Source organism: Centruroides sculpturatus, unplaced genomic scaffold (genome assembly GCF_000671375.1).
Source record: "Centruroides sculpturatus isolate CEXI.00-Female unplaced genomic scaffold, Cexi_2.0 scaffold1605, whole genome shotgun sequence".
NCBI classification, from domain to species: Eukaryota; Metazoa; Arthropoda; class Arachnida; order Scorpiones; family Buthidae; genus Centruroides; species Centruroides sculpturatus.
In genome coordinates this window covers 93694-163385 of record NW_019385722.1, presented here as the reverse complement: position 1 = coordinate 163385, position 69692 = coordinate 93694, and the positions used below count along the sequence as shown (strand labels likewise).

At 32.4% G+C, this 69692-nt stretch overlaps 3 protein-coding genes and 1 pseudogene across 3 annotated transcripts; 2 read left to right on the top strand and 2 right to left on the bottom strand.

Annotated features, from left to right (window-relative positions):
- Positions 1 to 3476: 3476 nt before the first annotated feature.
- LOC111641537 (leucine-rich repeat-containing protein 15-like) lies at positions 3477 to 6542 on the bottom strand. Its single transcript, XM_023387709.1, has one exon. It carries the CDS (start codon positions 6441 to 6443, stop codon positions 4302 to 4304), a length of 2142 nt encoding a protein of 713 aa, XP_023243477.1. The 5' UTR covers positions 6444 to 6542; the 3' UTR covers positions 3477 to 4301.
- A 2858-nt stretch (positions 6543 to 9400) lies between these two features.
- Positions 9401 to 12289, bottom strand: LOC111641534 (leucine-rich repeat-containing protein 15-like). Its single transcript, XM_023387707.1, has one exon. The coding sequence runs from the start codon at positions 11991 to 11993 to the stop codon at positions 9810 to 9812; it is 2184 nt and encodes a 727-aa protein (XP_023243475.1). The 5' UTR covers positions 11994 to 12289; the 3' UTR covers positions 9401 to 9809.
- A 2847-nt stretch (positions 12290 to 15136) lies between these two features.
- On the top strand, positions 15137 to 34863 carry LOC111641532 (slit homolog 3 protein-like; the record flags this gene model as incomplete). The annotated part of the gene is made up of 4 exons (XM_023387705.1): positions 15137 to 16499; positions 16599 to 16830; positions 32787 to 33621; positions 33696 to 34863. Coding segments are annotated over 4 exons (3456 nt in total), but the record flags the coding sequence as incomplete, so codon positions are not given.
- A 3411-nt stretch (positions 34864 to 38274) lies between these two features.
- Positions 38275 to 39348, top strand: LOC111641531 (annotated as a pseudogene).
- Positions 39349 to 69692: the final 30344 nt, after the last annotated feature.

The following is a 69692-nucleotide window of genomic DNA, read 5'->3' as shown; positions in this document are numbered from 1 at the left end:
ACATCTAGCAGTTTATACAGTATGCATATACTACACACTCGTCATTAGAGCTTTCTTACGTCCATTTTATATCACTTATACAGCGACGAACGCTTGTGCATCAAGTTGACTGTTCTTAAATTCTGAAGATTTCAGAATTCATAGATTGTCGATTGTATATTTTAATATGCAACATAAATGTGGGATTTGAGGGGGGTATAACTACATTATACCTTCTTGGATCGTCTTTCAAGTCGGAGGGACTTGCCCACTAGTCAGAGATGGCTTAAGTTCATTAAATTTTTCGGGTCGGGCATAGGAGCGAGGGGTGAGGTCGGTAATGCGACAGGCGATATACGAGTAAAGGAGGACACCAATTAATCAGAATACAACGATTCATTAGTTACCTACATAGACGGTACAATAAACTATCATCGAAAAATTTCGAGTGAAAAATTTCAGTCCTTAAAGCAGGGGTGTCCAACCTTTTTGTTTCTGTGGGCCGCATTGGAAGATGTCAAGGAGTTTAGGGCCACCAGCAGTAGCGTAGCGTAGGGGGGCGGCACTTTTTAGGGTGCGGCAAAATTTCACAATAAATAATAATAATATCTTGTAAGAATTTGAACCATTTTATTTCATATTTTCGTCCACCTACGACTCGGACTGATTGAAATGAGCACAGCAATAGAATTACCATCCATCCGGATAATCCGCGAATCGACTCGCCGTCCGGGGATATCGTGCGCAACCTGTTGACCTTTTTTTATTTTTGTTTTTTTTTCTTTGATTGTGAGATTCATTTGTAATCATATACACCTCCAATATCCAATAGAGCTAGGTCACTTGCGTTACTCCTATCCAAGTTTCCCTAGTCGCTAACTGTAACTGATTTAGAACCAGCATGCACTGCAAATTAATCTTAGCATTGCAAAATGATATACTCATACGTCAGGAACTTCTGTTCGAACAAACCTCACCTGCCGTCCAGGTCTGCGATTTTAAAAAGGTGGCAACACTAGCACGGAATTTTTCATTACTTATTCTGTGACGAAGCTGAATTTTAGTCTTTTAAATTGAGATACCTAAATAAGGAGGAGATGAAATTTTCTTCCACCCCGGGCGGCTGACACCCACGCTACGCCACTGGCCACAAGTACTGTACATATAATATATATTTGTGGTTCAATATACAAGTATATTTAAGGATTAACATGTCTAGATTATAATAAAAAGTACTAAAACTTTATCAAGAAAAAGGATATTTTAAAAATTACTTCTACAGACACTTTGAATTTCTACTTAGAAATAGATAAATTCATTTATTATAAAGGAGACAAAAATTTATTTGAAAAACACAAATATTTGTTTTATTTGTCTCTAATTAATAAAAAGCAACGAAATACCATTTTAAAGTGCATTTTTATTCAACTAATATAAATAATATGTAGCCCAAAAGTAGCCAAATCGCCAAATGATATTTTTTACCTCAAACAAAAAAAAGTAGCCACATCTGGCGCAATGTAGCCAAATCTTGCAACGTTGGAGAAAATACTAAATAAAGCTGGAGTTGTGAATCAAAGGATTATAGACCCAAGTGCAGGAAAAAGAGACAAAGGACAAAAGATAAAGAAGTGAAAAAGGTTGAAAAATTACGGGTCCGTATTTACTTGACAGAAGATCTATTTAACCTTTCTCACTACTACATCTTTTGTTTTTCTGATCTTTCCCTCTTTTTCCCAAATTTGGATCTATAATCCTTTGAGTTTTGACTCCAGCTTTATTTAGTAATCCTTCCTCATTCACACATTTTCAAGTATTTGAAAATATTTCCTTTCCACTCAAGAATAAAATACGAATAAAGGTTTACGGCTTTGTGAAACTTCTTATTTGAGTTTATGCCCTTGAAATAGATAATAAAATAATTAAAACATTTTGTCGGTTTTGTTTACACGTTTATTGGGCCGCATTAGAACTTGCCTTGGGCCGCATGCAGCCCGCGAGCCGCGGGTTGGACACCCCTGCCTTAAAGCGTTACGGGACGAGAGAAAGTTTACAAAAGTGGGTTTCATACGTTTTTATAAATTTGGCTATCCGAGAGAGCAAAGTAATCCACTGAGACGTAGATGATTGGATCTGGGCACAAAGTTAAAGCTTAATTCTCGGTTATACGGCACGTTTACTGTCGATAAGCGACTTTCTCCCGAGGGGGAGAAAAGTGGCTTTTATTGTTTTTGAGGTGGGAAAACTGTCACGTGACTAACTAGTTGAGAAGGAGGTCAGAGTTATCCCCGGAACCCAAATAAAATGACGAAATCGTATGGTAACTATAAACTTTAAGTTTTGTAGTGTGGGAATAGTTGTCGAGATGGGCGAATGTAGAAAAAAAGGAGAGATTAAAATTTCTCCTTTTTTTCAAGTTGCTTTTCAACACTAGCGCTGTTGTTTCTTTGGAAATTTAATTCTTCTTTAGGTAATAACGGGACATTGACGGGAAAAAAATCAGTAGAAATTCCGGTTTTACATAAAGTTGGAAGCATCATATGAAAGACGACTTATTTATTAAATGTTTTTAGAATTTCCTCGTTTAAAATAGTTATGACTTTCTTTTTCTAATCTCTTTTTGCTAACTTTTCATATTATTTCGATATTATCTTTCTGTTTGTGCCTTTAATTTTTTTTCCTTTTTCATGATACTTTGTGTTTTAATTATAGTTAGCATTTATAAAATCTGAAGACATTTTACAAGTCTATTTTGAACAAATATAGAAGTAACGCGTGTTGTTTTCTGAAAAATTTTTGGTCTTATCTACGTGCTAATTTAAACACTTGCCCTTCGTTTCGATGACATACGGAGAAAAAGTTTAACATTTTGACAGTTAATTAAATGACATACATAATATTTAACTAATAGATATAACATGAAGAGGCGATACCCCTGAAGTATAATCAATCACCATGGTATACACATTCAATTATTAATAACTGTCGAGTTAATAAGAATAAAAAGATACTTAAAAACGTAAATTTAAAGAGCACGTAGAAATTTAAAAATATTGTAAATATAATTGTAATTATATCACCTGGCAGGACCATCGATACTAGATTGTATGAAATAATACAGGGTTATTCATTACATTCAGTTTAATAAATACGAATATAATTTGTTCGACTGTTTAACTAATTGTATTACGTTGTATTTTTACTGGTTGCATTATACGTACGCTTTAATCTCAGTTTTATAAACTTTTATTTATAAACTTGTACTTTCTGAACGGTTGTAAAAATAGTAATGTTGAATATAATATAAAAATTAATTATATTTGTATAATTAATTAATTTGTAGTAATGTGACACTTATAGTGCGCTTCAACCTCGCAAGTTCGATTACATCTGTTAATATTTTGGTGCTCCTGTATGGAGGAAGAAAACAAGTTAATACTTATTCTCATTGTAAAATATGAATAAAGTATTTTACCATTTTCTTATTTAAAGATAAACCAATAAAATATTATCATACTTAGATTAATAGAGATGTAGAGGTACTATATATTTATAAGTACTGTGTAATAAGTACGATGTTGTGTTAATTTTTCGCTTTACTTATACTCCGCGTATTTGAAGTTGTATACCGGAGGATTGAATATTTTTTGTGTTTTCTCATTTGTAAGTAATCGTGCAATTTACACTATGTTATACATTATGACTTGTTTTAATATTACGTCATGATTTATTGTAATGTTGTTTTTTAAATAGCACCGATGAAGGGCTAATCAAAAACTTTTCCTTTTGTTAATAGCCAAAACACCTGTGTAATAGTCTTATTCAACTGATAAGTCTACGTTGACAATTTTAAAATAAAATTGTGAGAAACGAACAGACCCTCAATTTCAGTATTGACTTTGTAATTAAATAACAGTTTTTAATATAAAACTTAATCAAAATTTACCACATAAGCATATAAAAGTAACATTTATTACAGCATATTTAAAATGAGCCAAATTCCTTTCTATAAAAACAAATGCAAAATAGTAAAAATTTTTTGGCAAGTCCTAATTAAATTGATAAAACTGGATATATTTGAATTGTCGTATTTGCAAATTCGTCAAGTGTAAACATTGTAATAAATCACTTCTTTTTCTGTAGTGTTTGGCACTTTCTTGACATTTCTTTTTCTGCGACAATAAACAATAGAAACAACAATAACCACACTCAATAACATTAGCGAAGTAAGAATAGCCACTACGATTTTCTATTTTAAAACAGAACTTACTTCGTCGGAAGACACGCATTTTGTACTCGAAAAATTTACTGACGATGCCAAATTAATTATCTTCTGGAATATCTTTGCTTCGATCATTAGAAACTATTTCGGTGAAAGACAGAGAAGACGAATTTCTGGTGCAGTAAACATCGGAAAAATCTGCAATCTTCTGACTGTTTCTAAGCAACCAGTCGTTAGTAAATTGGGAATGACAATCGCAAGTCCAATTGTTTCTCGATAAGTAAATCTTAAATTCCGGAGAAACGTCGATCAGGTTCATTAAACCGGAAGGTAATTCGGTTAACCGGTTTCCTTCCAACCTTAGGTATTTCAGGTTTGGCAAAAGAACATAATTCGAAATGTTACTTATTGAATTATTACTCAGATGTAGATGCGTAACGTTTTTCCAAGTCACACAATCGACATTTGACAACTCTTTTATGTAGTTATTACTCAAGTCCACAATCGTTGCATTCGAAACGAGAACTTCGGGAATTGTCTCGATTTTTTTTATAGAACAATTTACCATCACGTGATCTTGTTGGCCAAAACAATCGCAATTCATCGGACAATAATTTCCTATGACTACGAGCGATGTATTATCCAGCAAATTTTTTTCTTCTCCGTAACATTTCGTCTTCTCTATATTTGGAAACATTTTCTTCGCCACTTCTATATTTGACTTAATGGCATAAACAAATTGCTGCAGTTTGTGATCACAAGTAATTTCATTATTACTTAAATCGTAAGTCGGCATTTGAAATCCATATTTCCTGTCATCGATGTAAATTGTTCTGATTTTACATTTTGACAGTTTAATTAATATGCGATTTGGTGTGTAAATTGGCAATTTGACAGTTTCAAATTGATTATTTGAGAAATCGACGTAAGCCAAGTCGTATTCTGTCCAATCTAACATCGGCCATTGTGTCAAACCTGCATTGTTTAAACGAAGATAATTTAGATGTTTGCTGCTGCCAAAAGGACTCTTACCAGTGAGTTTAGTTAAATTGTTGTTAGATAGATCGAGAAACATTAAATTAGTCAACGGGAGGAAGATGTTTTCGTGTAAAAAAGTTAGGCGATTTTGTGATAACTCGAGTCTTTGCAATAACGACAAATTCTGAAAAACATCTTCGGGGAGATTTTCAAACCGATTTCCCCGCAAGTCTAACTCTCGCAGTTCATAAAGTCCGTGAAAAATTTTTGTTGGAAGTCTCGATAATTTATTATACGAACAGGAAAATCGTGTCAGGAGTTTATTATTTCTGAAAAGATTTGGAGGGAGATGTTCAATTTGGCTGAAAACTAAATCGACGTCTTTCAAATTAATTAAATCAGAAAATACATCTTCTTCCAGTGAAGAAATTGAACAAGAGGCTGCATTTATTTCCGTCAAGTTGTGCAGTTTCTTAAAGAATCCGGACGGAATTTGTGACAATCTACGATTCCCAAGAATAGAAAATGTCCTTAAGTTAAAAAGACCTTTCAACATGTCATTGGGTAAATCCTTTATCCGATTCCAATCTAAATCCAAATATTCCAATCGAGTGAGGTTTCTAAAGACAAGTGGATGAATCGATTGAATGTTATTGTTACTTAAGTCCAGTTTTTTCAAATTGTGAAGGTTATAAAATAGATCTTCCGATAAAACTGTTAACCGACCATGTATGATGTACAATTTGGAAAGATTAATTAACTCTTGGAAAGATTTGTTGGGAAATAAAGTGAAGTTATAGCTGTCAATTTTCAATGAAGTCAGCGATGGAACATTGCGAAATGTCAAATTTAGAAGTTCCGACGTCTTTAAGGCTTCTATTTCGACAGATCGCAGAGAAGACATGTTAATAAACGAGGCGCTCTCGAAATTTCTTTTATTTAATAAGTAAAGTATCTTGACGTGTTCGATTTCACATCCAAACGAGAATATTCCAAAGTCAATTCCGGACAAAGAACAATCTCTAAATACTATCTGTTGTACATTTCTAACGTCCAAGCATCGCATCAAACGATTGTCAATTGTGTCCTTGTCGTCGCACGTGATTATTAAGGATTGTTCGAATATTTTAACAGATGAAAAGTTCTTTGATTCGTAGCAGCTGTCTCCCCATGACGTACAAGAAACATTTTCCCAACTTTTCCAAAACTCTTGACAAGAATTTACCACGAAAAATAGCAACTGCAAAACGATAACAAACCTCATTTTGTCCGACGAAAATTCTAATTCATTCGACACGAAGAGCGGCAAAAACAGTCGACGAACAATACAAAATTGTGAAACCGTGTACTTACGAATTCGATACTGTTACTTCTTTCTTCAGACTGACTGAAAACACGATAAATTATGACGTCATAGACATCGAATCGTCATTTCCGACAAAAATATTACGTATACAGTTTTTAATTTCCTCGTTTATTTCCGTTGCATTGGAAGGAACAATATCGGATTAACGTTAAATTAATATTTTCCGAAAATTGGTTTGCGCATTTATTACACAGAAATTTTTCGTTAAAACAAATTGATGTTGTAAATTAAAATATTATTATTTTTTCTCTAAGACGTATTTTAATGGTGTTAATTAATTGTGTTTTGTAATACAAAAGAATGTTTCTGACTGCAGTGAAATTATTATAATAAAAATTTCATAAATGAACATAAAATAAAAATATAAATTGTATTCGTTCGATTGGAAGTTTTTCGATACGTGAAATTTCAATAATATGACGAAAGATAAAATATTTGTTGCGGATTATTTTTATTTTTTTTCAAACATAAAAGAAAATAAAAATGCCCTCTTTTGAAATGTAAATGCGAAACTCCGTCTATTAATTTATGAATATTTGAAAAATAAAAATAAATTAATCTTCGAGTAAGAAACTTAAATAAATTGAGAAAGTTTGCATCTAAAATTTATTAACTTGACAACGGAAAGTATAAAGAAAGGATGTTGAAGTGTGATAAAAGAGAATACGGAGAAACAAAGTTTAAAACCACACGCAAAACGAAAGTAGTTTAAAACACGAAGAAATGATTGTAGTAAATGCGGTCATTTACAGACTTAAATGTTAACTTTAGTTTCTATCGGTAATTATTTATTCCATCGTTGGCATTGAAAGAAATAAATAGATAATTCGTCACCTTACGACTGATCCTTCGGTAAGTAGTGATTGTCTTCATTACGTAGAAGAGTTTTTTGGTATGTGTATTGTACGTCATCACAAAAGAGACCTAAACATTGTTAGACAACGAGAAAATTTCAATCGCTAAGAAAAACATACGTCATCATCGAAACAGATTACATCGATCGCCGTAAGTTACGACTCGACATTCGAACGAGTATAGTGAAAGCGGAAGCAACGTCACTCGGTACGGGTTACATCCGCATTTGTGACGTAACACTGCAGTTAAGAAAGGACAATTTTGTTTTTAATTATTTAAAGTCGAAATGTTTATAAATAAATGTTTAGGAGAACGAATGTAAACCGGTTTATGTTCACTCCTAATATAAAAACTTTAGTAGGTCAATTATCTTGTAAATTGTCGAATTAATACAATCGTGTTCAGCCATTGCTCGCTTAACCACTGCTCGGGCTTATAACACGCTCTCTAGCCCGAAGAATTCCCTTTTCTAGTGTAAGTCTCGTTCCCTTATTCGGTACACGATACGTCGGCAATTTCCAACACTACGGATTTCGTGTATGAATTTGTACTGTACTTTATGATAAAGACGAATAAATATTTCGATTCTATGATAATCCTTCGAACTGATAACGAAGAGACTCGAATTATAGAATCTCTTTTTTTATCTATTTTGTTCTAATTTTTGAGTGACTCTGCGTAATCTATTAATAAAATTGAACCTTTGTTAATTAAGGTGTCCGAAGAATAATGAAATCTATTCAGTGACTAAACATCCCTCTCGAGAGTGATTTATTTTTCCATTTAAAACGAATTAGAAATTTCGAGACAGAAGATGAAGTACACCGCCAATACGATTTTTATCTCAACTTGTCTCCCGCTTCTGACAGACACGTAAAACAACTTACTGCTGTTATTGATAAATTTTGAAAGAAATTAATTCTCAATTACAATGATATAGGCTATAGCCCTGTTATATGAAATATTTTATTTTTGTAATATTTAGAGTAAAAATATAAGAAAAATACGAAAATTGTAGACATAAATCAACATATTATTTTTTTAATCCAAGAATTACCGTTGCGAAATAGATTGTTTATTTGTATAGATAAATTCATTAAAAGTGTATTTCCTCCCAAAACGTATGTTTAGCTATTTCGGTTTAAAACGGTCGAGTAAATGGGACAAAAATAACGACGAAACTGAACCGAACTGAACGGTGGACGGGCGGTCGCACGAGGTAGAACTCGACGGAGGGGAGTCGAAAAGGATCCCGAAAAAATCCGTCAAGAGTAAAAAGCTTGGTGTAAAAGACTTTTCTTTTTCTGTAGAAAATAAACATTTTATCCGCCGAAGTCGATTTTGCCAGGCGGAAATGGCCTTTTACCGACTACGATCTAAGCTGCAGTTTTTATTTCAATGAACTTCTGACCAACGTTTTTTACCGATAGCATTTATCTTTTGTTATTATTTCTGGTCTTATTTTTTCCCAAGGCTCTTTCATTGAGATATTTTATCTAAACGAAAACTTCAATATGAAAGTAACTAAACACTGTTTGCATGGACACACAGAAGTGATGTCGAAATGTAACTAACCCATTTGCCATCAAAAACTAACAGAACATCCAAACATTGTATAATAAACACCGGATAATCAAATATTTCGATGTAATTTTTTATAGAAAATCACTAAAATTACCTATAAAAATATTTTGCACTCTTACAGTAATTATATTTACGCTGTAATGAAAAGTGCAGGCAGTCTTCCTTCCTTTATTTGTTTAAAGTATAAAATACCATAAACAGCTTACAAGTAAGACGAATTATAGAGGAATAACAAATTGAGAGTAGCAAATCTCGAAACGAATAGCCGGAAATTCTCCATAGAAAAATACTAATTGTTATCGAAATATCGACGATTTTTACAGAGAATAAAAATTTTAATAATAATCTTTTTGAATTACAAATCGTTACATTCATTTCTCTACTTTCTGTATATAAGGTATTGTTTTATTGTCGAATTTCAGTATCGATTTTGTGATTGAATAACAGCTTTATTATCTAATTATTACACATTGTATGATATAATACTTAATCAGAAATCAAGCATATAAAAATAACATTTGTTACAGCATATTTGAAATAAGCAAAATTCATTTCTATAAAAACAAATGCAAAATAAAACAATTTATTGGCAAGTACTAAACAATTGATAAAACTGGATATATTTGAATTGTCGTATTTGCAAATTTGTCAAGTGTGAACATTGTAATAAAACACTTCTTCTTTCTTAGTCTTTGGCACTTTCTGGACATTTCTTTTTCTGCGACAATAAACAATAGAAACAACAATAACCACACATAACAACATTAGCGAAGTAAGAACAGCCACTGCGATTTTCCATCCAGAAACGGAACTAACTTCATCCAATCAATATTCGTTCGGAAAAGAATCCTTTACTGAAGATGACAAATTTACTTCCGGAATTTCTGCGCATCTGTCATTAGAAAGAATATCGATAAAGGACACAGAAGACGAATTTCTCGCGCAGAAAACATCGGAAAAATCTGCAATTTTCTGCCTGTTTCTAAGTAACCAGTCCTTAGTAAAAAGCGAATTACAACGGCAATTCCAATTGTTTCTCGATAAGTAAAGCTTAAATTCCGGAGAAATGTCGATCAGGTGCATTAATCCGGAAGGCAATTCGGTTAACCGGTTTCCGTCCAACCAGAGCCATTTAAGGTTTAGCAAAAGAACATAATTCGAAATGTTACTTATGGAGTTATTGCTCAGACGTAAGTGGGTGACGTTTCTCCACGTCACACAATCGACATCTGACAAATCGTTTATATAATTATTACTCAAGTCGACAATCGTGGCATTCGGGACGAGAACTTGGGGAATTCTGTCGATTCCCTTTCCGGAACAATTAACCATCACGTGATTTTGTTCGAATGAACATTCGCAATTTACAGGACAATAATTTCCTATGACTACGAAAGGTGCATTATCCAGCAAATTTCTTTCTTCTCCGTAACATTTCGTCTTCTCTACATCTGAAAACATTTTCTTTGCCACTTCTATGTTCGATTTAATGGCAAAAACGAATTGCTGCAGTTCGTGATTACAAGTAATTTCATTAAAACTAAGATAATAAGTCGGCATTTGAAATCCATATTTCCTGTCATCGATGTAAACTGTTTTGATTTTACAATTATAAAGATAAATTTTCACGCGATTTGGAGTGTAAATTGGCAACTTGACTGTTTCAAAATGATTATTTGATAAAATCACGTCAGTCAAGGCGTATTGTGTCCAATTTATCACCGGCCATTGTGTCAAACCTGTCTTATATAAATTCAGATAATTCAGATGCTTGCTGATGCCAAAAGGACGTTCACCAATAATTTTAGTTAAATTGTTCTTAGATAGATCGAGATGCTTTAATTTAGTCAACGGGAGGAACAGGTTTTCGTGTAAACACGTCAGGCGATTTTCTGATAGAATGAGATTCTCCAATGACGACAAATTCTGAAAAACATCTTCGCGAAGATTTTCTAAACTGTTTCCGCGCAACGTTAACGATCGCAGTTCAGAAAGTCCACGAAAAATTCCTATTGAAAGTGAAGATATTTTATTAAACGAACAGAAAAATCGTGCGAGTCGTTTGTTATTTCTTAGAAGATTTGGCGGGAGATGTTTAATTTTGTTGGAATTTAAGTCGACGATGTTCAAATTAATTAAGTCAGAAAACACGTGTTCTTCGAGTGAATAAATAGAACAACTCCATGCAGAAAATTCAGTCAAGTTGTGCAGTTTATTAAAGAAACCGAATGGTATTTCCGACAAATCTCGGTTCTTAGTAATAGAAAATGTCCTTAAGTTAAAAAGACCTTTCAGCATGTCGTTTGGTAAATACTTTATCCGATTCCATTGTAAATATAAATATTCTAATCGAGTGAGATTTCTAAAGACGAGTGGATGAATCGATTCAATTCTATTGTGACTTAAGTCCAGTTTTGTCAATTTGTGAAGATTATAAAATAGATCTTCTGGTAAAACTGTTAACTGACCATGTACGATGTACAATTCAGAAAGATTAAGTAACTCTCGAAAAGGTTTGTTCGGAAATAAAGTGAAGTTATAGCCTTCAATTGTCAATAAAGTCAGCGATGGAACATTGCGAAACGTTACATTTAGAAGTTCCGATGTCTTCACGCCTCGTATTTCGACAGATCGCAGAGAGGACATGTTATTAAACGAGGCGCTCTCGAAGTTTCTTTCATTCAGGATTGATAGATACCATATATTGACGTGTTCGATTCGATGTCCAAACGTGAATATTCCAAAGTCAATTTTCGACAGAAAACAATCTCTAAATGTTAACTCTTGTACGTTTTTAACCTCCAAACATCTCATCCAACGAGAGTCAATCGTTTCCTCGCCGCACTCGATGGATAAGAAATCATCTAATATTTTAACGGAGGAAAAGTTCTTTGATTCGTAGCAGATATCTGCCGATGACGTACAAGAAACATTTTCCCAACTTTTCCAAAACTCTTGACAAGAATTTACAACTAAAAATAGCAATTGCAAAACGATAGCAAACCTCATCTCGACCGACGAAACTTCTAATTCATTCGACACGAAGATCTGAAAAACAGTCGATGAAAAATGCACAATAGTATAACCGTGTACTTACAAATTACTCCTTTTTTCTGACTGAGAACACGATAAATTATGACCTCAGTGACATCGATTTCCGACGGAAATACTACGTATACAGTTTTTTTATTTTCTTGTGTATTTCCGTTGCATTGGAAGGAACAATATCGGATGAACGTTAAGTTAATATTTTACAAATAAAAAAGATTGTTTTGCACATTTATTTCACGGAAATTGTTCGTTTAAATAATTGATATTGTAAATATAATATTTTTCTTCTTTCTCTAAGACGTATGTGAATGGTGTTAATTAAATGTGTTTTGTGATACAAAAGAATGTTTCTGTTTGACTCCAGTTAAATTATTATAATAAAAATTTAATCACTGTATGAAATAATTATGAACTGTATTCGTTCGAATGGAAATGTTTTCGATGCGTGAAATTTCACATTGCGACGAAATATAAAATATTTCTTGCGAATTATTCCTATTTTTTTCTCAAACTTAAGAGAAAATTAAAATAACCTTTTTTGATAATTGTAAAAAACGACAAAAAATAATTAAGAGACATAGAAATGATTTCCCGTGTGAATAAAACTCCCACCATTTGTAATGTCTTTTTTAGTAATGCTCGGATGCATATTTTTTATATCCAGCCATACTAATTTCGTATTATCATTAATAATAATTTTATCTTTTTTTAATTTTTGTATTTTTTCTGCTATCTTTCCTGTACTCTACATCTTCCAGTAAACCAGAATTTCGGCTGTAGAATTATTAAAATATGAAGAGTGTGGGAAAGACAGCGAAGGAAATAGATAAATTAAAAACCGAAACGACATTAAGTATATTTTTAATAAAGTATAATATTATATATATAAAATTGATATACTACATTTAATCTGCTTGTAATTAGTAACACAAAAAATGTGATTTGTGTCTTACACGAAAAGTAGACATTCAAATTCAATCTGTTCTTCTGATGCATCAATTACCAATCTTGAGATTATTTAATATCATTTTGTGTTTTACAATATATTTATTATGTCTGCGAAATGACCCGCTGTGTGTCCTGTTACTGGTGAGAAGAGGAAAGCTGTTATATCAATGAGAATTTCAGATATGCAAGGCAGTTATGCTGATCATTTGTAACTAGACTATGACAATCAACGATAGTCCAAACTCACTTTACATACTGTATAATTTTGCGTAAAACCTATTTATTTTTATTTTTGACTTATATAATGTCTTTTTTCTGGAATATAACCGCATTGTAAATAAAAGGGAGACTGTATGATTTGTTTTTTATATTTTTAATTGTTATAAAATGGTAAAAAGCTTAATTTTAAATGTCGTAATGGGTTTTATAATAAATTACAAATGCTAATAACAAATAAAACCGTCATTAAATTCGACCCTTCTCAAGACACCGTACGATTCCCTTTAATTCCCCATTCCCTCGATCTTTAACCACCAAACTTTAATAGCATCAATCCCCATAATACACAAACTTCCCTGAGAAATTTCAGAAAATCTGGACAAAAAGTGCAAGATTATTAATTATTTAACCTCGAAACAGGGTAAACAAAATCGCGCTCCTCTCACACACGAACATCCATATATTCCCAGAGATGGTTAAACGAACAATGGCTGAATACGATTGTATTAATTTGGTACTTTAACATCTACTACAATTATTTCCTTATCTTTTAATCTATTTTCGTTTGCCGTTTTGTTTTAAACTTTGTTTCTCAGTATTTTTCTTTTATCAAACTTCAACATCCTTCCTTTCGTTCGTAAAATTCATCGTTTTGATGCAAAGTACCTCAATTTATTAAAGTTTTTTAATCGAAATATAATTTATTTTTTAGTTTTCAAATATTCATAAATTATTTGCAAAAGTTTCGCATTTAATTTGTATTTTTATTAACTTCATTAATACTTTAAATATAACAAATGGTTAAACTTTCATTTACGCAATAAATCATTTCTATGCTTTTAATTATTTTTTGCTGTCTTTTTTACGTATCAAAAGAGAACATTTTGATTTTCTCTTTAGTTTGAGAAAAAAATAATCAATAATCGCAAGAAATACTTTATATTTCGTCGTAATATGATTGAAACGTCGATTCGAACGAATATAAAACAAATACAATGTATATACGATGATAAAATTTTTATTACAATAATTTAACTGAATTTGTTTGTTAAAACCGTGTCTTGTTTTATAATTCTGGCGTAAAAAACACTAGTATTTTGTTCTATTCTAAAGACACATGGCAAGTTTTCCATCAACTAATAAAGGAATTTGATAAAAAACGTGCGATGTGTCTTTAGAATAGAACACAATACTAGTGTTTTCTACGCCAGAATTTAACTGGAGTCGGAAACATTCTTTTGTCTCACATAACACATTTGATTAACACCATTAAAATACGACTTTGAGAAAGAAAAGAGATGATATTTTGCTATTAATTTGTTTAAACGAACAATCCCCGTGTAATAAATGTGCAAAAAATTTTATCATTCGTAAAAAGCTTTTTCGTAATCCGTTATTTTTCTTATTACTACAGCGGAAATGAACGAGGAAATTAAAAAGTGTATACGTAATATTTCTGTCGGAAATGTGGATCCTCGTGTCACTTACATCATAAATTATCGTGTATTCAGTCAGTCAGAAAAAAAGTAGTAAACTAACAGTAAGATATTTGTAAATCGCAGTTTTACTATTGTTTGTTTCGCGTATCTTCGTGTCGAATGAAATAGAATTTTCGTCGGAACAGATGAGGTTTCTTATCGGCAGACATCTGCTACGAATCAAAGAACTTTTCCTCCGTTGAAATATTCAATCAATCCTTATCCATCGAGTGCGGCGAGGAAACGATTGACTCTCGTTTAATGGGATGTTTAGACGTTATAAATGTACAAGAGATATTATTTAGAAATTGTTTTCTGTCGGAAATTGATTTTAGAATATTTACGTTTGGGTATGAAATCGAACACATCAAGATAGAGTACCCACTATTCGTGCATAAAAGAAACTTCGAGAGCGCTTCGTTTAATAATATGTCCTCTCTGTGATCTGTCCAAATACGAGGCTTGAAGACGTCGGAACTTCTAAATGTAACGTTTCGCAATGTTTCGTCGCTGACTTCATTGACCATCAAAAACTACAACTTTACTTTATTTCCCAACAAACCTTTCCGTGAATTAGTTAATCTTTCCGAATTATACATCATTCAAGGCAAGTTAAGAGTTTTACCCGAAGATTTATTTTATAACCTTAACAATTTGACAAAACTGGATTTATATTACAACGACATTGAATCCGTTCATCCACTCGTATTTAGAAATCTCGTCAAACTCGAATATTTGGAGTTAGGTTGGAATCGGTTAAAAGATTTACCCAGTGATACGTTGAATGGTCTTTCTCACTTAAGGACATTTTGTATTACTAACAACCGACAATTATCAGAAATACCGCCTGGATTCTTTAAGAAACTGTTTAACTTGAATGAATTTTATGCACGGTTTTGTTCTATTTCTTCACTCGAAAAAGATGTATTTTATGACTTGATTAATTTGAAAATCGTCTCTTTAAATTCCAACCGAATTGAACATCTCCCACCAAATCTGCTGAAAAATAACAAACTGCTGACACGATTTTCCTGTTCGTTCAATAAAATAGCGAAACTTCCGACAGGAATTTTTCACGGACTTTCTGAACTGCAATGGTTATCGTTGCGAAAAAACAGTTTAGAAAATCTTCCCGAAGATGTTTTTCAGAATTTGTCGTCATTGGAGACTCTCATTCTATCAGAAAATCGCCTGACGTTTTTACACGAAAACCTCTTCCTCCCGTTGACTAAATTAAAGGATCTCGATCTATCTGAAAACAATTTAACTAAAATTATCGGTGAGCATCCATTTGGCAGCAGCAAGCATCTGCGTACTCTCGCTTTATATAATGCGGGTTTGACACAATGGCCGTTGATAAATTGGTCAGAATACAACTTCACTGAAGTGATTCTCTCAAATAATCATTTTGAAACCGTCAAATTGCCAATTTACACTCCAAATCACGTGAAAATTCTTCTCTCTAATTGTAAAATCAGAACAATTTATGTGGATGAGTGGAAATACGGATTTCAAATGCCGATTTATCATTTAAATAATAATAAAATCACTTGTGATCACAAACTGCAGCAATTCAACTTTACCCTTACATCAAATAGGGAAATCGCAAGGAAAATGTTTCCAAATATAGAGAAGACGAAATGTTACGGAGAAGAAAGAAATTTGCTGGATGATACATCTTTCGTAGTCATAGGAAATTACTTTCCGATGAATTGCGATTGTTCTGCACAAGATAATCTCGTGATGTTGAATTGTTCCGGAAAGGGAATCGACCGAATTCCCGAAGTTCTCCTCCCGAATGCCACGATTGTCGATTTGAGTAATAATTACATAAAGCACTTGTCAAATGTGCTTTATGTAATTATTACTCGCTTTTTACTAAGCGAGTATTAATAACAAATTCTCGCTTTTTACTAAGGATGGTTGCTTAGAAACAGTCAGAAGATTGCAGATTTCTCCGATGTTTTCTGCGCGAGAAATTCGTCTTCTGTGACTTTCACCGAAATTGTTTCTAATGATCGATGCACACAAATTTTAGAAGATAATTTGGCTTTTTCAGTAAATGTTTCGTGTGCAAAATGCGTGTTTTCCGACGAAGTTAGTTCTGTTTTAGGATGGAAAATCGCAGTGGCTATTCTTACTTCGCTAATGTTATTAGGTGTGGTTATTGTTTCGATTGTTTATTATCGCAGAAAAAGAAATGTCCGGAAAGTGACAAAGCCTAATGAAGAAAAAGTGGTTTTTTACAATGTTTACACTTGACGAATTCTGTAATTACATCAATTCAAACATATGTACAGTACTTTTATTAATTTAATTACTACTTTTCAATAAATTATTATTATTTTGTATTTGTTTGTATAGAAATGAATTTTGCTTATTTCAAGTATGCTGTAACAAATGTTACTTTTATATGCTTGTGTGGTAAATTGTGATTAAGTATTATATTATACAATGTGTAATAATTAGATAATAAATCTGTAAATGAATCACAAAATCGATTCGTCAATAAAACAATAGTTTATATACAGAAAGTAGAAAAATGTAAGTAATAATTTATAATTCAGAAAAATTATTATCAAAATTTGTATTCTGTGTAACAGATCGTCGATATTTCGATAAGAGTTAATATTTTCTATGGAGAATCTCTTGCAATTCGTTTTGTTATTGATATTATCTATTCCTGTGTAATTCGACTTACTTATAGCTGTTTATGGTATTTTATGCTTTGAACAAATAAAAGAAGGAAGACTGCCTACAATTTTCATTACAGAGTAAATAATATATAGGCCTAATAGTGAAAAATATTTTTATCAGTAATTTTAGTAACTTTTCTGCAGAAAATAACATGAAAAAAATTATTATTTCGTGTTTAATGTACATTGTTTGAAAATTCTATTAGTTTTTTTATTGCAAATGCTTCAGTTATATTTCGACTTCACCTTTGCTTCTTTTATACAATTGGTGTTTAGTTACTTTCGTATTGACTTTTTAGTTTAGATAAAATATTTCAGTCACGCAGACTTGAATACAATATAAGAGTGCAAGGGAAAGAGGAAATATACGCTTCCGGTAAAAAAAAAACAAATAGACGTATTAGATGGATACTTGGCAAAGGGTGACATTTTTAAAGATACAGATAAGAAATTAATAGACATGTGATCGCAGACTCGAGCGATGTGAATTTAGAAGTTCAAGAACGTATCGATGTAGATATTTGTCAACCGGTATTCGATAGAGCTAACAATCTGAATACGACAACACAGAGACTTTCTAGTGTCGATTTATCCGCCTAAAATTATTTCAAATTTCCTTTCAAAAGCAGATAAAAATGTTTGTCAGCAGTTCATTTAAATAATATATTTGAAATAAATTGTTATAGGCCTACGTTAATGAATGTTACACTCGGTCGCAATGTGAAAGTATTCCGTTTCTAATTTAGACAATTTAGAAATGACGTCACGAGGGCTATTCTTTCCTCACCTAACGATTAAAAATAATAATAATTTCATTAACTTAAATAGCGGGATGATAATACGTGACGTCGTATACGAAAAGATGTTACGCCATACGGGATAATTGTTCCCGCGATTCATTTCGAAGGGTATCGGTTGTCGGTGTTAGTTCTATCGTCAATTGTATCTATTGTGCGTTATAAAATCAATAAAATATCTTTATTGTAAATTTAACTGTAAATTTATTTTAAAAAATTATGCTTTGTAGACTAAAAAAGAATCGGAAAAACATTTCCATTCGAAATGCATATAAATGAAACACGTGAAAATTAATTTTCTGAGTAATTCTCGAACTCCGGCGTAAGTTACACGCGAAGGACGTTACAATTAAGTTTTATTAGTCCAAAATCCCCTTTTAGGTGGTTAGAATAGTAATTGATTACATCCGGTTAATATTGCTAATTATTTCGTATTCGTTTATTAAATTTTTATTATAACCGGAATCAATAAGAAATATCCCGATGAGTCGTACAAAACGTCGCCATCGATCTGTGGCGGAACACGACCGATTAATTCCACTTAACACGTATACGTAATACTTAGGTCGGAAATGACCGATCCATACCGACGACGTCATAATAAAAAAGTAATTAAATACACACTTTACAATAAGACCTTTATTTATAAAATAACAATGGCATATTCTTTACTGTATAAATGGAAAACTATTTTAAATAAATCAGTAATTACACAGGTCTGAAAGTAAAAACAACTGCGTAGAATTTTTGTACATTTTCTTACAGGTAAAAACGAGAAAAAAAAACCAAAAAATTCCATCTCGTCAACTTTTTTGTTACACTCAACTTTTTGTTTGTATTTAGCGTAAAATTCCTAGTTAAGTTAAAATTTAGTAGACTATTATTTTCTTTATTTAAAAAAATGGCTTTATAACGAAGACTTCTCGCATTAATTCTATCAATTATAGCTGGATTTAGTAATAAATAAATGAAAATGTTAATGGTTGAAGAGAGTAGTGGTAGGGGGATGAGGGTTAAGTAGTTTTAGCGTTAGAAGGAAGGTCGCACGATCGTATAGAAACGTGTTAAAAGTTGGTAGTGAATATACTATTGGCGATGTTGAGCGTGTTTCGACACGTTATCTGGGATACTAGGAATAAATATAAACAACCCGCTGTTGGATTAGATTGTGTTTCGACAAGCTAAATAAGTTCAGTATCTCGCTGGCCATCTAATGCCACGTTCAGTTTATATCCGGCATTCGAACGCTACTGCGCTTGTATTTTTTTTTTCTGGAATATGGCTCGCGGAGGTTGCGTAATTTCTCCCGACAGCTTCTGTTACGTTTGTGGAGAATACGCGGTGAAAAGTCAACAAAGAAACATAAGTAAGTTTGCGAAGAAAGTTTAATTTGCATATTTCAAATTGAAACTTGCAGATCGAGACAAAGCAGATTTTTGGAAACAATGGGAGAAGAGGAAAAAGAAGCGCGGGACTTTTTCGAGAATGTAGTGCATAAGTTTTTGGGAAACACTAAGAACCCTGACTACAAAACCATTGTACAACGCGTGCTGGCAGAAGCGTATGACGCTCGAGGATGCGAGATGAGCTTAAAAGTCCATTTCTTACACTCCCGTATTGACTATTTTCCTGAAAACTTGGGAGCCTACAATGAAGAACAGGGTGAAAGATTTCATCGGGATGTCCGTGATATCGAGAGACGTTACCGAAGAAAATGGGATGTCAATATGTTACCTGACTACTGTTGGATGCTCGATCGAGAAACCAGAGAAGGAAATCGGAAACGAGTTTAGAGAAGCATCAAAAAGAAGAAGAAAAGATTTCGTAAGAAGAAGAGTAGACCTAAAATTGTGTATAAATATCAGGAACAATTTGTTGACTAGTTGTAAGAAAATATATATTTAGTTCATTGTAATAAATAAGAGTTTTTATCAAAAGTTTGTTTCTATTTTGCAAAAAACCTTTACTTGATGGGATGTAACGGAAGTTATTTTTAGAATCTGCGATCTTTAAAACACATAATTCAGCAAAGATATTCCATGCATCTGGAAAAAATTTTTTTGCAGACCTGTGTTAAGTGTTCAACCCTTAAAATTTTGGTGGCGCCATCTCTTATCATACTTTATTAAAACACCTTTTTATATTTTTATCTATTAAAAAATTGCAAAAAGCTTAACTTTGATCCGGGGATAAATTTTAGAAAAAATTGTAAATGCTAATAACGAGTAAAATCGTCATTAAGTTCGACCCCACTGGAGTTACACATCACATCACATCTCTTTATCTCCCCACTCCATCGACCATAAACCACCGATATTTAATAGTTAACCATAGATAATTCGGAATTCTGTTTTATTGTTGATTCATTTGTAAGGATCGTACTTGTGAGATTCTCCTGTTGATGTAATTACAAGATTCATTGAACGAGATGAGGTGGGTTATCTTTTCGCAATTTTTATTTCTAATGGTAAATTCATGTCAAGAGTTTTGGCAACATTTCGGGAATGTTTCTTGCTCCTCATCGGCAGACAGCTGCTACGAATCAAAGAACTTTTCATCCGTTCAAATGTTCGACCAAATATTATCTATCAAGTGCGGCGCGGAAACGATTGACTCTGGTTTGATGCGATGTTTGGACGTTAAAAATGTACAAGAGATAAAGTTTATCGATTGTTTTTTGTCGGGGATTAACTTCGGAATATTCACTTTCGAATATGAAATGGAACACGTCAAGATATTGTACGAAAGATACCAGGATAACAGAAATTTCGAAAGCGCCTCATTTTATAACACGTCCTCTCTGCTATCTGTCGAAATAATAGACGTGAGGACGTCGGAACTTCTAAATTTAACATTTCATAATGTTAATCAATTAATTACCTTGCTGAAGTCTTTTTAAAAAAATTCAATGCCGAAAAGCCGACACAATTCTATAACAATCGAGTGCAAAACGTATTGTTGAAGAGCGCTAACAATGAAAACATTAATTTTATTTTAAATCTTTTTTTATGGTCTTTATAATATTTTTAAAGAATTTTCGAAACTCACAAATCAAGAAAAATGTATTTTTTCGGGTTTTAGGGAGGACAATAATTTCGAGTCTCGATTTATTTACACAAATAATTTCAAATAATAAAATTGTATTGTAAAATGTTAAATTATAAGTATACTTGTTTTTAATGATGGTGACCAGACCCTAAACACCGGAGTTCGATCGGGGTTCGCGCCCCACTCGGACGAGCTGGCAGCGGGAGTTTTTCCGGGTTTTCCTCCTTGTCAATGACGCCTGAATAGGGGCCAGCTTTTCCTCCAAGTCCTCCCGGAAGGCATTCTGTCCCCCTTTCTCGCGTGGGTCATCTCATATAAGGCCAGCTTTGGTCGCTTCGTGACCTCTCTCCTGTATTCCTCGGATTGATTGTCTTCGATAAGGCCGCTTCTTCGGTCGCTGCGCGATCACCCCTCCTGTTTCTTCAGAGTACAAAGCGTAAGGCTATACACTCCACTATCGAGATGAGAAGAGATGAGTATACAAGTTTTGATATAGATAAAGTGAAGAATTGGAAGTATGTAAAGTGGTAAATAAAGTGATCAATCGACTACACCATATTCGAGTTTAAACAATTCGTTACAAGCTTAACGAGTTTGCGATTTTCTAATAAAAATTAGTGAAGAAAAAAAATTTTACATAGGCTCTTCGATTGTGCATCTTCAGACAAAAATTGATTTATTTTAAATGTAAATTTTGAAAATTAGTTTATATTTGACACTTATTCTAAGCATTTTCGAGTAATTCATTATGAAAACTGACTACAAATGGAAATGTTGAATGCCCTAATTTTTCTTAAACCACAAGAACATCTAATTAAAAAAGAAAAAGTATGTGGTATTTATAAAAATAATAGAAAATTACTTATTCACCGCATGTAATGTAAGCATTTAACCTATAACAAGACTAATTTTTTAATATAATTTCATTGTTTTATATGGATTTTACATCTATTTCGAGTTAAATTAATACACAACAACGAAATTAACATTATCCACGGTGATTTTAAACGATAAACTCGAATTACAATTTAATAAGCATTAAAAATACACGAGTAAATAGAAGAATAACGTGAACCTTTATTTTTTAGTATAATACAATTTACAAAATCAAAAGTCCGTACACCGTAATATTACGAAAAAACTTAGATCGAAACATACAAAATTAACTAATTTACTTAAATTTAATTAATTATACAACTGTCGATACGCTCGCCTTCATTTGTTTCCTCATAGAAGACTCGTACACTTAATCCTGTAAATATTTCGAGTGCCATTATAATTCGAATAATACATTATATCGAGCCTGAATTATACATTATTTGTAACTGTGATTACAAATATAAATGAAAAATATTGTCGATATAAACACTAGGCCATAATAATCAAAACGAAATTGTTAAGAGAAAGTTGATTTCATCGCAAAGAAAAGCTCTATTACTTATAACCAAAGCCTTTAGAACAGCTAGTAACTCAAGTATTCAAGTACTGGCTAAGAAACCACCGATTGATTTGAGTATTTCACAGAAAAAACTTTTAAGACTTAAATGGGGCGAACTAATTTAGACTAGGACACACTTAATAACAACTAATGATGTAGAATGGGATGTTCCTTTTTGTGATACCCCTTCTTTTGATAATTTTATAATTGGATTATCTACTTTTATCCAACAGACTCAACTCCATATATTCATTGACGGTTCGAAAATTAACGATTCGATTGGCTGTAGTTTTGTAGTGTATATCCAGCAATGATCACGAATTATATAATCAAACTTTTCGTTTGGATAACTATTGTACCGTATTTCAAGCCGAATTAATTGCAATTAAAATGTGTATTCATTGGGTCCATGCAAATTATATAAATACAACTACTCATATTTATACAGATTCATTGTCAGCTAACAGCCTGATCAACAGCACAAAGTTGCATCCAATAGCAGAAGACATTCGCAACTTAATAAGGCACTCTAATTCTAACTTCATTATTTATTGGGTTAGAGCCCATCAGGGGCTGATTGGCAACGAAAGGGCTGATCAACCGGCAAAGTTGGCAGCTACTGATAACTCTATTCCTATTATCTATAATAAATTAAGTCAGGGCTCTGTAAAAAGAATTCTTTGAGAGGATTCCCTCAATACTTGGCAAATGATCTGGGACTCCAATAGCGAGCACATCACACACGAATTTATACCAAATTTACAACAATTTTTCAAAATTTGGTGCTTTGAACCTGAGTATTTCATTACCCAGATATTTACAAATCATGGTAAATTTGCATCTTATCTTAATAGATTTACTGATAGGCCCACAAATTACTGCCCCACATGCCTTGTTACTGATGATTCTAGGCACTATTTCTTTGATTGTGTTAACTTCGAACATGAAAGATTGGAACTTCAACTTTTTTTAAATGAAAAGAATATTAATTGGCCCTGTCAATTAAATGATATTTGGTTACATATTGAGGTTTTTAAAGCCTTTAAAAGTCTGGCCAAAAGTATTAATCAATTTACCAATTATTACATTTATAACTAATGATAGGGATAGGTTAATTGATTTTCTTTGTATTTCGTGGAGTTCTATATTTCTTAATATATGCAATTGTATCTTTGGGACGTTCTTTCTTTTAGTTTATTTTAATGCATCTGTGAATTCTCGGTGGTAACATTATTGCTTATATGCTAGTGCTATCTGGAATGATCTGTCTTGCATTCAGGGGCAACATCTCTGAACACTTTTAGTCTGTTTTGTCTGTCTGTTGCATACCCTACATTTAGTATTATATATATTGGCTATCTGTATTAACATAAATATTTTGATTATGAATTACAAATCCAATCCAATAAAGAAGTGTAGTGTGCAGCGTTTTCATACTGGATTTGCCCACGCTGGGTCTACTTGAGTTCATGCTACCACGATGTGCTTTCACCTATTCTACAAGAAAAAATTTTACATCATACACCTGTGCTTAGTGTCATTCCAAGTTTATGTGTTGTGCCTGCCATATAGTGTTATTTCATTTGTGCGTTATAGGCTGTGATTCCATCTGTTTTGTACATGGTTAATGAAGCTCCCCGGAACTTTACAGGGCCCACTTATCTATGATTAATGATACTCCAAGTGTTCGTGCGATGCTTACCTATTACAGCGTTATTTCATTTGTGCATTATAGACTATGATCCCATCTGTTCAGTGAATCGTCGGTAAAGCTCCGTGGAACTTTAATAACTTCCTAAATATGCATTGTGCATTTGCACAGTTTTCGTCACGTTATTACACAACTGGGATCAAATATGATTCTGCCATTCCAGTCGATATTCCACAGCTAAGTGATTCTACCTTCCTGTGGTCCGATCATCAACTAATTTTCTTCGTACTTTCCTGGTACTTTCGTCGGATTCCTAGCTTCCACTTGTATTTTCAACTACCGGGAAGTTTTCTGATTAAATAAGAAATACCGAAAACAAACAGGAACACATACCTCACCAAACATTCAACGCTATTTTTTTTATGTCGACTTAATGTGGACAGAGGACAGTTGTGTCTTTTTATGTATCTTCTATTTTGTAAATGTGTAATTTATGTTTGTAAACTTTGCTGTTTGTTTTAATATTTGTTTTTTGTTATTTTAGTTTTTAGTTTATCTTATTATTATTCTGTCAATCTTAAGTATACTATATATTCACTTATTGTAAAATTTTTCCTGGTAATGCTCTACAGCGGGGCCAGGAAATGTACATAATATTGTGCCTAATAAATTAAAATAAATGAATGAACGAATATTTAAGTCAGGTGGATTGCACTCTGACTGTCGTTACTCAACTCTCCCCTAAATATTACAAATGGTGGCAGTTTCATTCATACAGGAAATCGTTTCTGTGCCTTTTAAAGTACGTTTTTGCTGTCTTCCTTACGTATCAAAAAAACAGCATTTTTATTTTTCCTTTAACAGAATAATCAACAGAAAAGAATTATTTGTAAATGCACTTTTCGCGTTTACTTGGTACGATCGCTGGAGAAAGGTCTTTATTACGTCGGGGGATAGCTTTAATTACTACATAATCTGAAAGTTAAAGATTTGCAGTGCACGAATAATACATTATTGATAGTATGCAACCTGATACTAAATATGCTATTTGAAAACCTTTTGCAATGCTCAATTAGTTTGATTTAATTTATTTAAGCACACAAGATATATTCCATAAAGCGGGCATTTCCACTGTCCACGTTGACAAAAAATATCCAAAAGGTTCGACGTCATTCCTACGGTGTGTCGGCTCTGCAGTGACCAATTTACTTGAAAATTATTTTTCTTACTTGTCTACGAGAAGGAACTTTTTATCGCTTTTTCCAAAGTCTTTGTACCGAAACTTCTCTTCCGCTTCCGCGTTACGCAGGTTCGACTTAGAGAAAATTTACCATACAGAATCGCTCCGTTCCGAAAATATTTTCCGTTAACGCGGTTTCCGCTTTATACGGGTTTCGTTTTACTTCGACTGTTATATCTGTTGCTCTTCTTTTCGTTCTTCACGCTTTCTCCGGGAGAAGCCGCGCTTTTTCTTTCCGCCATCTTGCACTAAGGGGTGCGCAATAAAGTATAAGTTTATACACGAAAACTGTACTGTTAGAGATTGCCGACGTAAATACGAAATAATGGCCGACTAGGGAGACGACATTAAAGTAGAAAGAAAATTCGCGAGATTCGAACCGAGAGAGGGGACGGAAAGTACAAAGTCCCGGGGTGGTTGAGCGAGGAATGGCTGTACACGATCGTATTAATCTGGCACTTTAAAGGTGAATTGGCCTACCGAAACTTTTTTTTACATTCGGAGTAAATATAAACCGGTTTACATTCTAACTAATAAACATTTATTTCTAAACCTTTCGATCTTAAACAATAAAAAACAAAATTGTCGTTTCTTAACTGGCGTGTTACGTCACAGCTACCGAACGAACCCGTTTCCTGTGACGTTCCTTCCGCTTTCTGTAATCTCGTTCGAATCACGTATCGTATCGTACGTAATTCGACACGTTGTGTTTCCGATGTTGACGTAATTTCTGTTACCGATTCAAATTTTCTCGTTGTCTAACAAGATTTATGTGTCGTCTGTGATGAATACACATTTCAAAAAAAGTTCTATGTAATAAAGACAATCACTACTTATTGAAAAATCGAGTGTAAGATGAAGAATTATCTATTTATTTCTTTAAATGCCAACGATAGAAGTAATTACCGATAGAAACTAAAGTTAACATTAAGTCTGTAAATAACTACAATTATTTCCTATTCTTTTAAAGTACTTTCGTTTCTGGTTTTGTTTTAATGTTTATTTATCTGTATTCCTTTATCAAACTTCAACATCCTTCCTTTCGTTGGTAAAGAAAATTAATTTTAGATGCAAATTTCCTCAATTAATTTAAAATTTATAGGCCTATATATTTATTTTATATACAGTGATGAAATTTTTATTATAATAATTTAACTGTAGTCAAACAAAAACATTATATTATGTCAGAAAACACGATCGATTAACGCCATACAGAAACGTCTTGCAGAGAGACAATAAGTAATATTTTATGTACAATATCAATTTCTTTAAACGAAATAATTCTTGAATAATAAATGTGCGGAACAAATTTTGTGTTCGTTAATTATTCATCTAACGTTAATCCGATATTCTTCCTTCCAAAGCAACGGAACTAAACGAGGAAATAAAAAACTGTACGCGTCATACTTCTGTACGAAATGACGATTCATTGTCACAGACGTCATAATTTATCGTGTTTTCAGTCAGTCAGAAGAAAGTAGTAACAGTACTAAATATGTAAAGCGCTGCTTTACAATTGTGTACTTTTCGTCGACAGTTTTTGCAGCCCTTCGTGTCGAATGAATTAGAAGTGTCGTCGGACAAGATGATGTCTGTAGTCTTTCTGCAATTTCTATTTCTGGTGGTAAATTCTTACCAAAAGTTTGGCAACAATTTGAATTATATATCGCTAATGGAAAGTTAAAAGTTTTACCCGAAGATCTATTTTATAACCTTTACAGTTTGACAAAACTGGACTTATATTACAACATTGAATTAATTTATTTACTTGACTTTAGAAATCTCACCAGATTTAAAAACTTAATTATATTTGAAATCGTGTTTATAAACGTTCAAAACGCTTAAACAACAAACAAACTTCCTGACTTAATCTCGAGAAACAAGTCAGAAAGACAAAAGCCGATAGCGGATATGAAACGTGCAGGAATAGAAGGACCCGATTAACTATATAAACAGTGTAAAGTATTGGCTTTTAAACGGTAAGGGAACAAAGAAATCTTAGATTCAAGGATGGTCCGGTGGTGACCACCTACATTAAAGATGGGAAAACGCGAAGGTAAGCTTCACCCTCATTCGATTCAAGCTGAGCAGGGTGAAATCTGTTCGCAAGGACGGTCGGTAATTGGTCGGAAGTTTCCGTCCAAAACTCCTTAAATTGAAGGACGGTGGCGGAAGGGCTGGAGACTGGTAACACGGAAGTTTCGGACACTTGGAAAACCCTTCTGAGGTTAGAGAGAGAAAGAGAGCCAACATACTCCTCTGCGAGATATCTCGGGAACGGGTAAGTGCCGAGGCCGGAGAAACCGTGCAGTAGAGTTACTCTACAGGCCGACACAGGCTTCTCCAGAACTTAATCGTTCCCGAATGACAAACTAGTAGGCGAGGCACCACGCTCGATGTATCCTGTATTTATTGTGTTTTCCAACTCGTACAGTCTATATATATTTTGTAAATAAACTATGTATACCAGTGGCGTACCGTAGTGGGGGCGGCAAAATTTCACAATAAATAATAATAATATCTTGTAAAAATTTGAAACATCCTAATCTATACTCGCATCGCGCCTACGATAGTGCCATCGTCCGGACAGTCCGGGAATCCGCTCGCCGTCCGGGTGAACTGGCAATTTTTTTATCCGAGGAAATCCCGCAAAACCTGTTGACTTGTTTTTTTTTTTTGGTTGTACGATTCATTAGCGTTCATATAGGCTATACCACTAATATCCAATAGAACGATTTTAAACAGGTCGCAGCACTACCACCGAATTTTTCATCGCTTGTTCTCTGACTAAACTGAATTTTGGTCTTTTAAACTGAAATACCTAAATAAGGGGGCCCGAAATTTTCCTCCGCCCCTGGCGGCTGTCACCCACGGTACGCCACTGATGTATACTGACTATCTTGAGTATGGAGGTGTGCTTTTATCGAACCTACATCAGAACTATTTCTACTCGTGCCTAATTCAGCAAACCAACTAGAAGAGACGGAGTTTAAATAGAAACTTCACCAAAAGGTCCGATGCAAACCGGAAGTCACGTAACTACAATTCAAATATTTTCTCTCCGAAAGGAGTTAAATGGACGACAGGCACAACTTTATTGTTAAATGAAAAGAATGACGTACCTAACAGAAAACTAAGCCACTACTAATTTGACGTGGTGTTTCAAATCTATGTGCTTAATCGAGATTCAGTCATTCTACGGCAAGCACACAAACAAGACAGAAACATACACATGGCGTATATAGACTACAGAAAAGCATTCGACAGTGTTCCACACAGTTGGCTGCTACATATTCTACACATGTACAAAATACATTCATCACCAGTTGCATTCTCCCAAAACACTATGCAGCACTGGAGAACGACACTACATTTCAGGGTTAGTAACACTTCCATACAAACAAACCAAATGTTCATTAGGCGAGGAATTTTTCAAGGAGATTCATTGAGTCCTTTCTGGTTCTGCCTAGTGCTGAATCCATTATCCAAAATGTTAAACAACACGCAATATGGCTACAATATCAGACATGAAAATACAGTTTACGCTGTCACTTCTCATGTACATGGACGACATAAAACTTTATGCATCCACACAAAAACAACTTTAGCAACTGCTACAAATCACACATTCATACACCAAGGACATACAAATGGAGTTTGGCTTAAACAAATGAAAAACACTTCGCATGGAATCCTGAAGAAAGAAGATTTTGCACTTGGAAATGGGGACGTTATTGAATCCATGAAAGAGGGAGAGTTCTACAAGTATTTAGGATTCCAACAGGCCAAACTAACAGAACATACACAAATAAATCAACGATTAATTAAAGAATACCAAAGTAGGTTAAATGCTATTCTCAGAACACAGTTAAATGAAAAAACACACAGTTAAAGCAATAAATACATATGTCGTCCCTGTACTCACATACTCTTTTGGAGTTATACATTGGACTCGCACAGATCTCGAGCAACTCCAAAGGAAAACAAGAACATTTACTAAGCATAAACAACAACATCCTAAATCCGTTATAGAAAGATTAACCCTTCCACGTAAAGATGGCGGACGTGGCCTGATTAACATAGTTAACCTTCACTACAAATAAATACAGTCACTGCGAGAGTTTTTCTACAAGAAACAAGAAACATCACAGTTACATAAAGCAGTATCTCTAGCACACTCAAATAACACACCATTAAACTTACACTCACATCATACAGACTTGACACAACATATAAACAGCATAGACACCATCAAGCAATCGTGAATTCGAAAGGCACTCCATGGCAGGAATCCTTATGACCTGGCCCAGAATTTTGTTGACAGAACTGCGTCAAACAGCTGGTCAGATCGGGGAATGCCTCTTTGGGGAGACGAAAGGATTCGTGATTGCCATGCAGGATCAGGTCATAAATACTAAAAACTACAGAAAACACATACTCAAAGATACAACACCCACAATGACACATGCAGAAAATGTCACATCGTGCCAGAAACTATACAACACATTACTTCTGGGTGCAAGCTCTTGGCACAGACGGATTATCTACACAGACATAATCAAGTAGCAAATACAGTATAATACACCAAGAACTTGCAAAGAAACACACAATTATTAGACATCAACGAACCATACTACAAATACATTCCACAGACAGTATTGGAAAACAACACGCACAAAATGTACTACAACAGAGCCATAATTACAGATAAAACAATTTACCATAACGGACCAGACATCACACTCATTGACAAACACAATAAAATTACATACATTATAGACATAGCCATTCCAAACACTCACAATGTATACGAAACACGTGCATTGAAAAAATTAGCAAGTATACAGAACTCGCCCAGGAAATAAGGCATCTGCGGAGGATGGATAGGGTGCTTATTGTATCTGTCGTTCTCTCCTGTGCAGGTGTGATGCCACACACTACACAAAAGTCTGGGAACATTACAATTGAATAGAAATACATACATTACACTACAGAAGGCCACCATATTGAATACATGGCTATATTGTTAGGAAATTCCGGAATACAGGCACAGACACTGACACTTATTTAATTTTAGTTTTTGGTTGCTGTGCCATTACTCTGGTTCGGCATAGTACACAGACACCGGTGTCAACCGAGTATAGTCCACTAAACCCAACATAATAATAATAATAATAATAACAGCGGAATCCAAACGGTTAAGAGTTAAAAGTTAAAATTTGATACACAATTAGGGTACGTCACGAAAACGTACATTAAGAAGGGATTTTTCGAAATTCTCCCCACCCCCACTGGGGAAAGGGAGAAAATCAACGCTTACCCTGGAGAACCTAAATTATCTGGAAACAGTAGGACTAATTCTTGCATTTTGTCAAATCGGGTGAGCTTGGCTATAATGTATAACCTTAATCTTCGCTATCGTTACTCTTTGCCCGAGCAACGACGGGCTTATTTGCTAGTTAATGAATAATTCTTTTTAACGTACTAATCAATAAATGATTTTCATTGTTTTAGTTTAATTTTTGATCCAAATTTTGTACATTTTTCTTGTAAATCTATTTTATTGCTTGGGTTAGATTATCGCCATCATTCTTTTTCAAACTGAGACAACTCTGGTGTTTCCGGGACAATCCAAGGATTTTATATTTTAAGATGTAACCTATTCTTTGTCATTTTTGCACGCGTAACTTTAAGCTGCGTCTCGTCGACAGATTGCATCGTCATCTTGCCAACGATCTTTCATTGATGTGATGAGGAAATATTCAAAGACATCGCCATTTCTGTCTCGTTAAATAATCACCATTTTCCAAGTCCAGTCAAAAGAACTTGGAAACACAACGTTACCTGTGATAAAAACTCCCATAATTGCAGTAAATTCCAAGAGTTATTACCTACAATTAGACAATACTTCTCAATTTAATTAATGTTGTTCTAAACGTTTTGAAAATCGTACATTTAAGTAGAAAATTATAACTATTTAATGTTTTAGTTAGAAATTCATATTTTCACATAAAGACAAAGCAAAACATCACCTAAATATTTCGCTATTTAGTTTCATCATAATACTTTATTTTATCCACTTCTCGTCATTTAAAGGTCGGCGGGTTGGGCGATAGATTTAAATTATCCTAAACTTTTCCAAGTGATTGTACGTGTTATTATCAATGCCAGAGATTAATGAAGTTTTGTCATTCAATCCTACTGATGTTTAGATATAACATTAAGCAGGCAAACACGAACAGTAACAAAAAAGAACTTTATTAGAAAAGGTTAGAACTGTCACAGACATCCTCGGGCAACACCCGGACAAAATCCAACGAACTTTCGCGCCTTTTCTTTTTTTGACGTTGCCAGCCACTCTTCTTGGCAAGTGTTGCCAGACAGTGTTCAGGATCTCTGGCGCTGGCGGCCACAAAGTAATTAAATACAGAAGACCAATTGATAAATAAAAGCCGCCAACGACTGTAATTAATATAATAATTTCCTCGTGGTTTAATGTGTTGGACTTTCATTTTTAAATTTTATTTCTTGGAATTTCGCTTTTTATAAATTCAAAATACTTCCTTTTTAAGTTCTCGTTTAAAGGTAATCTTTTTCGGATGCGAAGTGCATCATTTAATTTAAGTTTATTCCTGGAAAGATTAATTTATTCTTATTACTTAAATATTCATAAATTATTTGACAGAGTTTCGCAATTATCGTGTACTTTTATTAACTTCATTAAATGCTTTTAATGTTAGAAATGGTGGCAGTTTCATTCACACAGGAAATTATTTCTGTTCCTTTTAATTACTTTTCTTCTGTCTCAAATAAGAATATCTTGATTTTCTTTTAAGCTGCAGAGAAAAATAACCAATAAACCGCAAGAAATATTTTATATTTCGTCATAATACGATTGAATTTTCACCCGATGAAAAATTTTCAATCGAACGAATAAATTTATTTCATATTCAGTGATGAAATTTTTATAATAATAATTTAAGTCGGACAGAAACATTTCTTCGTGTCACAAAACACAATTGATTAACACCATTATTATACGTCTTACAAAAAGAAAACAAGTAATATTTTATTTACAATATCAATTTGTTTAAACGAACAACTTTCTTGCAATAAATGTGTGAAACAAATTTTGTATTCGTAAAATATTCATTTAACGTTAATCTTATATTGTTTCTTTTACGGCAACGGAAATAAACGAAGAAATAAAAAACTCTATACGTCATATTTCTGTAGGAAATGTCGATTCAATGTCACCGACGTCATAATTTATCGTGTTGTCGACGTAGCAACAGTAAGGATATCGACTATTGCCAGTTCGGAATTCTGTTTTATTCTTGATTCATTTTTGAGGATCGTACTTGTGAGATTCGTCTGTCGATGTAAATGCAAGACTCATTTGGACGAGATGAGGTGGGTTATCTTTTCGCAATTCCTATTTCTTGTGGTTAATTCCTGTCAAGAGTTTTGGCAACATTGGGGGAATGTTTCTTGTATGTCATTGGCAAACAGCTGCGACGAATCAAAGAACTTTTCCCGCGTTCAAATATTCGATAGAATCTTATCCATCAAGTGCGGCGCGGAAACGATTGACTCTGGTTTGATGCGATGTTTGGACGTTAGAAAAGTACAAGATATAAAATTTACAGATTGTTATCTGTCAGGGATTGACTTTGGAATCTTCACTTTTGGGTATGAAATCGAACACGTCAAGATATGGTACAAAACCTACCGGCATAACAGAAACTTCGAGAGCGCCTCGTTTAATGACATGTCCTCTCTGCGATCTGTCGACATACAAAACGTGAAGACCTCGGAACTTTTTAATTTAACATTTCACAAATTTCCATCGCTGAATTCATTAAAAATTGAAGGTTATAACTTCACTTTATTTCCAAACAGACCTTTCCGAGAGTTAATTAATCTTTCCGAATTATACATCATGCGTGGAAATTTAACAGTTTTACCAGAAGATCTATTTTATAATCTTCACAAATTGACACAACTTGATTTAAGTGACAATAAAATTCAATCGATTCATCCACTTGTCTTTAGAAATCTCATCAAACTCGTATATTTACGTTTAGAATTAAATGAAATAAAGGATTTACCCAGTGACATGTTGAAAGATCTTTTTAATTTAAGGATATTTTATCCTTAAATCTTATTATTAGTGACAATCGTAAATTATCAGAAATTCCGTCCGGATTCTTTAAGAAACTGCACAACTTGACTGTTTTTTCTGCATTGGGTTGTTCCTTGTCTTCACTCGAAGATGATGTATTTTCTGACTTAATTAATTTGAAATACGTTGGTTTAAGTTTTAACCGAATTGAACATCTCCCGCCAAATCTTCTGAGAAATAACAAACGACTGACACAGTTTTCCTGTTCGTATAATAAAATATCGACACTTCCAGCACGAATTTTTCATGGACTTTCTGAACTGCGAGAGTTAGACTTGGCGAAAAACCGGTTAGAAAATCTTTCCGAAGATGTTTTTCGTAATTTGTCGTCATTGCAAAAACTTGATTTATCAGAGAATCGCCTAAAATTTTTACCCGAAAACATCTTCCTCTCATTGAGTAATTTAACTCGTCTCGATCTATCTAAGAACAATTTAACTAAACTTACTGGTGAACGTCCTTTTGGCAGCAGCAAGTATCTGCGTACCGTCCGTTTAAACAATGCAAGTTTGACACAATGGCCGGTGATAAATTGGACAGAATACGACTTGACTAAAGTCGATTTTTCAAATAATCATTTTGAAACTGTCAAATTGCCAATTTACACACAAAATCACATGCACGTGTATTTGCTTAACAGTAAAATCCGAACAATTTATTTGGATGAGTGGAAATATGGATTTCAAATGCCGATTTATTATATAATTAGTAACGAAATTAATTGTGACCGAGAACTACAGCAATTCGTTTCTGTCTTTAAGTCAAATAGAGAAGTAGCAAAGAAAATGTTTCCAAATATAGAGAAGACGAAATGTTACGGAGAAGAAAGAAATTTGCTGGATAATACATCGCTCGTAGTCATAGGAAATTATTGTCCGATAGAATGCGATTGTTCTGCTCAACTAAATCACCTGTCAATTGTTCCAGAAAGGGAATCGACGGAATTCCCGAAGTTCTCGTCCCGAATGCCACGATTGTCGACTTGAGTAATAACTACATAAAGGAGTTGTCAAATGTCGATTGTGTGACGTGGAAGAACGTCACCCATCTGCGTCTGAGTAATAATTTAATAAGTAACATTTCGGATTATTTTCTTTTGCCAAACCTGAAATTTCTGTGGTTGGACAGAAACCGTTTAACCAAATTACCTTCCGTTTTAATGAACCTGGTCGACGTTTCGCCGGAATTTCAGATTTACTTATCCAGAAACAATTGGAATTGCCATTGCCATTCGCAATTTACTAAGGACTGGTTGCTTAGAAACCGACAGAAGATTGCAGATTTCTCTAATATTTTCTGCGTGGGATTTAATTCGTCTTCTGTGTCGTTTATCGAAATTCTTTCTAATGATCGATGTAAACAAATTCGAAACGATAATTTGACGTCGTCAATAGATGTGTCTTCCGACGAAGTTATTTCTGTATTTAAATGGAAAATCGCAGTGGCTGTTCTTACTTCGCTAATGTTATTAGGTTTGATAATTGTTACTTTCTTTGCTTATTGCCGCAAAAAAGAAAGTGTCGAAAACTCAGCAAGAAGAAGTGATGTATTATAATGTTTACACCTGGCAAATTTATTAAAACTCCACATAATTGAACTCTTTAGTAAATAATTTTTCGCAAATTGCTATTATTTTTCATTTGTTTCTATTGAAATTAATTTTTTATACTTTGACTAATTATGTTTTGAATATTAATTTTGTAATTTTTTTGTACATTTTGTCTACGAATTATATCATAAAATGTATAATTATTGCATAATAAAGCCGTAACTTGAGCATAAATAAAATGTAAACTTCGATAATTAAACAATATTTTCTGTACAGAAAGTTTAAAATGGAAGTAACATTTTTACATTCGGAAAAAGTATTATTAAATTTGTAATTTCTAGAACAGATCGTTGACGGTTTTGTAGTTTTATGTAGCATTAAATTGACTTCAGGAATTTCATTTTCATTGCTTGAATTCAAACTTATTTATTTTATTTAATATGCGTGTCCAAACATATAATAAAAAGGGGATAAAATAGACCTCGTATAAAAGTCTTTTGTATTTTAACAAGATTTCGTTATCACATAAAAGGTCCCGAGTTCAAAGAGATTAGAAGCTCATGTTCAACTATATGATACAAGACAAGAATAAAAGCGTGCCCACACACGTGTCAGTGTGTGGGCACGCTTTTATTCTTGTAGATACAGAAATTATCTCCCAAAATTTTTTCTTTTATCGGCTTTTCGAGGTCCCCCGAGCGCAAAAATGTGAGAATCTAGAACGGGGTCATTTTTTCCTAATCGCCATACTTTTCCTCCGTTATAACTAGGGGAAATTGATAAATAAACAGTAAGACACGAATAAAAGTAAGGAACCGCAAAAATATTTCAAATCGGGCTCGGGATTGAGTAGGATTTCGACGTCGACCAGAGCTGGTAAAGTAGTTACTTAGCGACGAATAACTAAACAGAACCCGGCTTTTGGCTCTTGACCAGGTCGAATGACTTTCCAGCTCTTGGCAAAATAATAAAATAAAAGTGAAATTTTTAGAAATACGTCTAGAGAAATTAGAACCATACGAGCTGTGGGTTACACAAAGAGGCTAAGGAACACGGCACTTATTTTTATTTTTTTCTGTTTCTGCTTTATGAGCAATAAGAGAGCCGCCTTTCTACATTCGTCGTATAGGAAATATTTTTTATTTGTTCTAATTTAAATTATTTGAATGTTTTACATTTCTATTGAATTAATTCGATGATGGAGACTGAAAAGAGCGCGATTCATTTCACACCATACGGAAATTGATTACGACCCCATTTGACCAACGTCACCCGCGTAATCAGGCCTTGGGTGCTAATGGGATAACTGTTGTCCGCCATTACAGGAGTAGTCATACGCTGTTAAGTTACTTAGTTACTAGGTGCTCGTGCTTACAATTGTAATTAAATTGAAATATTGCGTAATTTTTTAGAATATTTGGGTCTGTTGTTTGTTGATTGTGTTTCTGAAGCATTTTATAAATATTAGGGATTTGTAAACGTGATAAGCTCGTGCAAAATGCCGTACAGGTGCTGTGTAACTGGTTATAAAGGCGACTGGATAGTCGCCTTTATAACCAGTTACACAGCACCTGTACGTGTAAAAATACTTGAACTTACGGTCAGTGTCGGCCCGAGGCAAACATTAGGATGGAGCGAGATCCTATTATGGCGCCCCCTTGGTCAGTAGCGTAGCGAACATAACTGGCGCTCGGGGCACGACACTTTATTGGCGCCTCCTCCAGAAACACATATAGTTTGTCTTGGAGATCATTTGGGTGCCCCTCTGCGAGTGGCACCCGGTGCTTGATACACCCCCTTGCACCCCCTCGCTACGCCACTGCCCTTGGTTGCCCCAAATTTATACCCTTTAATTTTCTTTACCACTGAGGCGCCCTCTAGGACTTAGCGCCTGGAGCGGCTGCTCCTTTCGCCCTATGGTAGGGCCGGCTCTGCTTACGGTCCGGTAACTGGTTATAAAGGCGACTATCCAGTCGCCTTTATAACCAGTTACCGGACCGTAAGTTCAAGTATTTTTATTTCCAAAGGAAACTGAATTAGTGGGAAAATGGAAACGTTCCATTCCTAGAGATAACTTGATTGTCAGCAAAACGACAAAGGTAAGTGAATTAATGTTAAACACAAACTGAATTGATAATGACTCAAATAACATAAAAATAACCACTGCTAATAATCATACGTTAGGAAAATATATTTAACAACCTTGTTATATATATATGATTTATTCCTTGAAATTTTTTGCTGATTTTTTCGGCAATTTTAAGCATTAAAACACAATATATACATTTTAAGTAACAATTATTTTTAAGATTTTTTTAATCTATGCATCTTGAATTTATCTCGAATACTGCTAGAGAAGTTATGAGGCACTAACAATATGAGAAGACAATATGAATGTTTTATACACTTTCAACAGATAGTTCAAGTATTTGAATACAACTTTTTATCATATGTGAACAGAAAATATACATTTTTACAACCTCATGAGCATTATATTACTCTATTGATAGATGAAATACACTTGAAAGAGTATTTTGATTACAAAAATAGAAATTTGGTTGGCATGTCTAATAATGATTCATTGGTTACTGCAAATGCAGGCCAAATGTTCACGATAGCTAGTATATTAAGTAATTTCGAAGATGTTGCACACGTTTTAAGAGTCAATAAAGGGACGGGTAATCGTTTGCATCAGTGGATCAGAAAAATTATTCTAGGACTGGAAGAAATAGGATTTAAAGTTGTTTCAAATAGTAATGCTATTAATTGAAAAGCCATGTCTTTATTTGCTGATCCTTCAGATGTTACTTGTATGTATAAACACACTAAAGATATGAGTAGAACTTTATTTTAAGTTATTGATCCAGTGCATATAATAAAATGTATATGGCATAACTGATTGAAGCAAAGAAAGCAGACCTCCATGATTTATCCCACATTTGAGGAAGATGATAATGTCGTTCATTATCTTGTTTGACACTTTATGAGAAATGTACGATCTCGAACATGATAAATTGGCAAAGTATTGCCATGGTCTTTCATTAAAGGTTTTGCTTCCCAATGCTTTTGAAAAACAAAATGTGAAATTTCTTCTAACTCTAGACCCTAATCATCTGCTTCCTCACTATAGAGAAACAGCTGTTTACATCAACATCTTTGTAAAATGGTGGAAAATTGTTAATCTTAAAACACCTGATAAAGGAAATAGGTTAAGTGATGATTTCATGTGTCCCATAACAGATTATGCAGCCGACATCAAAATTGTAGGCTATATCTTAAAGAAATGTTACAATGGCTAGAAAAATGGAAGAAAATGAATATAAGTTATCCAAAAGGCTCATTGACGAAAGAAATCCATTTTGCTCTAACACCAACTACAGAAGCACTTATATATTTGTCCAAATAATGTTTAAGTGAGATGAATTGTTTGTCCTTTATACCTGGCAAGTTTCAAACTGACGTCCTAAAAGATCGGTTTGGACAGGACAGACAATTAAGTGGTGGCCATAATAATATCAGTATTAGACAAGTGTATGAAGTTGAAAAAATACTTTGTTTACACTCTGTAATCAGATTAAAGTCAGATGTTTTTGGTGCAATAACTTTAATGAAATAAAAGATGTCTTCTCCGAGCCTCCACGAATTGTTAATGATATACTGGTACCTCCCTTATTTAATGAAATTTATGTAATTTTGGCAGAAATTAAAAATTATAATGAAGATTTGCCTATTTTGACATACATTGCAGGGTACTGTTGCTATTCCCTACTGAAAAAATTAAATGTGAATTTTGTAAAGATATGTTGGTGTTAAATGAGGTTTTAGAAGATGAAGAATTGTATTCCTTAATAAAAAACATTAGTCGAGGTAAACTCCTCTTTCCTCAGTCTCGTGCCATCGGTGTTGTTGTTATTGTTACATATTTAATTATGAAAAGAATTTATGAAAAATTTGAATTACATTTTCTCAAAGTACAAATTCAAAGAGAGTTAATTACATGCTTCTCTTTAAATTCAATTGTCTACAGTGAATTACTTCGAGAAGGATCCTGTTGTGATATTTGAAAGAAAATAGTATGGATTTCAACAAACAAAAATAATTACTGTAGAAAGAAAAATCAGATCATTACCAAAGATGCAGTACTGTACCAAGGAAGAAAAAGATTTTTAGTAAATCCAATTAAAATTAGTAAAATAAAAGTATTCTATCAAGTAATACTGTGGCTGTATGCTGGAGACGGTTGAATAAACGCTGAATTTATGGCTATGTGAACGAAAATTCTAAAAAAATACCATATAAAATTATTCGAAGGACGACATCAGTTATATTCTTGAACAGCGATATGGCATTTTTTATGTTAATAATTTTAGGTTAATATTTGGTACTTTTTTTATTAAATATTTCAAATACAAACACATTGTGAGTTCCATATTTATTTCTTCTTTTTATTCTATGTCAAATCCATTAATCAGCCGAAGCTTTTCGAGATACATCTGATGTCATTATCCAGGGAGAATTTTAAAGTGTAAAATGTTAAAAATTGTAAATTGTGAGTTTTTTGTATAAAATTCTACCTTGGTAGATAATAGAATGAGAAGTGCAAATAAAAACTTATAATTTACATGTCTACAGTTTAATTAGTATTTAATACAGTTATTATTTAATAATACTTTTAAAACTTAAAATCTTTAAAGAAAAATTAAACTGTACTTTTTGTTATTACACAACGTTACGATAACACTAAATAATAAACAGAAGGAAATCATCTAAAAAGTAAGTTGAACCCCGTGCTTCCCTGCAGTCATCGAGTTGTTATGACTACTCTTGTAAGCCTCTACACAGGCCCGATTATCTAGGTGGCGTTGATTTGACTCACCTTGAAGTGAAATGGATCGTATTTACAAAAATTTAACTGCATCAAAAAGGGACAACTCTTTGCTGTGTGAATCTTTTAAGTTATGAAAAACCTAAATAAGGGAATATGCAGCTTGATCTTTTATCGCTATTTCCATTCTAAAAATGTGTTAAAGAGTCTCAATTTCTTACTCTTGTTAATGATTTTCAAAAATGTATAATATTTTATTCTAATGCCGAAATCCACATACTATTTGACAGTGTTTTATATAGAAGCGTGGTATATTGACGTGTAAAAAAAATGCTTAAGAGAAAGCAAATACATCATTGATCTATTTCCCATGATACGGTAATATATGCTCTTAAATTGAAATAAAATTTCAAAATGAATTTGTTTTCCAATAATAAAATAATAAGTTTTTTTTATTAATTTCTTAAGAAGAAGTAAATGAGTTAAATAAATATTCTATTAATTATCATATCACATTTTACACTTACCGTCAGCTTTATCCAAAAGTGCAACTATATAATATAACTATATATAAGACAATTTAAAGTGAAGGATCATCGTTAAAATTTCTGTCTGTAATAAAATAAAAAAATAATTGCCTTATATAATTATTATAACAGCTACAAACTATACATTAAGAGAAGTATTACGATGTAGTTATTTTAATCTAATAAAGAAACATTTTTCATTATGAAGCAAAAATTAATGTATTTTCCATTATATATTTTATTGGAGGAATGACCACTGCCCTGTCGACCTACAGTTATAACAACGTACTTGTTGCAAATTACAAGACTTCTGATACTTATATCTTGTTAATAATTACATCGTCTATATGTAATCAAATTTGATTATGAGTAATAGCTTGTATCTTCTTACGAAACTTTTTATTAGATATATTTTGTTTATAATTTGTAACTTGCAAAGCTTGTAACAACGATGCAACAAGAAACAAACCCTACAACAATTCACCTACTGCCAGAAAACACACTTAAACAGGACCGTAATGATGAAGGACTATACGGGTCTTCGACATTCCTAAATTTATATAACAGGCAATTATTGAGTGAAACTCCATCTTGTATAACGAACAGGATATCTTTACAAATAGTTTTCTNAGCTTCATACCAAAATGAAACGTATAACAATATATAGGACAATTTAAAGTGAAGGATCATAGTTAAATTTTCTGTCTGTAATAAAATAAAATAAAATAATTGCCTTACATAATTATAATAACTGCTAGAAACTATACATAAAGATATGTATTACGATGTAGTTATTTTAATCTAGTAATCAAACGTTTTTCATTATGAAGCAAATTGATTTATTTTCCATTATATATTTTATTGGAGGAATGGCCAGTGCCCTGTTGACCTACAGTTATAACAACGTACAGTACTTGTTGCAAATTACAAGACTTCTGATACTTATATCTTGTTAATAATTAAATCATCTTTATGCAATAAAATTTGATTATGACTAATAGCTTGTATCTCCTTACGAAACTTTTTATTAAATATATTTTGTTTCTAATTTGTAACTTGTAAAATTTGTAATAACTACAAGCGTTTTATGCAACAAGACACAAGCCCTACAACAATTCACCTACTATCTGAAAACATACTTAAACAGGACCGTCATGATGAAGAACCATATGTGTCTTCGACATTGCTAAATTCATATAACAGACAATAATTGAGTGAAACTCCATTTTGTATAACGAAAAGGATATCTTTACAAATAGTCTTCTTAAAAATGTTACGTATTTATAGATTTATAGGTAAAAAAGCTCTTAAAATTTATTATTGAAAGCAATCTTTATACTTACGAATAATTTTAATTTTTGAATAAAACAAAATTATTGAAAAACATGAAAGATTCTCCCTTCTGTGACGAAACAAAGCAGAAATAAAACTGAATAAACAATTGAAGTAATTACACGTTACGGATCAGTAATGAGTCAAAATATATAAATACAGCACATTAAATTAAACTATTTAATTCGTTGTCTGTTGTATGTCATTTGCAATTAAAATAAAAACCGAGTTCATTAATAGTTGCGTGACGATATTAAATCTCATTTAAAATTTTTAAAGATCAATATTATTTTTAAAAAATTGTCATTGTATAATGCTATAACAAACCTTTCTCAAACTTTTAAAAATACAGTATATTTTAGGGCGTTTTTCGAATACTGGTAAGCATTAGATCGTAAATGAACACATGTAACAGTATATGGAAGATCAGATAAGCCGCTACGTACTGTACAAGTTTGATTAATACAACGCAATATAACAGACTTTTTATGGGAAAACTAGAATGGGTGAGAGAAATTGCGTCATAGTCTGAAACGGATACGCGTCAAATTATCGATATGTCTAATGCCAGAAGATACGACACGAGATACCAACGAGAAGACACTCAGAGGTCTCGATGAGTTGGTTTCCGAGTGTAACACGATTCGATATAGTTGATCCAGGTTCGATGGTAAGTACACCTCCACACTCAATTTATACAATATTTACAGTTTATTTACAAATCAAAATCTGTAGAAAATACAAGTTCGCAAACATAATATATATATATATTGATGTTGTCGAAACCGTGTTGTATTTGCTTATTGTGTACTGGCACAATGAAGTGACGTTTTTCTCAACACTGGGCTAGTTGAATCTTTTATTTAGTTAGAACGTTTTTCCCATACATCAACGTTTCGGGCATCAGCCCCTCTTCAGCTAACTAAATATATATAAAAATATTTAACAGGACACAAATAAAAACCAAAAAACTCACATAAATTCCTTTGTAAACCATACCTCACTTCAGCATGGACACTGCACACACAGTAGAAATCAGACTACACTTAGGTTTTTTACATTTCCACTATCGATTATTATCACAATTTTTACTTTACAGGTTAAAAANAACGTTGCACAAATAAACGTTATAGTTATTATAAATATTAGTAGGCAGATTGGTCGCTACGATATATTTGTTATATGTGATTCGCGATTCGGATGTAGTTCGGTAACGATTGACGGCCAATACGGTTTGTGACCTACAGGGTGTAACCTACGGGAATATCCAATCAAGCAAGTAGAAGAGGGTGTGGCTAACACCTTTTAACAAATCATGTGTAAGGAAATTTACCGATGTTTTAATGGATAATAACAAACCAATATAGTTTGTGTTTTGTCTCTCAACTAGAAAACTTAATCAGTAAGCAATAAAGTGGCGAGATTGCGAAAAGGGGAGAGAAAGCAAATTCAGAAGAAAAAAATGTTGAGGAGAGAAACTTATATTTAGAAAACACTGAGGCATGTCACCTTTGCAGTTGAACTTGTTTATTTAGAAAAAAATTGAAATCTTAAACAGTTAATTTCCGAAGTAACATATTACTTCCAAATTCTTTTTGTTCTTTTCCAATCGACCAAAATGTAAAAGTCTCATTACCTGGTTTGACATTCGTGAATATTACAAATCGTGTGTTCCTCGAGTCTAATCAAAACCTGACATTAGTTAGTGGCGATAATGCGATGTATCGCTCTTAATTATGTAATGTAAAATATTTATTTTCATTCTATTTCAAAACACTATAAGATTGTTTCCAATAGTGTAACCCCTTCATTAGAAAGCTTCTTTCGAAATCACGTGCTGAAAATGTATTGCTTTTGATTATTAAAAAACTATTTATTAGAAATGTAAAAAAGTGTGTATATTTATTATTTGTAATACATCGAAAATGGTTCCTGAATGGCATCTTTCCCGGATATACAACTTCACGCCTGCAATGACGGCTTTCCCGTAGAAATCTTATGTGATGCGTGGAAACCTGCCATTCGTAGATTAGATCAAATTCGCTTTAAATAATAATTAAAAACATATAAAAGAAAAATATAAGATATAAAAATAGTTATTACGTAAGTAGTATAGAATTAAATGAATGACATATCATGTGATACGTGAATACTTACAAAATATAAAAGGTCGATTCGAATATAATGTGAATTTAAANGTAATGTAAAACATTTATTTTCATTTTATTTCAAAACACTATAAGATTGTTTCCAATAGTGTAACCCCTTCATTAGAAAGCTTCTTTCGAAATCACGTGCTGAAAAATGTATAGCTTTGCATTATTAAAAAACTATTTATTAGAAATGTAAAAAAGTGTGTATATTTATTATTTGTAATACATCGAAAATGGTTCCTGAATGGCATCTTTCCCGGATATACAACTTCACGCCTGCAATGACGGCTTTCCCGTAGAAATCCTATGTGATGCGTGGAAACCTGCCATTCGTAGATTAGATCAAATTCGCTTTAAATAATAATTAAAAACATATAAAAGAAAAATATAAGATATAAAAATAGTTATTACGTAAGTAGTATAGAATGAAATGAATGACATATCATGTGATACTTGATTACTTACAAAATATAAAAGGTCGATTCGAATATAATGTGAATTTAAATACAAATTAATAAATTGAATACAATAGGCTCAGTTCATAAAATGGCAATATGTTTTATTAATATATATATGATGACGAAGAAGAGATATGAAAACATTTTTTGCAAACTTCAACTCTCAAAAAATATTTATTCATTATACAAACAACGGAATGTTCATTGCAATTTTAATTCATAAACTGTATACAAGTATAATTTAAAACAAATCAATTTAGAACATGATAAAAACAATTTTATAACACAAGCGAAAATAAATTATAAAAAATGTATTAAAAATAAACAGTTCTGACAAAACTGATTTATTAAATATCAAGGACAACATTCTGTTCAATGAAATTAAACAGTAACCTTGACATCTGACCCACCTCCAACAAGGAAGGGAGGTTTTGTTTAGAGAGTAACGTGATACTTCGCGCGTTGTCTTCGTTAACGGTGGGTGTGGGTGGCGGCTCACTTGACACCCTGTTGTGAAAGTAATAAACTCTAACCGACCTTGACAAACGTGTCTAGTTACTAAGAGTAACAAATAGGGAGAAGTTGTTTAAACAGTCATAAAACAGTTGGCGGTTCATTAAGGGACTCTCTCTATCTACTCGTATTACCGCAAAAGCAATAAACAATTAACACTGGACTTTGAAATACGGTCAATTCCTATCCGATTACAAAAGAACCGACACAATCCGTGAAAGTTGAGATAATCTATTGGCAAGATAAAGACTATCTGTTTACTTTAAAGCCGTATCGTCTCTAATTACAGGAAATTAAAGTAAGTAAAACATTATAAAGACAGAAAAGTATCAAAATAACAGATAGAATCATAATTTGTGATAATCAGGGCCGTGATTTTACGATTTTGAAATAAAAACGCTAATCAAGCAGTGATAAGTGGCTAGTAATGTCAACCCGTATCACGCTTGACTGCACACTGAAGTCCCTCCGGCTCGATTTCCTCACCCCTATTAAAGCAAATCGGACCAGTCCACTTCAAACGCGGTTGCTAACAGGTACTGCATCCTGGCGTATTACGTCATCAACTTCCTGCGCTGCGCAATCGATCGACAACCTGACAAACTCATTGAGCACAGCTGTACCTGTATGTTTATTTCCTCGCCGACTGAACTTTAGAATAACAACGAACTTCAAAAGAACTACTTCAGAAAACCAAGGATTTGGGAACTTTATTACTCAAAACCCAGTATAAGTTAAAGTATTTATTCCTCCTGCGCACTATTGTACGCTCTCTCTCTCTCTGCGCGTAAGCTGATCGCGAAGTCGATTGTAACTAAAAACCGGAAATGAGGAAAAGGACAATGCTGAATGCGATTTACGTAACTTATGTTTAGCCATATACTAACTTTGTAATCTTAAATTCGGATGTATAACTAACTTAGATTTAAAATAAATGGTTATTTATGGTTAAAACAACTTTAAGTGCAGTTTCTTCTGTTCTTCTTTCCGTTCACTCCATTCCGGGTCCAAAACTCGTACGTAACCGCTCGCGCGAACTTGTAGTCCCTGTATCGACCTAAGGGTACAGTGGTGTGCCATCCTGACATGGTATCGAAGAGATACCGACCCTACGGACACAATCTTGTGTATCGCTTATATGATTTGACAAACGAGCACATTACGATATAACGCGAAACCGAACACGCTCGAACGGAAAAAGAAAGAACGAGACACGATTGTTATTGTGATATCGTATTTCAAGACAAAAGTGAACTGTTAGCTTCTGAGGATGTCCAAGAAAAATGTTACTGGCACCAAAGCGATATTTTCTTTTTGTAGGAAGCCCTGTGAGTTTCCGGAAATAGTCCAAAAAAAGAAAATTTAAAATTTATATAGTTATATTAAGAAAACGAGTTATATGTGTGTGAGATTCTAGCCGGGGATACAGAGTAGTTTAATACCCTTTTATCACTTAATCGGCTTCTAGTTTGCAAAACTAGTTCTCGGAGTTTCGGATCGAAAGATCCGATCTCTAATCTTTTTCTAGGAGGGCTATTAATATTTATACCGATCCGGACTGTGAAGTCTAGATCTACGTCAGGATTCCTTTGACACCAGTTAATCAGTTTTATATCACGCGCATTAACACGCGTGTGGTTTGATTCAGACAAAGATGAGGCATTTCTTTAGACCAGTGGTTCCCAATTAATTTTTTCTGCGTACCACTTCAAGAAAGAGCTCAAACTCGCGTATCCCTTGTAGCAGAAATTCGTATTAATCCATACTAATATTATAAATTCGAAGGTAATTCTGTCTGCTGTCTGTCTGTTACATTTTCACGTCTAAACCGCCGAACAGGTTTTAATGAAATTTGGCACAGAAATAGCTTACACGTTGAAGATGGAAACAGGCTACATTTTACTGCGAGAAAATATCTTATTCCCACGTCAAAATTCGATATAATGCGGTGCTGCCCCAATCTGGGCCGAGGCCACGCAGAAAGTACACATCCAAAAGAAGCTTTCCAAGGCCCAGTGCATCTCTGCACTCAGGATCTGCAGGGCATACAGAACAGCCCCAACCGCTGCCCTCCTTGTTATTGCTGGCCTCCTCCCAGTGCATATCAAGGCCAAAATGGCATCGAACATCTGGACAATTAATAACATATCTGCCAACAACTACTACAATACCACCAGGCACAATGCTGCCCTTTCTCCCCTTCCCGATCATGTCAAGGAAGACATAACATCTTATGGCATTGAGAATAAAGACGCTAACCTGAATTCGACCATGGACTATCCTGCCATGAACAGCGATATCACCCTTCATGAAGGGCCATACGACATTTCAATCTACACGGACGGGTCTAAGAACAAGGGTAATGTGGGTGCTGCTTTTGTTCTCAGCAATCACCACAATGGTAAAACTCACAGGTCGGCCTTCAGGCTGGGGCCTCACTGCTCCGTTCCCCAAGCCGAAATTTTCGCTATCACAAAGGCTATCGACTACATCTATACAGAATGGTTCCCTCATAACATGACTATTGCCATCTTTTCCGACAGCATTACTGCCATCCGCTCCATTACCAGCAGTAGGAATAGGGGGAATAATGTCCTTTATATCCACAGCCTTCTGTCGTTGAACACCCACAATCACAATGTGCATTTCAAGTGGGTCCGTGGCCACTCGGGGGTTGCTGGCAATGAGGCCGCTGACAGCCTCGCCAAAACCGCTGCTGCCTCTTCTCTACCTCCCAGTTATGAAAAGATTCCACCCTCCAAGATTAAGCAGTGGAACTACGAACTGGCTCTTCAACATTGGCAACATGAATGGGACAACGGCAACACTGGTAGATTGACGCACAAGTTTATTCCCAACATCGCCAACCGCTTACAGTGGAAGCACTTTTCTCCCTCCTTTGCCATGACTCAGCTCATTACTGGTCATGGCAACTTCAATGCCTATTTAAAACGCTTCCGTATCCAAGATGAGGACATCTGCAACTGTGACGGCACCTCTATTCAAGACAGCATCCACTACCTCTTCGATTGTGCATTCTATAACCACAACAGAGACATTCTTATGGGCAGCGTTCTCTACTCTGGTTTCAACTGGCCCTGCCCTCTCAATGCGTTCCTTGATCACAAAGATATTTACCACAAGCTTATGAACTATCTATCAACGACAGCAGCTCTCACCCCAACCAGCAGTCAACAGTAAGTACTTTTGCTAGGATCCTGCACGTTCGGACTTTTAATCAACGTCCTCCTGCACTGTACACTTGAACTGTCTACTTCTGCATTGGATTGGTTAAAAGTTAAATCCTTTCCTCTCGCAGTTTGTCGCGTACCAGTTTGTGTTGTCTCAGTATTTGCTACCGCAATCCCGNACTCTAAGAATAATGGAAAATGTTTAATCCAATACAATCTACAATTAGTTCAGCTACTAGACATTTGATTAGTATTAATGTGTCATAATTTAAGCTTATGAGGAAAAATTCTTTTTATTTTGTTTAAAATGTAATTTTATCTTATTTTATCTTTATTTTCATGTATGTTTTTTTCTCATAATAATTTAATATAGAATACATACCTGGCTCAATTTGATCTGTCTGTGAACTTGATGTTAGTAACTTTTTACATTCTTCAAATTTTTCTTTAAATTGTTGCAATGTTTCTTGAGTCTAAACAATAAAGTACCAATTTAAAATAATATTGTATTTTGAATATAATTTTAATATATATATTATAGCTATAAAATTAATAATATCTCAGCTATGTATTTTTATTTCTTTTAAAAGTGATTATCATACAGACAGTGAGAATTCTCAATGTTCACATTTCAATTATGTAAATTTAAAATAATCTGCAGCAATCATGCTTATTTGTAAAGTGCTACAAAAGGTTAACCTGACAGATTACAGTTTTCTGATTTTGTTTTTCTGACAATATCATTATTAGAAATGCATAACTTTATTTCTTACTTTTTATTTATTTATTTGTAATAGTATGTTCTAGATCAGTGGTTCCCAATTAGTTTTTCTTACATACCATTTCAATAAAGAGCTAAAACTCGTGTACCCCTTATAGCAGAAATCCATATTAATCCATACTAATATTATAAATTCGAAGGAAATCCTGTCTGTCTGTCATCTTTTCACGTCTAAACCGCTGAACAGGTTTTAATAAAATTTAGCACAGATAGCTTACATGTTGGAGATGGACATGGCTACATTTTACTGCGAGAAAATATCTTACTCCCACGAGAAAATTCGATATAATGTGGGCAAAGCTGTGGGTAGACAGCTAGTAATACATAGAATAAGTTTTTTTTTACATTTATTACCTTTAAAATACAATTCTAATAATAATGAAAATAACATAAAGTTATTTAATTTTAATGCGACAAATGTGCACGATTTTCTTTGTCCGACTTTGTAAAATATGGTTGCTTTTTGGTCAGCTTCAGTCTGGAGTCATCTTCGAGTTGAAGACGATGACGATGTTTAATTTTCATGTTTGTCATGGTCGAAAATCCGCTCTCGCAGAGGTATGTTGCGCAAAATGGTAGTGAATATTTTATTGCTGCTTCGCTGACTCTACAATTAACACAAATTGTGTTAATTGTACAATTTTTGTTTCTTGCGTAAGAATTTCATTTAGGTATTGTCACAAATGCATTTTTTTAATGAAAATTCAAGAATATTTTTAGTTATAAATAAACAAATTTGTGCATTTGACATCGTGTTGTAAATTGCCGAATTTTTGATGGTCCACCCATTATTCTTTTGGTTGCTTCATCTAATGCATTTAAATTTTAAATCGACCGATTTTAGATTGCCGCGCGTATCCCTTCATGCAATTTCGCGTACCCCCAGGGGTACGCGTACCACTAATTGGGAACCACTGCTTTAGACCAATAAATAAAGATTTAATAAAATAAAGAAAAAAATTCACAAATAGAATAGATCAAAATATAATTAAACGAATGAGACAATGGATTATTTTAAAATATACGCTTCGAGAGATAGAGCTCACAAATTTAGTTATAAACATTCTACCTCAATTTACTTTATCTTGATCTTCTTCTGTATTCTCCTCTATTATTCTTCTTTTCATGGAGGGGTCGTGAATTGAAAGATTATAAATTTTCTTCTATTCTCCTAAATTAACTCATTACTGTACTTGACTGGAGACGACTAAGAGCGTCGCCCTTATAAAGCAGATATAGACTACGTCGGTCTTCTCTGAGATCTTACGTCGTACTCCTAACTAAGGGCGTTGGCCTTACGGAGACAATATGGGATTTTCGCTATGAGATCTTTCGATGTACCCCTCGAATCATACAGATCTTTGACTATATCTCATGATTTGGAACCAATCAGCTTATTTGTCTTCATTCACGTGATCGGATGAAAAATGAAATTATTAAGGGGTCGACATTTCCCAGTGTGGTGAGATTTGTGATAGATAAGTGTAAAACAAAAGGATGTGTCTACATCCGTTGAAGGAAGTAGCTGTTTTATCAGTTTTCCTACGTTAGAAAACCGTTAATTTTACACCAAATTGAAAGAATACTTTATTTCATAAATTTAATTTTATATTTAAATTGTTAATTAGACGCAGGGGCTATTAGGATCTCACATGTGTCAAGTTGGCAACACGGACATCGTCACCGTTGATCAAAAAGAATACAGAGGAAACAAAATTTTAGAATAAAAAAAATTCAAAGAGGAAATATTTAAAACATGAAACACAATAAGGTAAAACGAAACAAAAATGTAAAAGAATGCGTGTAGGTGTATGATGCAATCAAATCAAGTGCAATCAGATTAATGAAGATGGTGGCGAATTGAGCGATCTCGGAGGTACCTTTTTTGCAACCTAAACTCGACTCAATTTTCACATACAAAAAAGTAAGTTGCCAATTGGGAGTGGGAAAAGGAAAGCCTGCCCAATTAGAAATGAATTGATCCCGAAAAACTTATAAAACTTCAGTCGTCTATGACAGAAGAGCTTCCTCTAGAGAATATCATTTTTGATCGTCGCCACTTTTTCTTCTGTGCTTCAAGCGCCTAGCTCAACGATATCCACTGTATCTTTTCTACTCGGAACTCTATCTCCCTATCGCCCCAGGCTCCACACTCACAACACAAAAAACCCCTAAAGACATCCAACCTACGGGACAGCGACGTCTAAAACATTGTCAATCATTTGTAGCAGGATCTTTGGGAAATAAATGGTTTCTTTGTGAAACGCTTGTCGTTTCCAGCCTCTGGAAAGCACCCGAATACGCGAAGGCCTTAGACCATCCCGACAAAAGGTAATAAATCTCCCTCTAATCTTCGAACTTATAATAGTGTGATGTTCATCAAATTGCAGGAAAATCATGAGATAATTCCAAAATTGTAAAGAAGCAACGCTAACGAATAATTTTTTTTTCACTTGACAAGTTCGTCGGTCATAAGAGACTGTCTTCCTTATCTCTGTTCATCATTCATGTCTGTTCACCCCTCTGGAGAATTTCCTTTAATTTCCTCACACAACCTTCACTGATAAACTTTTTTATTGTACGCGGCACTCATTCACCTATGAATTTCGGTTTCATTTTGCCTACACCGGATATGTGTGTTTATGCTGTAATTCACTACTAGCAAGTAGTGAATTACAACGTGAACCACATATTCTGTGGAAACTTCGAATACATTATCTCATATTTTCTGTTGGCTACAGGTCACGCAACAACACAGTAACGAATAGCATAAAGTTACCTAAGCCAACACTTGACAGCTTATTTTTGCCCAAGCGCTCAACCACGCACTTATGCCAAGTAATTGCGGGTTAATTTCCAGAGATCCTATCTATTAATAGTAACAACAAACTATGCCAAACACAATGTTATATATTACGAAAAATTTTTATAAAAATTTGATCTTGTTCATTTTTATAAATTGGCAACAAAAGATAATATTGAGTGTAGTGATGAGTTTCAGGAAAATTTTAAATGTATAATACAAGTGCAATCTTTGTTAAGTCTAACACCTTTCGAGATTCGATACATAACACTCCTGTATTTCACCATGCCCTCGATCTTCAACCACGAAAATTTAATAGGCTTAATGTCTATTATTTAGAAGTAAACACGAAAAATTCCATTTCATAATCTTTCCATTCTTTATCGTAGACCGAAATATTAAATTTGTAAATGACAGAACATAAACACACCCAAATCATTTTTCTTTGGATTTTTGAATGTTCTGGGTAAAGAAATCTTAAAACACGAATATTTACAATTGACAGAACGCAGGAAACGAAAAATTGTTTTTCTCATTATAATTATTAGAAAAAAATGTACTTCAGTGCATCACTTTATGTTCTTTCTATTCAAGTTACACATACAATAAAATAATATATTACAATATTTTAAAGCATATAATTCAGGTGCTCATATTAAAAAGCTATAGTGACAGAATATTTTTTTTTAACATTCAAAATTATTTTTTACCAGTGTGAAAATGGTAGTTCTCAAATGCAAACTAAACATTGAAATTAAATAGGAACGGTTACATATTGTGTTTGTTCTATGCATTTTCATGTAGCGCTACAACTGTTCTTTTAACTGCATAAATTTATACATTTTTAATGTTTTTATTGAAAAACATGAACAAATTATTTATTTTTGTGAAAAAATAGTATAGGTGTTATTAATTAAGCAAATAGAAATTATTTAATAAGTGCCTTTTTGTGTTTGAATATATACAGAAAATAAAAAATTATCTAAGGTGTCAGAAACGTAGAAAAAATTCACAATATTGATGTATTGTTTAATCTGTGATATTAGTAAAAATTTGTGCACATTTCTTTTCTTTTTCCATCACACCCATCAAATCGAGAATTGTAGAAAATATAGAATACAATCCGCTAACCATCTGCAAAAAATTCAAAATTGACTATTGCCACAACTCAGCCAGAAAATTAAGTAAAGGTTTTACATACCTTGATAAGAAAGTCTTCTTTTATGTAGAAAAATCCACCAATTGAAATGGCCAAAGGAATTTTTCCAAATCTTTTCATAAAATCATCTATCTAAATAAGAATAGTCACTTTATAAATTAATGAATATTTTTTAGTTTTTTTGTCCAGATAATGTTTTCTTTTGTTCTAATAAAAGCACGAAATTTCCTGACTGTTATATATAAAGGAAAAGAAGTATGGCGTGTAGCTAAAAAGATATACAGTACACTAAATTTTTACATTTTTGCACTCAACATCGAGAAATGTTTTGTGTAAAACATACAATTCAACAAAATTCTGTTGAAGACTAAAATCACAACCATATCTTACAATATTTTTGACATATTTTCAGTATTATTATGATTAAATCTTATTAAAATTTAGGAGAAATCTATATTTTAGAGGATGCCATATTCAGATCTGTCACATCTTATTTATTTAATTATTATATTTTTATAGATAAAGATAAAAATTCAAATTAACAGTTTAATATCTAAGGCAATGTTATTACATTAAAATATAGTAAGAATTTATTTACAAGTATTGTAATAAATGTACTACGGTGTTATTGTATAATTTCGTTCATACAAATGAAATGTAACAATAATTGACAGAGATTGTGGACATTTTGCATAAGTGTTTTTCCTCAAAATATAGTAAATTTGATGAAAAATATAATAAATTCATACTAACTTTGAATTAGAATTTATGCTTACCTTTAATTTAAACTCTAATAGTAGATCTGCAGATGAAAATTTGTAAATGGACACAAAATCATCATATAGCTGTAATGAAAATGATACATTTGTTATTTTTTTATTTAATTTTATTATGTACTTTATTACAATATATTTTGTTTAGCTGGTACCTTCGAATCGTTTCAGAACGCTAGAATGTGAAATCTGACTGAAATTTGCTCTGGAGTTCCAGAAGTGCTGCAATTTTTACACTTCGCACGCAGTGAAAAAAGCCTTGAAAGTGTAAACATCATCTATTTTGCATACAAATGATGCACCCTCTTCTTCGTGTTTTATGCTCCAGTGTTTTTATTAAGATATTAGAATAATATTTGTTGTGGCTTTATATACGACGTGAGATTTTTATCTTGAGGCAGTAAAAGAACTTAATTAGTTCTTATTATTTCAGTAAAAAGTTTAGACAAAAATTATAGTGTTTCGAAGGGGCAATCAATTGGTGACCTCCGATGTGACCTTGACAATGACCTTCAAGATCATTTGAATGTCAAATGTTTATTCAACGGTAATATATACGTTTGACCCCAGCAATGAAAAGAGCAGGAAATTTCACACTTGATTGTTACTCTGTGAACTGAGAATTTCACTCAAGTGGTCATCTCAAGTGTGTGCATTCGAAGAGCAACTCAACTAATGCATCAAAGTAAAAGGACATTATTTTAAACGTTTGTTATTAAATTTTTATCTGAAAACAATAGCTCAAGAAATGGTGCAAAGTGACTCAGCAAAAACAAGCACCTCAAAGAAACCAGAAAACTGGTATGTTGGCATTGTTACTCTTGGAAAATACTAAAAGTAGCAAATGCTTTTAAAAATCAAAGTAATAAAATTGTGAAAAGTTGTAAAGTTTACAACCCTTTTATTCCATATTCTATTTAAAAAATGTATAGTTTTCTATTAGGAAAAGTTTATAACCTTAAAATAATCTTGATTTTTGACCTAGACCTTAAGGTCAAGGGTGTAACTAATTGTGAAATTTTCCGCTCATTATATTTGTAAAGGTCAAAACTATGTATTCTCATTTGAAAAGACTTGACCTTCAAATGACCTTGAAGGTCAAGTCTTTTTAAGGCTGCCGCCAAAGTAACCCATTGATTGTGAAAGTTTGTGAATTTTCAATTCGACTATTTTTAAACGTGACTAGGTAATTTACATGTTTAAAACTGATCTTTAACGCAGTAAAATTAACCAGACTATTATATTAAGAATAAATGCTTGTTTTGGTTAAAGGTTCGTATCATAAAACTGGCATTTATACCGTTCACTTTTATTCCACACGTATAAAATAGATCGTCTTTAATCCCCATTATGCTTTCACATGATTAAAATTATAAAAATTAATTATTTTTATATAGTACCCTTAAATAACAAATACGATTTACATTATATATTTAAACGGATTTGGATATAAACATGTAAAAGAAACAGACCGTTTAGATGCAAAAAATATTCAAAAATACAGGGTGGTTATAATTAAAGTTGCACTACTTAGACCTGTGTAGAACCGGTTTACGTGGATGTATTTTGACGAAATTTGGTGTATATATTATATGTACCACGGGGACTAGAAAAATAAAAGAAAATATTTAGTTCGAGTTTTTACTATTAGGTGAAAAAATGGTGCAAGAAGAACGATAAATACAAAATGGAAACCAAGTTTCATCAAGATATGTCCACTAAAACTAGTTCAACACAGGTCTAATTAGCGCAACTTTAATTATAACCACCCTATATAAACCTATTTTTGTTATGTGGTCAATACTTACTAATGACACAGTAGATGAAAACAATTTACTTATTACAAGACAACCTCCTAGAAAAGCAAACGTAAGAATTGTAAGAAAAAATTTGTAATCTGGATCTACAGTTACAAATATCACAGCATATAGAAGGACACAGGCAAAGTGCATATAAAATCCATATATTAAAGGTGTCATCATTTCCCATTCTATGTTCCAATGTTTAAAAATGTACCAGATTTCTACTTGTTTGTTGATAAATTTGTCTAACTTTTCTTTCAAATCTATATTTTCTAATTTCATATTTTTTAGGTCTTCAGAAAGTTTTATTAATCTGTTTACTGTGACAAAACCGAAACAAAAGACAACAGAAATAACTGATATAATTTGTGCTTAAACATAAATATATACGAATGTAATGCTAACAGAGCAAACGAATGCTTCACTGTTTGAACCATTTTGTCTTTTGATTTCCATGTATACAACAATCTGTGAGAGAAACGAAATACTTAGAAAAACAACAAATAATAATATAAGTAAACAAATGTGTAAAAGTTGCATTTTATCAATTACTTTATACTCTTCCTTGTACCAACTTTGAGTAAAGTGCAAAGATAATTTTTTTCTTTTCAAAATAGTGAACTGTGCCGCAGCATACAAGATTAGTGCCGTATTTACCACTGCACCATGCAACGCGTAATCCTTTAAATAATACACGATTCGTAAACAATAAAAGTCTAAATTAAATATCCAATAAATATAAACAACAGCAACTGTCCACAATACCGCTTCGATACAATCACAATATATTTTGAAGAATTTTGAAAGTTTTGTTTTGTCATTGCCTCTTCTTTGTAACATGCAATCACACGGAACTACCAAATCCATTCCAAATAGTTTTACCGAATCTAAAATAGGATGTATTGACACCGGGACATATGTTCTGTGGTCCGGGATAATTCATTTTCGAACTACAAAAGTACGATTATAATCTGTATTGTTCTGGTGTAGCTTGGTCTGTCTGTTTTTCCCAGCTAGTTTCTCAACTGCATCAGTTATATTAAAATGAATGTAATATCAAACACTGCTTTGGACTAATTTGTTTTTATTGTTATATAAATTTAATAACGGTCAGAAGAATAATTTTGTGTTTGCGTTAATAATTTAAACGTGTTTAAGTAAATAGAGCAGTTTAATACAAAGGCCGATAAGCAGTTAAAGTAGAATTATTATAGATTTATTATGCTGTATACTACGAAACGTCTACTTATATAAAGACTATTCCTAGGCTAACGAGATTTAGATTTGTTATTTAATTCAGTAGTAAATCTAAAATTGGAAACATTAATATTTGAATTATTGGTTTCAGATATTAAAATTTTAGATTACTACTTATTAAATAACAAATCTAAATCTAGTTATACTCGGAATGGTTGTTATATAAATAGACGTTTCGTAGTATACTGCAGAATAAATCTACGTTTAATGTCCTGTATTATTCTGAAACTTGATGTTTCATAAGTTGTTTCACTCTTTGAAAATTTCTCATTTTACTCTTGTTTATTATATTCGATTATAAATTGTTAATTTTTATAAAATTAAAACAAAATGCATTCGAACTAAACACATTTTATTATTTTAAAACATCAATTTTGTCGCCCTTGTAAATTTTATTTATATCGCTTAATTAGTTTATTTTATAGTAACTGATGCGAAGAGATAAGAATTTGAAATCTATCACGGGAATTCAAACATTTTTACCATTATTATAGGTTAACACTGCTGCTTTCATTCATATTGCGTAATTTATCATATTAAAATTACATATAAAATAATCTTATTGTTTATTCATACTTAGTTTTGTGTAAAATATGCTCCATGAAATTAGTAATCTGTCACAGAATAGTTTTTATCTGGATAAGTTTCTGTAATATTTTTTATTATTGGTTTATTTCGAATATCTCGTTATTCTACTTTATACGTTGCTGGTGTGCGATCGCATAGATGGTTATAAAGGTGCTGATTTACATATGGACAAATGTGCATGTTAATTTTTCTTACTTCATTATATAAATATGTATCTTATATTATGTTATATTTTCAAATCTATTAGTATAAAGATGTTATTTTTTGTAAAAGCCTAAACACGGTGCTGCTTTAGGTTTGTCAATATCTAATACTGTAATATAATTGTAGACAGTTATATTACAGTATTCAAGTATTACAAGGTAATGATAATTCTCTACAGTTTAGAAGATGAGTAATGAGGAAAAACAAAACACAGTCTGACAGGAAAGAAAGGGCATAGAAGAAGGAGTGCAAAAATTTACCAACAATTTCTTAAAAATAAATGTTAGAAAATAATAAAACATTTCAAAACTATTTCGTTTCTATAATCATTTTATATATAATTTAGTCATTTGTTTAATTAAGCATGGCAAAAAATCTACCGCAAACAATAACGCAATATTTTTTACAACACCGAATTTCTAGCGAAGAAACATTCAGAGTAAACAGTATGCACCTGTAAATAAAAAACTTTTCAATAAAATCAGATTTACAAATAGTTTAAAAAGATGTTCACGATGTAATACCGCTACAATTAACAGATGGGTTTTCTAAATACTATTTTCAATTTTTCTGAAATGATGACAGTGTATCAGTAGAAATTTTTTAGTAACGATATGAACTTACGAGTTCATTTCTGAATTCGAAAAATAATTTAAACTGGGAATTAATATGGAAAAATTATATATTTCCTACTTCATTTATTGAAAAACATTCTCTCGTTCTCTTCTCAACCAATGGTTGATGAACAAACATGGATGTGTGCAGTATTATATCTTCTCTCTTTGTTTAGTTAGCTGTTTTGTTTGTTGGTAAAACCTCTACTATAATAACTTGTCGAGGTATATCACTCTGGGTCTTACACGTGCCCTTTATCCCTCTATTTTTTTTTCCAATAAAACATTCATTTATTCAGGGTGTCGAATTAGGTGTCCAGTCTAGATATTTTTCCTTTTCTGTATCGTTCTAAAAATCTGTCTCTTCTCTGTTGCCTCTTCCAAAACATCCTCATTTCTCTTTCTCTAGTCTACGACAACCACATCATTTTTTTTTACCACCACATCTCAAATGTCTCCAGTTTTCTTTTCTCCGCTGTTTGGAATGTCCATTTCTCAGAAGTACAATACGATGACGTCACGTTTGCACTTATACCTATTAATCAATAATCGCCATCCATATTTTATCTAATGTCACAACTCCTGCATTTCTCATAATCCATTAGTAAGAGACACAATTGTCCAAAATGCATACTCAAAGAAATAAAAAGTTTTTCTAAAGTTAGTCCTCCTTATTTATTGATGCTATAATAAGTCTAGAAAAAAAAAAGCCACCTTAGCGCTCGTATAGTTCATTACNTCAAATTGTGAAGTATCATAACCTTAACTTTTTTAAGATTATTTATGATATTCTGGGTTAGAATTAATAATTACTCGAATACACCATAGTTTAATACTTTCTAGTACTTTATAGTGTGTAATTTTGACTAAGTCGTATTGAAAAAACTGACATTTCTACTTAGTTTAGTTTCCAACACAACACATCTTTTCTTTTTTCCAAAACACCACTTACTTCCAAAAGCGAAGAAAGTATTGAATATAATCCACTTATCACCTGCATAAATTGAATATATTAAAAGAGAGGGAAAAATGACAGAAATTTCTAAAAAATACCGAAAAAAACTCACTTTTATCATAAAATCTTTTTTTACGTAAAAGAAACCTCCATCTGATATTCCTAAAAGATTTTTCGTATATCTTTTCACAAAATCGTTAATCTGAAACAATATTCTCAATGTAATATTATACGAATTGATAGTTATGCGGATATTTTTCTTATGTAGATTGTTCCATAGAATAGAATAAAAGTATTAGTTCTTATTTTAAATTGAATGATAATAAACTTGCAATTAATGTTTTGATTAATGGCACAATATATGAAGTTTCAGATACAGAATAAGCACAATATTAAGTGTTGTTTAGAAAATAACTCTTGTTTGTCATTTGCTTGTGACTAGGAATAAACAATTACAGGATACAGAGGACAGCCGGAAAAATTGTAACTAGTATTTTTTTTACGAGCCAACACTAGACAGGTTAGCTATAACACTAGTAAAAGAAATGGTAGTATGAGCTTAAGTTTTCTGTGATGAAAGTATACATTAATTAAACTGCATATGGGCATGGCGAATAACATGCGGTTGAGTCATTTTGTAGCCACCTTATTACCATACAGCGATCTAACAAGGTAAGTGTTTCACTGGACGACATTTTGCAGAAAAGTAGCCCCGTTTACGTGTTTAAGTTGGTTTTCTACATGCGACGATTATTGGGAGATAGCGATCGGTGTCAGTTTATTTACATGTGGAAATGTAGATGCAACATGACCAGTACCAAGAATTATTAGCCCAATAAACCTACTTAAGAAGTTTAATTTTTGGCGCACATAAATTTAAATGCACTTGGCACGCATAATTATTACACGCGAAAAACTTGATTTAAATATTTGATATATAATCTGCAATTATTCATGCAGCCAGTTCTCTAGTAAGGCAGGAACGAATATTTCTATATCAATTTAAACTGTGTACTGAATTTTAGTTTTGCTATACATCATGAAAATCGCATATGCAGGATTTACAGAATATTAGGAATGTTCATTGCCCCAATGAGATGAGATTTGCATTATTATATTTATTTTTATGTTAATGTAATAAAACTAAATGCTTTAGTTTCAAGAAATTGCTGCATCGGCATATCATACCTTTAATTTAAACTGTAAAGGAACTGGAGCAGTAGAAAATTTCTGAATAGATATGAAATTATCATACATCTGAAATGATAAAAAAATTTTAATAACTATCAAATTTCCTTTAATAAACATAATGATGATAAATACAATTAAAATTTCAGTTGAAACTATTGAATATTAAGCGTTTATTATAAATATATTCTTACCAAAGAAGTGAAATATGACAACATCCAAGACACTAAAATCATTCCTGTAAAAAATGCAAGAGATACAAGTGTATAGAGAATCCTTAACTTCATGTCAAGTTTTGAAAACATCACTGCGAACAGAAGTATACAAGTCATATACATAAAGAAAGTGTAAAGAATTGAGGTTAGAAATTCCCATTTGTTGTTAACAGAATAAATGATGTCCCAAATTTGTATATGCTGAAGGAGTGTACGTTGTAAAATTTTTTTCAGCTGTCTCTTCTTTGTTTTTAACTCTGACAACTCTTTAGCAAGTTTTATGAGTCTTTTCCCAAGCAGAACGAAAACAATTGACACAAAAATGATAAATACAACGATCTGTCCGACCGAATATATATATAGAACGGCATGTAAGATCGAACAAAAGAATGCCTCGTTCTCTGTACCTTGTTGTCTCCTTATTTCAGCATAGATAAAAACTGAAGCTGTAAAGGTAATGATTATCAACAGTAGGAACAGCATAAAAAATACGTATAATAAATATATTTCCATTCGATTTATTACATTTTTTTCACGATCACTTACAATACAATGTAGAGTAATTTTAGTCCTTTTCAAAAGGCTGAACTGCAAAGATACGTAAAATATTATCAGGAAGCAAATAATGGATCCTTCGAATGCATAGTCTTTGTATATCTTGTTTACTCTTAAGCAGTATATATCTAGACTATACAGCNATCACTCACAATACAATGCAGAGTAATTTTAGTCCTTTTCAAAAGGCTGAACTGCAAAGATACGTAAAATATTATCAGGAAGCAAATAATGGATCCTTCGAATGCATAGTCTTTGTATATCTTGTTTACTCTTAAGCAGTATATATCTAGACTATACATTCTTAGTAGAAAAAGGACAGAAGCCATCCATAAATAAATCTCAACAAAATGCATATACATGTTGAACAGGTGTAGTAAAAATTCATCTGTTTTTCTTTTAGATGTGTGCATGCAGTTGCATGGTTGAATAATGTCCAAACCAAATATTTTAACAGAGTTTAGTAAAGGATACAGAATATACCCCTATGCAGTTGTTCGACATAGTTAAAGCACGAACTATATTCTATTAATTCATAATAATATATTTTATCGAGAATAACTAAATACAGCAAAGTGTACCATAGTTCATCTTGCAGTGAGACTGTTTGCATGCATTTAGAAATTACTAGTTTAATATGTAAGCACTGTTATATATAAATGTTGTGATTGATCAATAATATTTGTCGGTCTTCGAATTTTTTTAGCAATGTTTCCGTTTATATAATGAAATACTTATGTAACAAACACCACAATTTTTTAAAATGATTTACAGTTACGTGTATAGAAATATAAATTTTATCATATTTTTAAAGTTAAAATGTGTAATTTTTGTTTAATATGTGAATTGCTTTACGAATGATTTTCATTCTAAGAAATTTTCAGATGTTTCTTTCGAACGAAACAATTTATGGAACTCTGTGTATAAATATAGTAAACAACTCTTACATTTATTTATTAAAAATAGGTACCTTTAGAAATATTAAAGAATGTTTAAAATTTAATTAGAAATTGGTTAGTCCATCATACACAAGAACAGAGTTGATTAATTCCAGCAAATTAGATTTCTTTTTAAAATCGTATTGTGCCGGTAAAAGGTAGGCTACACAGATTAAACAATACTTCAAAAAGATACTCTATCGCAAAGCGGTACGGCACTTACAGCAATTATTCCACTTGGATATGGTATAATATAACTACAAATTGTTTTATTGATATATTTCCGTTCATTCTCTACTGATAGAAGCGATAATTGTTCCAAGATATAATCAAATTTTGTTACCTTTAATATTAACTAAGGATAGCTGACAGACTTAATTTGTCACAAGATTAGAAAGATTGAGCTTTTTTATGGATTTAAAGAAATAACATTTCTGTTTAATATCTTTTTTTATTACCAAGCTACGAAAGTGATTTTTTCACAAAACGTTTTTTGGAAATTCAAGAAAATCACATTAGAAAAATTCTAAGAAGCATTTCGTGGTCACATTCTTATTAATAACCTGAGTGTGTGTCCAATGCTAAATTTTTTTAAAAAGAAAAAAATGCCTGTTTGGTATCCTTTAAACTTTAAATGTGTTCTTAACATCCTTCAATTGTATATATTTTTTTATATCTAACTACAAATTAGACTAAGAGAAAAAGTCAAGTTAAAATAGTTTGGCAGCGAATATAAACATATTAAAAAGAAGTAAATTAATTTTTGAATCACCAAGAAAAAACTGTAATTTAATATAACATTAAAGTTTTAAAGAACTTTTGTATTTGGTGCACTCAATAGTAGGAATTTCGTAGGAAAAAAGTAAGTATTAAACAACAATATCAGGGTTATACAACAGTTTAAATTAATTTATAATAATATGTACTTGTGCAATAATATCTGAAATCATTAATTCAAATAAAATAAATTTAAATTTCAAGTAGTAAACTTGAAATTTACTATAAAATTTAAATTTCATATTACGATAAAAATGGTTGTCATATAACTGGAAGTTTACTAATATATTTCATAATAAATCAAATTCTAATGTTCTACCTTTAACTTTTTATTGGTCTTTTATTCAGGTGCTGTATTTGCTTTCTGTTGTCTCATGTATTAAATAAAATGAGAAAAGAATTATTCTGTCTGTATGTAATTTGAATACGAATTCTGAATGAGAACGTAAACGGAAACGACGCCTTACCAAAGTTATGAAAGGATTTATATCGTACATTTCAGTTAAATAAATATTATATGGACATAAATCATTGTGAATATTAATTTTCTGCAATGATACGTTTATAAATACGATACAGTCAAACTGTGTATCGTGCTTACACTGGCTGTAATCACGCTCTTGATATTGAGAAATAAAACCACGTTTAACAATTTGGAGCAACTCTGGTCCTGTTGTAACCACATTAACGAACAAGTACTGTATACTAAACTACATTCAAATCGAAAAAATAAAGATATTTATTAGTATGAAAAATGAATTATTCAAATAGATAGATACCCTTTTTAATATTAAAATATGAACATTATATGAATATAAATTGCATTATGTACTTCAAGTTATTTTTAAAACAAAATGATGTATAATATCTGTGCTTTTATGAATAATTAAATAAGTGTCTTTTATATAAAAACAAAAATAAGTAAGTTTCATTTGCATAAAAATTTAAAATCGATGATTATTCCTAAACTAATTAAGAATCAAAATTTTAAATAAATCAAATTTAATAAGATTATAAAACAGTTCAGCCTCGTTAATATAGCTGTATTATAATCGAAAATTAAGAAATATGCATTTAATTTTTGATGGTGCAGAGATTGTTAGTGCTTGCTTTTGTTCTTCGTTTAGTTTGGAATATACATAGTTCAAGACAATGGCGATTGGCCAGGGAGCATGCATCACGACAACATTTTCTGTGGGTGCTAGCACGTATTTACCTGTTAAGATATATCTTCACATTTACTATTGTACATTACTGGCAGAGGTAAAGGAATGAAAGGGTCGTACTTTCTGTTTAGCCTGAAAAAAAAATAAAAAAGGAAGGAAAACGGGAATTACAAAGTGAAATATAGTATCAAAAGAAAAAACAGGCAACGATGCATTGAATGCAGGAGGACCTGTTTAAAATGCATCGTTCAAAACATTAGCATGTTTTGAAGCATTCTGTGTGCCGAAATAGGTTAAGACCAGGAGAAATTATCTGGTAAGGTTTTTTCGAAAAACAATAAATTAGATAAAAATCTTATGTTACAGACATACAGAATAATACAAACATCTGAAAAACTTTAATATTAAAAGTGATTTTATGTGAGATTAAAAACTAAGTATCTGTTTCACATGTAGAAAACACTAGAGAGAGGTTTACTTCGCACACAAAGTAGCATACTCACCTAAACTACATACTGCTATTATGAATTAAAATCCGAAAAAACTTGGAAAATACAAGTGATCATAATAATAGTGACTTCGTCAACGCTGTCAAAAAGGATCTGTAATAGTCAAAATACAACCGCGTGTTACGTGTTTCCTTTGGGAAAGTATTTAATTTAAACACACTCTGCTACAAAATTTCTGATGTTGCAAGAGTTAAAATAGATGTTTCATTAGCATAATTCAAACTTTCAGTACATAAGTCGTAGTTATAAAAACAGCATATAAGAAACCATTTGTTTTACTGCTGAACTGGAGTGTAATTAAGCCCCTGTCAGAATGCATTTTGTTTAGTTTTTATATAAAAACAGAGTTGCCAGGAGTGCAGTTTCAGTGTTACGAAAAACTAAGAATTTGCAGTAAGGTATATTGCTTTTCTAACCTACTAAAACTCCTGCAGTTGTAGATTTCTAATTAAATCTGCATTCTGTGCAAATTAAAAGTATGAGTAAAATATTCAAGGATATATAATATATTTCCTTTAATGGAGAGCTACATATCATTCATTACAACGTTTATATAATAGTACATTTCTAGCATTTTTATATATAAAATATAAGTATTCTTGTTTGTTAATTATGGTATAGTCGTTAGCAAGCAAATAGAATTATGGTGTAATTATCAGTGTACTTGTTATACTTGAAATCACGTACAAGAAAACTATGAATTGAATTTTCTTGAAAAATTTAGTTAATATCAAATTTATACAATATAAAGTGCAATGTTTTGGTACAGTTTTAGTATAAATTTATATACATTTTTTCTTTTTCCATTACCTCAATTTAATTGATGACGCTAGAAAGTATAGAACAAAATAAGCTAACTCTGTGCAACGTACTAAGATTTCACCAATCCCATAACGATTTTAAAACATTAAGTAAAGGATCTAAATACTATAATAAATAAGTTCTCCTTTTGTACAAAAAAAAAAATCCCTCCAATGCAGATGGCCAAATATTATCTACATTCGAGTATCTGTATTTTAAAATAAAAAGTTTTACAGCAACAAAGGTGCCAGAACATTTTAAAGAATATATCTGTGTAACACCAAACCACTCTAATAGTGGTTATTTTAAATATTTTTCTTTTAGAGTTTATAAATAATTTATTTCGATTTTCTGACTTTCTTAATAATGGCTTGGTCCTGTATATTATACTTTTCCTTTAACATTAGAGTCATCGTGTTGGTCATCTAGTAACATTTTTCATGGAAAAATATTTGAATTGAAATATTATGACGTTTTTTCAGGCTACTGAGTAAATAAAAAATTATAAAATGAAAGTGTTCTGCATAGAGTTATAAACTAAAGAAGGGCTTATCTTGTCATCACGTAAAAAGCTTTGAACATGTCATTGACAGCTAATGAAAAAATCTTCCCTAAAAATTATAGCCTAAAAATGAAAGTCAAAAATGCTATTGGAACTTCCACCGTGTTAAAAATTGCTAGAAATGCAAGAGTTTTTAAAAGAAAATTTCGGTACAACCTGGTTGGAAAAATATTCTCTTTAACTAACATAATCTAAGCAGTTAAAAGGAGCTTGGGCTCAATACTGTAATATTTTTACTCCTACAACTGTACATTGTGTTTCGGGTGCCTTCGCTGTATGACATTTTATACGATACAAACATATAGATTAGTATTGCAAGAACCATATTGAAAATGGATATCTCTTTTCAGCATCTAAATACAAAAAATCCTTTATAGAGAAAATATTGTAAATGATCAGCAAGTATCGTGTTTTCCCCATTGCACAAGCTATAGGTTAAACGTTGTGGAGAACGATCTGAATTGTGTCACTGAAATTCATAACACGCTGACCAATATAAAGGACATTGTATATTCTTACGAAAATCTGTGGGTCAAGCAAGACAGAGGGAGGGAAGAAAAACTCGGGACTGGTAGCACAAAGGTCTCAGACACTTGGCAAGGCTAGTGAGAATAAAGAGATAAAGAGAGAGAGAGAGTACATACTCCTCTGAAAATTACGCTCTGGAACGGGTAAGTGCTGAGACTGAACAAATACTGCAGATAGAGCCAATCTACTGACTGGGATATCTCAAGGACTTAAACGTTACGATATGGCCATCCTGGAGCGGGAAGCATTATGTTCATATATCTCTAATCTGTATAATTTGTAAATAAAGTGTACACACTGAACAGTCTTGAGTGTGGAAATAAACTTTCAACAGGCTTACATTTAGAACATTTCAAGCTATGTTTAACTTGATAAACCAACTTTGTGAGGCGAAGCAGACTGTTGAGTGTGGAGCGTGCTAAAAGTAGCAACGAATTTCGTAATTTCCTGGCTGTTATGAGAATTTATCTAAATAATTTTTTACATTTTTAATCATACTGAATAAAATGTTGTTTGAGGAGCCATCTGTTATGCACTTTTATTGTAAAAAGGTTAATATATAATTATTATAAAATGGCAAAAAACCTAATTTTCAGGGCAGAATTGAGTAGAGGAGAAGGTGGTATTATAGAACCCCATTTTCATTATAGTGAATTGTAAACGAGTTATCATAACTACACCCACATTTTTTATGTGAAAAGTACTTGTAACCATTAAACTAAATGTTTCTAATTAGATTTTTCGCTAGTGTAACTATAACTATGGTTTTTGAAGGCTTCTGTACAAAAAGTCAAAAAGTAGGCTTAGGGAAATCCGGGTGGTAGTATGGAACCTTGCTGTATGTTTTCAAAAGATGCTTTAATGTAGCCAAAAACAAATAGTGAAATACAAAAAATATTAAATAATTACAAAATTATTTACTCCAATGTATTTTATTGAAAAAAAGAAGAGTACAAAAAAAAGCTAATCATTTACAAAAATCACAGATATAATGGTTCCATAGTGTTAGGTATCCATTTTTACTTTTTCATTTTACTTCTGTTTATTCATTAATCTGCAACATACTTTTACAAAAGTTTAACGGGTTCCATATTAAAAGCACCAATGGAATCCGTATTTTACGCATCGCCATTTTGAATTAATTTAATGTCTGTCAAGACCAAGTTTTAAAAAACGTGAATATCACACAGATTAATACGTACCCCTAAGTCTCTGGAACAGAATTCGTGCACCAGTGAACCCACAACTACACGATTTGTATTTTAGAAATAATTAAATTCACTTAACATTCAAAACATTCGAATTTCGAAAAACACAAGTACGCTAATTTACTACGGACAATCATTTAACTAAAGTGAAACGGGGTTTTTCCCTCGCTATGGCTGTCTGCCTAGTCTGGTTCAGCCACAATCCGCTACGGTTCGCCTTTATTATCAGTTTGAAATGGAGGGGTTCCATAATACCTGCAGGGTTCCATAATACCACCTTCTCCATGTATTATATATAAAAAAATTTATACAATAATAACGAATAAATCATTGTTTAGTTTTATTCCACTGTTTCTCTATTTTTTTGACGTTTAAACATCAAAACTTAAGCGGGTCAATGCTTTCTATACACAAGCTACCATAATAAATTGTATTTTTTCATCATTACCACCATCATGAGATAATAAACATAATAATGCAAACACATACATCCACTTATGTATATACATAACCACGAAATTTTCCGTGTCTTTACACTCTTTTAGAGACGTGCATTTGCAATGTGACGTAGTTATTAATTATAAATATTTCTTTATACTAGAGGAAAAATGCCTTCCGGGAGGTCTTTTAAAAAGAACTGGAACCTATTTAGGCGTTAAAACGTGGAGAAAACCCGGAAAACTCTACGTTGCCAGCCCCTCCTAGCGAGGAGAGAACCCACGACTGAACTTTCAGCGTTGAGGAACCGAACTGCTTGGCCACTGGCCGGTCATGTTTAGGCAATAGCCAGAATACGAAAAGTGCAATGTACAGCACATAATTTTGTTTGGTTTTCTCATTAATGATTTCTTCATCAATATCATTAAAATTTAAATATTATATTTATATATAAATATTTAAATTATTAATAAATATTAATATTTAAATATTTAAATATAATTTAAATATTATATTTAAATTTTCCACTTATTTCCGTTCAACTGACGTCAATAATATTATAAAATCATAAATTATTAGGTTTCGTTTTCAAATTTTTTTAAATGTGAACATATATCTATATAAAATTATATTGTAGATATGTAGGATGTCTATAAACGTACTCTTAGTTTAAACAATTTGTAGTGTTTTCTAGTAGATATATCAGGGTGCATCAGATGTCAAGAAAAAATCATGTCGAGTCACTTTAATGTAAACATTCAGAAAACAAAGCCTGGACACCTTCTACATCGCAAAAGTCATATAACCAGGGTTGCGGAGTCGGTAAAAAACATTCGACTCCGACTCTGGACACAAAGTCATTTTATGGGGGGTAGAGGCACTCATAGGAGGTACCCTACTCTGAACTCTGAAATGAGCCTGGGACGTTTATATAAATACTTTTATAGTTAGTATTATTAATATTTACTTACATTAATATTTATTTATATAAAAAAATTAATTTTTAACAAATATTTAATAAACGGAGAAAGGAGGCAATAAAATTCTACATTTACATATATTCGACAGCATTCGCACTTCAATTTTGCCCTTCCAGAAGCGTTAGTCCAACTAAAAAGTGTGCACTCTACCTAGCTACTTCAGCCCATTGTTTAGAAAAGAAAAATGTTTACTCTGATCAATTAGTCTGGCTCATTCAGAAAAATAGAGTACTTATTTAAAGCGTGGATAATAAAGGAACGATTATCCAAGCAACTCAAACATTTAACTGTTAATTGCTGAAACTCTGATCATAAGTGTATGAGTATTGTTGTTCAAAACAGTAGAATATAATAAAAGTATTAATAAGAACACGAATCTACTTTAACAAATACAGCATTATTAGCTAAATTTTCAAATATAATTAAATATTAATTAGCAATATTGAATTGCCTTATTCTGCATTTGTTTTTTCTAATCTTTTTTAACTTATTTACTAGAATTTCTGTAAGAAATACTACAAAAGAGATCAAATATCCCGCAACTAATAAATAGAGTAGACCCATAATATCGTCCATTTCCAGAGGTTCTTCATTATTGGTATCAATCG

What these genes read in the sequence shown, in the direction of transcription:
- LOC111641534 (XM_023387707.1), bottom strand. Translation starts at nt 11,993, where the DNA reads ATGAGGTTTGCTATCGTTTTGCAATTGCTATTTTTAGTTGTAAATTCT.
- LOC111641537 (XM_023387709.1), bottom strand. Translation starts at nt 6,443, where the DNA reads ATGAGGTTTGTTATCGTTTTGCAGTTGCTATTTTTCGTGGTAAATTCT.